The 72,089-nt window shown below is 37.6% G+C and overlaps 1 pseudogene; it reads left to right on the top strand.

Moving 5' to 3' along the window:
- Positions 1-31,016: 31,016 nt before the first annotated feature.
- Positions 31,017-51,497, top strand: LOC133073047 (lys-63-specific deubiquitinase BRCC36-like; annotated as a pseudogene).
- Positions 51,498-72,089: the final 20,592 nt, after the last annotated feature.

Genomic DNA, 72,089 nt, shown 5'->3' on the forward strand with positions numbered 1-72,089 from the left:
GCTAATGGGATGTGTAACTGATGGGTCCAGGGTAAATTTGTCCAAGTATTTTTTTGCCCTAGATATACAGATTGGGGACATGGAGATAAAACACGGAGACTTCATGAAACTGTGTTCACCATTTGAACTGGGTGATATTACGTGGGCTATTTTCTATAAATTTTTCAATGGGTAAGTAATGGTTATCCACTATTTACTACTTGTAGGTGAGAGGAATGCTTCAGTCAAAAATCATGCTTTAATGTTTACACTTATGGGGATGTGCAGATTATTAAAATAATTACATAAGTAATAGTTATGAAGTTAGTGTTAAGGAGAAAAATAAAGCAGGGCAAAATGATAGATAGTAAGTGAAAGTGAAAGTCACTCAGTCCTGTCCAACTCTTTCTAACCCCATAGACTGTAGCCTGCCAGGCTTCTCTGTCCATGGGGATTCTCCAGGCCAGAATACTAGCGGGGTTAGTTATTCCCTTCTCCAGGGGATCTTCCTAACCCAGGGATCCAACCCAGGCCTCCCACAATACAGGCAGGTTCTTTACTAGTTGAACCACCAGGGAAAACTGATATATAGCAGACAGAGGCATTATTTTAAATAAGGTAGTAAGAGACTAACTCTCTGAGTTGATTATATTTGAAAACAGACCTGTATAATGTGAGGAAAAAATTATGTGGATCACTTGGAGAATAATGATCCAGGCAAAGAAAACATCAAGCATAAAAGCTCAAAAGCAAGAGATCAGTTTGGCTAGAGTACAATGAGTGAGGTAGGTGATGATAGGAGATGTGACTGGTAATACAGTTACAAGCCAAATTCTTTGGAATTGGAGGGCCAAGGTAAGGCCCGAATTTTTTCAAATGGTGCTGTTAAACCTTTTAAAGAGTTTAAGAGAGTGATATATATATATACATATATATATATATATATATATATATAGTCAAAATAACATTATGGGTGACAAAAAGTGGAGACCGAGAAACAAATTAAAGTGTTATACTGGTCAAGGAGTAAGGTAGTAGTGGTGGGTGTGCTGATGCTTATATGTATACATTAAAGATATGTATATATATATATATGTAATTTTTATGTATGTATTTATTGGCTGTGCTGGGTCTTCATTGCTGTGCAGGCTTATCTCTAGTTGGCAGCGAGTGAGGGCTCCTCTCTAGCTGCATTGTATGGGCTTCTCATTGCAATGGCTTCTCTTGTTGTGTGGCATGGGCTCTAGGGCATGTGGCCTTCACTAGTTGCAGCTCCAGGGTTCTAAAGTACATGCTCAGTAGTTGTGGTCTGCAGGCTTAGTTGCCTCGCAGCATGTGGGATCTTCCCAGACCAAGGATCAGACCTGTGTCTCCTGCATTGGGAAGCAGATTCTTTACCACTGAGGCACGAGGGAAGCCCCAGATTCAAGATATATTTGGAAAGTAGAGCTGAGAGGATTTGCTGTTGGTTTGGATGTGTGCACTTAGTCGCTCAGTCATGTCCAACTCTCTGTGACCTCATGGACTGGAGCCCCCAGGCCCCTCTGTCCATGGAGATTCTCCAGGCAAGAATACTGGAGTGGGTTGCTATGCCCTCCTCCAGGGGATCTTTCAAACCCAGGGATCGAACCCAGGTCTCCCGCATTGCAGACAGATTCTTTACCATCTGAGCCACCAGGAAAGCCCATGAATATTGGAGTGGCTAGCCTATCCCTTCTCCAGGGGTTCTTCCTGAACGAAAAATTGAACCAGGGTTTCCTGCATTACAGGCAGATTCTTTGCAAGCTGAGCTACCTGGGAAGCCTGTATGTGAAGTATTAGATAAGAGTGGGTTTACCGGGTACATCCACTGGGTGAATCCACTAGATGAATGTGGTGTTATTTATGGAAAGGCTGACACTTGGGGAGAAGCATGCTCAGTTCAGTTCAGTCACTCAGTCCTGTCCTACTCTTTGCGACCCCATGAACCACAGCACGCTAGGCCTCCCTGTCCATCACCAACTCCCAGAGTTTACCCAAAGGCATGTCCATTGAGTCAGTGATGCCATCTAACCATCTCATCCTCTGTCGTCCCCTTCTCCTCCTGCCCTCAATCTTTCCCAACATCAGGGTCTTTTCAAATGAGTTAGATCTTCACATCAGGTGGCCAAAATATTGGTGTTTCAGCTTCAACATTAGTCCTTCCAATGAACACCCAGGACTGATCTCCTTTAGGATGGGCTGGTTGGATCTCCTTGCAGACAAGGGACTCTCAAGAGTCTTCTCCAACACCACAGTTCAAAAACATCAATTCTTCTCCACTCAGCTTTCTTTATAGTCCAACTCTCACATCCATACATGACCACTGGAAAAACCATAGCCTTGACTAGACAGACCTTTGTTGACAAAGTAATGTCTCTGCTTTTTAATATGCTATCTAGGTTGGTCATAACTTTCCTTCCAAGGAGTAAGCGTCTTTTAATTTCATGGCTGCAATCACCATCTTCAGTGATTTTGGAGCCCCCCCAAAATAAGTCTGTCACTGTTTCCACTGCTTCCCCATCTATTTGCCATGAAGTGATGGGAACAGATGCTATGATCTTAGTGTTCTGAATGTTGAGCTTTAAGTCAACTTTTTCACTCTCCTCTTTCACTTGCATCAAGACATTCTTTAGTTCCTCTTCACTTTCTGCCATAAGGGTAGTGTCATCTGCTTATCTGAGGTTATTGATATTTCTCCTGTCAATCTTGATTCCAGCCTGTGCTTCCTTCAGCCCAGTGTTTCTCATGATGTACTCTGCATAAGTTAAATAAGCAGGGTGACAATATACAGCCTTGACGTACTCCTTTTCCTATTTGGAACCAGTCTGTTGTTCCATGTCCAGTTCTAACTGTTGCTTCCTGACCTGCATATAGGTTTCTCAAGAGGCAGGTCAGGTGGTCTTGTATTCCTATCTCTTTCAGAATTTTCCACAGTTTACTGTGATCCACACAGTCAAAGGCTTTGGCATAGTCAATACAGCAGAAAGAGATGCTTTTCTGGAACTCTCTTGTGAAGCATGCTAGTTTGGGGTTAAAGTGGCAGCAGAATGAAGTGTCTGATTTTGGGTGTTAAATACAGGATGCCTATTATATGTGGAAGTCAGTACATTGAATAGATGTCAGTATATGTATCTAGAGTTCCTATGATTGACTAGGGCAGTTTTATTGGATTAGGGAGGACAAAAGGACATATGAGTTCAGTTGAAGAGAACATAAGAAATAAGTAAAGACAAATGTCACAACGGGTTTTGAAAACAGAATGGAGAAATAAGGATATAAACTATAAGGGGATTTTAGATTAAGGCTTTTTTTCTTTTTCCAAATGGAGATAGATTATTCAGAGTGTAATTTGAATGTAAGGATGACTATGGAATGATTTGGTGAAGTGGAAAAATGACACAGAAGAAGGAGATAATTACAGGACTGATGTTCTTGCTCAGGTAAGAGGACCAATAAAGTGGTTGACCATAGTACACCAATAAAGTGGTTGACTATAGACAGGGAACAATTCATTCATTGTTACAAGAATGAAATCAGTATATAGGGACAGACACAGGTCTTCTGGTTGATATGATGGTAAGAGGAATATATAAATGCTTTTCTGATTACTTCTTTTTAGTGGGTATAAGGACTTTTTTATCTGAGAGTAATATGTGTGAATGGGTTGTTAGAGATATCAGGAGAGAAGAGGTGTAAAATTGTCTTTTTAAAGTATGCAAGAGTAAATTAATTAGGAAAATAATTTTTTGCATAAAAGGAGAGTGAAAGAAGAATGTACCTGAAATCTAGAAAGAAGAGCAAGTAGTATAGAGAGACAGCAAGACTGAACTTGGTTCTAGCCTCACAAAATGCTCAATTACTCCTCTTGTTCTTGGGTAGGTAGATTTTTTCCCCCCATAAATCTTATTTATTCTGTCTGATTCTTATATTTGTGGATGATAGAGACCCACACCCCTTTTATTTTCTGCTGAACCCAATTTGAAAACATTTCAGTTCATTTTCAACCATGATTGATTTCTGATGAAGACACTGCCTAAAGATAGGAAGATTATTGTGATATGCTGACTAATGTGTACTTGGTTCAAGTAGTTTTTTCAAGACCTTTTCCCATTCAGTAAGCAACAATCATTGCCTCATAAAAGCAGATGGCAGAAGAGTTCACTTTTAGCTTTAGACTTACTAAATAAAGCCCCCAAAGACACTGAGAGTGAAGCATATGCCATTAGAAAGTAATTTTGAAGAATACAAGATCAATCAGAATCAGTTTGTTTTCATTGGCCCAGGAAGATGGAGACAGTTGGATATAATGGTACTTCCACACCTTTTACAAGTCATGGATTCATAAAAATTTATGCTATTTGTAGAAGCAACTAACTGTGAGCATCCTATACCAGGCTATAGCCAAGTAGGGCAAAGAATGAGGACAAAAATCTCATCACACCTGGAGCCCATTTATAGCACAGGTGTGCTATCATAATCCATTGAGCTGTTCTGACAAAGGAAAGAGAAATGCACAGATACTGGTACTTATTTCCAAAAAAATTATGTTTCAGTTCTTCCACACTTAGGTTTCTGGCCTGAATATTGTGGTGGTGTTGTTTTAAAGAGGAAGAGAACATTTTAAGAATTTATGGAGTGGTGAGAGAATTTGGCTTCTTGTTCTTATTTCCTTCCTCTCTGTGCTGTGCTGTGCTTAGTCGCTCAGTCATGGCCGACTGAGCTCTTTGTGACCCCATGGACTGTAGCCCACCAGACTCCTCTGTCCATGGGGATTCTCCAGGCAAGAATAGTGAAGTGGGTTGCCATGCCCTGCTCTCCCTCCTGTCTAACTGCCTGTATTTCATGAGCAGATGAGAGTCTTTCCTTCATTTTGGGATGTTGTTTATTTCTGTACACAGTACTATACCACGAAGAGGGGAGAGTTGAGAATTGTAGATCAATGTATGAAAGTTAGCCCACAGGCTTGGTGTAATATCTGCTTTCTAAATTTGTTGACTGAATTGAATTGACTGACATTTTACTGAGTAGCTCACCATTAAAAAGTCCTGGATGGGAGTGTCCTAATTTTTTATTTGACCCTGTTAACATTGATTTGAACGTCTTGTTGAACATGACTTTATTGCTGAGTGATTTTAAAATGTGGCTTAAAAAGAAATCATAGAACTGTTAAGGATCCAAAAGCAAATTATTAGTTACCTTTAAAGTGGAGATTTCTATTTCTTTCCTGAGATATCTTCTTTGGGCTATGAAGTAATTTGGGTAAAAATTATGAACATTTAAAAGAGTTAAGTGACTTGTCTGGAAAAAAAAAAGATTTAAGTGCACTTTAATGCCACTCAGTTCAGTTTAGTTCAGTCGCTCAGTCGTGTCTGACTCTTTGCGACCCCACGGACTGCAGCATGTCAGGCCTCCCTATCCATCACCAACTTCCAGAGTTTACTCAAACTCATGTCCATTGAGTAGGTGATGCCATCAGCCATCTCATCCTCTGTTGTCCCCTTCTCCTCCTGCCCTCAATCTTTCCCAGCATCAGGGTCTTTTCCAATGACTCAGTTCTTCACATCAGGTGGCCAAAGTATCAGAGCTTCAGCTTCAGCATCAGTGTTCCAATGAACACCCAGAACTGATCTCCTTTAGGATGGACTGGTTGGATCTCCTTGCAGTCCAGGGGACTCTCAAGAGTCTTCTCCAATACCACAGTTCAAAAGCATCAATTCTGTGGCGCTCAGCCTTCTTTAAAGTCCAACTCTCACATCCATACATGACCACTGGAAAAACCATAGCTTTGACTAGATGGACCTTTGTTGGCAAAGTAATGTCTGTGCTTTTTAATCTGCTATCTAGGTTGGTCATAACTTTTCTTCCAAGGAGCAAGCATCTTTTAATTTCATGGCTGCAGTCACCATCTGCAGTGATTTTGGAGCCCCCCAAAATAAAGTCAGCCACTGTTTCTCCATATATTTCCCATGAAGTGAAGGGACCAGATGCCATGATCTTAGTTTTCTGAATGTTGAGCTTTAAGCCAACTTTTTCACTCTCCTCTTTCACTTTCGTTAATGCCATTAGCTCTGGAAATAAACTTCATTTGAGATTCATGGTTAGTGAAAGAGGGGATGGGATCCTCTAACTAACTTGTGATGAGTGGCCAGAAATGAATTCTACCACTTGACAATATGTGAGTCAAATAGGAGAGAAACATAATTGAGTCAATAGAATACTGGTCCTGATTTGATGACTATAACTCTCCTAGGAATTATTAATATAATCTGTAGTACACAGAATCATCAGAAATAGTAAGATAAAAAAGATTAGCAAGTAAACAGGCAAAATAAAAGTCCATCCTCCTAATGTTACATTGATTTTTTCATGGTATAAAATTAGAAAACTTGACTAATTCTGTTTGTGAAAAAAATGAAAACAAAACAAAACTGGTAGAACTTGCGGGAAACATAATTATAATTCTCCCAAAGTGTGGGGCATATAATAGCCAAGCCTCATATACATGTACTGGCATATATGGTCAGATGATTACAGGGAGAAGTAACATGAGTGTTTGTGTTTGTAGGCAAAAGCAGAATCTGAAATAGGTTTAGAAAGGAATATTCAAGATTTTTACATCGTGCTTTTAAAAATGCATTCAATTTCTTGAGAAACTGAAGTTTTTTTGTGTGTTTCCTCATTAATGATCAAAATAAGGTTACCTTTATAAATATTTTTATATATAGTCCATGCAGATAAACTGCATTGACTTAGCTGTCTGTTTTGATAAACTGAATAATCTGTTGTAACTTGTCTGGTGTTCATTAATTTAGTGTGAAGATGCAGACAGCCTTCTGTTCTTTTGTTTACAGGGTCTCTTAATTCTGTGGCTCCCTTGGCAGTAATTCATTTTTTTGGCTAAAAGGTAACAGCGTTACATGTGCAAAACATTTATTTAATTTGTTTAGCTTTAGAAAACTGAGCCCATTCTCTAGGCCTTTGGGGGCACAAACTAGGTAAGAACATATGGCATAATTTATTATTTTCTCAACTCTAGTTTTGTGGTAAAACATTATTTAAATGTCAATGAGGAAATCTCAGATTGCTCTCCTTGGAAAAGTGATGTTTTAGATAATAATCAGTTAAATTTAATAAAGGAACGTTTTATTTTCTTTAAGTAATCCACTACGGCCATAGTTTTACATCTTTCAAGAATAGTAGGAAACATTCAGAACTCTTTTGTACTTCTGGAAGTCCAATTTACCTATTAGGCATTATTGTGGGGCATACTATATTTAACATATCTTAATAATGTCCTGTAAGCAAATTTACAATATAGTCAGATTATCTACATTGATGACATTTTTCAACACTGATAATCTTAATTCCTAAATGAAATGAAATTTTAAAACTGTAGCAAGTTGGGAGATAAACTTTTAAAAAGTATCACATTATTATAAACATATAAATACATTTATATTTCTGTGAGTAATATTGGCAGAATGGGTTACAATTGTTATAGATAGGGTAAAAATGTCTCTACCAAACAAGGTAAGAATGGATGGATTTTGACAGGCCAAAATTTCTGAAAGTCAAAGTTTTTTAACCAGTAGCCAAATACAGAAAACAGATTTAAGATTTACTTAAATGGGCAAGTGACCAAAGATGTTCCACTTCTTTGGAGGGTCCTACTTTTATCTTATCAGTAAGTAGCTGAGATAGTTCTGAAAAGTTGGGCAACTTTTCTTCCTACTACTTTCCTCCCGCATTCCCACTGGTGTTCATACAGCTGTATCTATATCTATACCTATATCTATACATGTGTATACATATATAGATACACATGCATACGTACTCTCACAGGTTATTCTGTGATTGTAGGATGATTGAGTACTTGATTTTTCTCCCAATTTTTATCTTGGCTTTTATTAATATTTTCATCAGGGAGGCTTTGCTGAACCCTTCTGTGTTGGGGATTTGAGCATATTTTGGCTTGAAAATTTTAATACCATCAAGAGTCTCAAATGTATTAGAATTACATTATCCTTCCTCTGCTTTTCTGGGCAGGTTCAAATGTCTTATTGAAAATCTTGAAAGGGATCTTCTATTTAGAGAAAACTTCATATGTCACATTCTGTTAACATGGAGCCTGTCAAGAAATGTAACATAATTTGGGTAATTAGAGCATCAGCCACTTGAAAATTGGCCTACAGGCATTTTTCTCATTTAACAACCAGCATTAACATTCAAGAAAAAAAATTGCTTGAAATTAGAATAAAGTATCAAAAAAAGAGAAATTCCTTTCAAAGAAACTGTGATAGGTGTTTATTTACAATTTCTAGTGGTTCATCTGCATTTTAACATTTTTAATTTATTTATTTGGATAATAGACATTGAAAGATCATGATGCCACCTGACATTTAACAATGAAATTGATAAAGGCTTAAAACATTTTATACCTAAAGAGTTATTTGCCCAGTATTTCACAGCAAAAGGATAGATCTATATGCTGATCACTTCCTAAGTACTATCTCTATCTCAGCTCACCTTCTTGAACTTCAAATCTTTCTGATCATTTCAACTTGGTCATTGCATGCAGGTCTGAAACTTGTAGTAGAGCTAATCATTTTCTTGAATCTGTTGTTACTGTTATATTATCGGTCATACAAAATAAATGCTTTACTTCTTCCACTTCTTTACCACCACACTGAATACATAACAAACCTTTATGCTTCCACCTTTTAAAATATTTTATAGATACAGTTAGTATTCATATTGTCTGCACTCTAAATCCCTTTTTTCTAATTCGTAGATTTGACAATACATTTCTAATTTTTTTCCTCATCAATAATTTCCAGTCCTCAAATTTATGAAAGTGATTCAATGAAATTTCCATCTGAACTTAAGAAATCTCCCTAAAACCTTTCAGTGGCTTCCTATTTTCCTCATGAAATCTAAACACTTTAGCATAGTAAATAAATAAGATCATTGGTGACCTAGTTTTGGCTTACTTCTGTAGTCTCATTTGTTAGTTCATAAGAAGGGTGGTTTAAAGAATTATTATAATGCTGTTTCACCATTCTTATGTGGGAGACAGCCTTACACTGAGTATTTTAGGTACCCATTATGCTACTAGCTATTAAGAATGAATGGTGGTGCACATGTCTCTTTCAGATCTGGTTTCCTTGGTGTGCATGCCCAGGAGTGGGATTGCAGGGTCATATGGCAGTTCTATTTCCAGTTTTTTAAGGAATCTCCACACTGTTCTCTATGGTGGCTGTACTAGTTTGCATTCCCACCAACAGTGTAAGAGGGTCCCTTTTCTCCACACCCTCTCCAGCATTTATTGCTTGTAGACTTTTGGATAGCAGCCATCCTGACTGGCATGTAATGGTACCTCATTGTGGTTTTGATTTGCATTTCTCTGATAATGAGTGATGTTGAGCATCTTTTCCTGTGTTTGTTAGCCATCTGTATGTCTTCTTTGGAGAAATGTCTGTTTAGTTCTTTGGCCCATTTTTTGATTGGGTCATTTATTTTTCTGGAATTGAGCTTCAGGAGTTGCTTGTATATTTTTGAGATTAATCCTTTGTCTGTTGCTTCATTTGCTATTATTTTGTCCCATTCTGAAGGCTGTCTTTTCACCTTGCTTATATTTTCCTTTGTTGTTCAAAAGCTTTTAATTTTAATTAGGCCCCATTTGTTTATTTTTGCTTTTATTTCCAATATTCTGGGAGGTGGGTCATAGAGGATCCTGCTGTGATTTATGTCGGAGAGTGTTTTGCCTATGTTCTCCTCTAGGAGTTTTATAGTTTCTGGTCTTACATTTAGATCTTTAATCCATTTTGAGTTTATTTTTGTGTATGGTGTTAGAAAGTGTTCTAGTTTCATTCTTTTATAAGTGGTTGACCAGTTTTCCCAGCACCACTTGTTAAAGAGGTTGTCTTTTTTTCCATTGTATATTCTTGCCTCCTTTGTCAAAGATAAGGTGTCCAATGTTCATCGCAGCACTGTTTATAATAGCCAGGACATGAAAGCAACCTAGATGCCCATCAGCAGAAGAATGGATAAGGAAGCTGTGGTACATATACACAATGGAATGTTACTCAGCCAATAAAAAGAATTCATTTGAATCAGTTCTAATGAGATGGATGAAACTAGAGCCCATTATACAGAGTGAAGTAAGCCAGAAAGATAAACACCAGTACAGTATACTAACACATATATATGGAATTTAAAAAGATGGTAACAGTAACTCTGTATGCGAAACAGAAAAAGAGACACAGATGTACAGAACAAACTTTTGGACTCTGTGGGAGAAGGCGAGGGTGGGATGTTCTGAGAGAATAGCATTGAAACAAGTGTACTATCAAGGGTGAAACAGATCACCAGCCCAGGTTGGATGCATGAGACAAGTGCTCAGGGCTGGTGCACTGGGAAGACCCCGAGGGATGGGATGGGGAGGATGGTGGGAGTGGGGATCAGGATGGGGAACACATGTAACTCCATGGCTGATTCAGGTCAATGTATGGCAAAAACCACTACAATATTGTAAAGTAATTAGCCTCCAACTAATAAAAATAAATGAATAATAATAAAAAAGAATGAATGGTGGTATGTCTAAGCCGCTCAGGTTCCATAGTGAGGTACCATTTCTAGCCAGTCAGAATGGCTGCTATCCAAAAGTCTACAAGCAATGAATGCTGGAGAGGGTGTGGAGAAATGGGAACCCTCTTACACTGTTGGTGGGAATGCAAACTAGTACAGTCACTGTGGAGAACAGTGTGGAGATTCCTTAAAAAATTGGAAATAGGACTGCCATATGACCCAGTAATCCCACTCCTGGTCATGCACACCGAGGAAACCAGAATTGAAAGAGCAATGTTCATCACAGCACTGTTTATAATAGCCAGGACATGGAAACAACCTAGATGTCCATCATCAGACAAATGGATAAGAAAGCTGTGGTACATATACACAATGGAATATTATTCAGCTATTAAAAAGAATGCATTTGAATCAGTTCTAATGAAGTGGATGGAACTGGAGCCTGTTATACAGAGTGAAGTAAGCCAGAAAGAAAAACACCAATACAGTATACTGACGCATATATATGCAATTTAGAAAGATGGTAACGATAACCCTGTATGCAAGACAGCAAAAGAGACACAGATGTGTAGAAATCTTTTGGACTCTGTGAGAAAGGGCGAGGGTGGGATGATTTGGGAGAATGGCACTGAAACATGTTTATTATCATATGTGAAACAATCGCCAGTCCAGGTTCGATGCATGATACAGGGTGCTTAGGGCTGGTACGCTGGGATGACTCAGAGGGATGGGATGGGGAGGGAGGTGGGAGGGGGGTTCAGGATGGGGAACACATGTACACCCGTGGCAGATTCATGTCAATGTATGGTAAAACCAATACAATATTGTAAAGTAATTAGCCTCCAATTAAAATAAATAAGTTTATATTAAAAAGAAAAAATGAATGGTGAAATGGTAAATGAAATTACCTGATGCTTCAACAGCAGGGAACACAGGTTTTATCCTAGTTGGGGGACTAAGATCCCACATGTGTTGTGGCATAGTCTAAATAAATAAATAAAATTTTTAAAAAGCCTGTTTTTTTTATTTTTTAAAGAATGGATAGTTTGATACATAAATTTCTCTGTCAAAATTTGAGGGTAAGATACTTTGCCTTGAGCATTAAACAATACTTTGGCAGTAAGAGACTTTTGTATGCACTTTGATTATATAAAGTAGAGCATGCTAATTTTTGGAACGATATTATTTCTAACTTACAGAAAAGTTGCCAAAATGGGAATTTCTTGGTACCCATTATGCAGTTTCTAATTGTTCACATTTTTCTCCATTTGCCTTATTATTTATTACCCTCTCTCTCTGTCCGTCTCTCTCACAGACACACTAGTTTCTCTAAAACTTTGCTAAATTATTCAAATTTAGTCCTTCTATACCTCTAAATATTCCAATATGTTTTTCTAGAAGGAGCACATTTTACTTCAAAGTTAGCATTGAAACAAAACTGTTACCTAAATCAAAATCTATATTCAAATTTTTCTCAATAATAATGAAATCATACAGTGTGTACACTAATTTGTCCATCTTGTTTTGCACAGTTAAATGTTCTTGAGATTCATAAGTGGTTTTGCCCTTTTTGTTGCTAAGTAGTGTTTCACTAATAAACCACAGATTGTTTATTCATTCTTAAGGGAGTGAATGTTTGGGTTGACTTTTTTTTTCTTTTTTCCCTAGCAATTATGAGAAAGCTTGCTAAGAACGCTTATTCAAGTTATTCTGTGGGATGATTTTCTTTGTTTCTCTTGGGAAATACATAGAAATAGAATTGCTGAATCATAGTGCAGATTTGGGGCTTCCCTGGTGGCTCAGCTGGCAAAGAATCTGCCTTCAATCCAGGAGATTCCAGTTTGATTCCCGGGTCAGGAAGATCCCCTGGAGAAGGAACAGGCTATCCACTCCAGTATTCTTAGACTTCCCTGGTGGCTCAGATGGTAAAGAATCCGCTTGCAATGTTGGAGACCTGGGTTCGATACTTATGTTGGGAAGATTCCCTGGAGGAGGGCATGGCAACCCATTTCAGTATTCTTTCCTGGAGAATCCCTGTGGACAGAGGAGCCTGGTGAGCTATAGTCCATGGCGTTGCAAAGAGTTGGACATGATTGAGTGACTAAACATAGCACAGAGCAGATTTACATTTAACTTGAAAGCAACTGGTAGACATTTTCCAAAGTATTTGTACCAATTCACACTCCCTTTAAGAGTTTATGAAAGTTTCAGTATCTCTACATCCCTTCTCATATTTGCTGTTATAATTGTATTAATTCTAGTTTTATTAGATATCTTTAAATAACACATTGTGGTGGGTTGTTTGTTTGTTTTTTTCCTCACACTGTAAGGCATGTGAAATCTCAGTAACCTGACCAGGGATAGAACCCATACCCTTACATTGGAAGTGTGGAGTCTTCACCACCACTGCACTGAACCACCAGGGAAATACCTAACTGATTGTGGCTTTGCTTTGTATTTCCCTAAAAACTAACGATTGAACAGCTTTTCATGTGCTTATCAGTCATCATATTCTTTTTAAATGTCCCAAGTCTTTTTCCCATTATTATTGAAGTTTTTTTTTTTTTTTTAATTTCTGAGTTGTAGGAGTTATTTATATACCACGGTACAAGCCTTTGTCAGTTTTTTGTCAATACTTTGGTTTGCAAGTATTTTCTTATAGTGAAAATTCTCCTAGTGAAAAATCTCCCAATGTGGTTGATCTCTCCATTTTGTACATGGGGTCTCTTTGATGAACATAAATTTTTAATTTTAACGAAATAGAATTTAACATTTAAAATTTCGGGGAGGGGGCTTTGCTTTCTGTGCACAGTCTTAAGAAATCAATATTTAACACTCCGTAAGCCATGAAGATATTCTTCTGTGTTTTTTTTCAGGAAGCTTTATTTTTTTTAATTAATTATTTTAATTGGAGGATAATTACTTTGCAATATTGTGATGGTTTTTGCCATACATTGACATGAGTCAGTCACAGGTGCACATGTGTCCCCTCATCCTGAACCCCACATCCACCTCCCTCCCCACCCCATCATTCTGGGTTGTCCCAGAGCACTGGCTTTGAGTGCTCTGCTTCATGCATTGAACTTGCACTGGTCATCTGTTTTACATATGGTAATATACATGTTTCAATGCTATTCTCCCAAATCATCCCTCCATCAGCTTCTCCCACAGAGTCCAAAAGTCTGTTCTTTATATCTGTGCCTCTTTTGCTGCCTTGCATACAGGATTGTCTTTACCATCTTTATAAATTCCATATATATGCGTTAATATACTATATTGGTGTTTCTCTTTCTGACTTACTTAACTCTGTATAATAGGTGACAGTTTTGTCCACCTCATTAGAACTGACTCAAATGTGTTCCTTTTTATAGCTGAGTAATATTCCGTTGTGTATATGTACCACAGCTTCCTTATCCATTCATCTGCCGATGGAGATCCAGGTTTTTCCATGTCCTAGTAAACAGTGCTGCAAGGAACATTGTGGTACATGCATCTTTTTCAATTCTGGTTTCCTCAGTGTGCATGTCCAGCAGTGAGACTGAACATATACATGGGTCATATGGCAGTTCTATTTCCAGCTTTTTAAGGAATCTCCACATTGTTCTCTGTAGTGGCTGTACCAGTTTGCATTCCCACCAACAGTGTAAGAGGGTTCCAACACTCTCTGCGTAATTTATTGTTTGTAGACTTTTTGATGTCATGAGATGATACCTCATTGTGGTTTTGATTTGTATTTCTCTAATAATGAGTGATGTTGAGCATCTTTTCATGTGTTTATTGGCCATCTGTATGTCTTTGGAGAAATGTTTGTTTAATTCTTTTGCCCACTTTTTGATTGGGTTGCCTTTTTTTTTTTTCTGGTATTGAGACGCATGAGCTGCTTGTATATTTTGGAGATTAATACTTTGTAAGTTGTTTCACTTGCTATTATTTTCTCCCATTCTGAAGGCTGCCTTTTCACCTTGCTTCATTGTGCAAAAACTTTTAAGTTTAATTAGGTCCCATTTATTTATTTTTGTTTTTATTTCCTTTAGTCTGGAAGGTGAGTCATAGAGGATCTTTCTGTGATTTATGTCAGAGAGTGTTCTGCCTATGTTTTTCTCTAAGAATTTTATAGTTTCTGGTTTTACATTTAGATCTTTAATCCACTTTGAGGTTATTTTTGTGTATGGTGTTAGAAAGTGTTCTAGTTTCATTCTGCTACACATGGTTGACCAGTTTTTCAGGCACCATTCATTAAAGAGATTGTCTTTTCTCCATTGTATATTCTTACCTCATTTGTCAAATATAAGGTGTCCATAGTTGTATTTGTCTCTGAACTTTCTACTTTGTTCCATTGATCTATATGTCTGTCTTTGTGCCAGTACCATACTGTCTTGATGGCTATAGCTTTGTAGTATAGTCTGAAGTCAGGCAGGTTGATTCCTCCAGTTCCATTCTTCTTTCTCAAGATTGCTCTGACTATTCAAAGCTTTTGTGTTTCCATACAAATGTGAAATTATTTGTTCTTCTTCTGTGAAAAATACTATTGGTAGCTTGATAGGGATTGCATTGCATCTATAGATTCCTTTGGGTAGTATACTTATTTTAACCATATTGATTCTTGCCATCCATGAACATGGTATATTTTTCTATCTATCTGTGTGATCTTTGATTTTTTTCTATCAGTGTTTTATAGTTTTCTATATATAGGTCTTTTGTTTCTTTAGGTAAATTTTTTCCTAAGTATTTTTTTTTTTTTTTTTTGCTGCAATAGTGAATGGGATTGTTCCTTAATTTCTCTTTCTCTATTTTCATTGTTAGTGTATAGGAATGCAAGGGATTTCTATGCATTAATTTTATATCCTACAACTTATATTCACTGATTAGCTCTAATAATTTTCTGGTGGTATCTTTAGGGTTTTCTATGTAGAGGATCATGTTGTCTGTGAACAGTGAGAGTTTTACTTCTTCTTTTCTAATCTAGATTACTTTTATTTCTTTTTCTTCTCTCATTGCTGTGGCTAGGACTTCCAAAACTCTGTTGAATAGCAGTGATGAGAGTGGTCACCCTTGTCTTGTTCCTGATTTTAGAGGAAATGCTTTCAGTTTTTCACCATTGAGGATAATGTTTGCTGTGGCTTTGTTGTATATGGCTTTTATTATGTTGAGGTATGTTCTTTCTATGCCTGCTTCCTGGAAAGTTTTTATCATAAATGGGTGTTGAATTTTGTCAGAGGCTTTCTCTGCATTTATTGAGATAATAATATGGTTTTTATCTTTCAATCTGTTAGTATGGTGTATCACATTGATTGATTTATGAATATTGAAGAATCCTTGCATCCCTGGAATAAAGCCTACTTGGTCATGATGTACAATCTTTTTAATACATTGTTGGATTCTGTTTTCTAGAATTTTGTTGAGGATTTTTGCATCTATCTTTATCAGTGATACTGGCATGTAGTTTTCCTTTTTTGTGGCATCCTTGTTCAGGAAGCTTTAGAGCTTTAACTTACATTAAATTTTATGATTCACCCCCCAGTTGATTTTTCTATATGATGTGAAATAGTCATTGAGGCCCCCCTTTTTTTCTATATGAATATTCAATTATGCCAGAATCATTTTCTGAAAAGACATTCCTTTACCCAATTTAATTACTTTGGCACCTTTGTTGAAAATCAACTGAATGTTATTTCTGCTTCTGCCCAGCATATATAAAACTGAAAAGAGTCTTATCCATTCTAGCAACTATTCATGGCTAGATAAACTTTAAAATCATAACTTCTTGAGACTATTAAAGAACTGAAGCAGCAGAACAAATATGTAACATGGAATACAAAGCAGAAATGGCTCTTCTTGGGAGTAACAACTTAGACAGTGGCTTATTTGTGGCAGAGCATGGGAGAAATTGGTGCAACTACACAAGCACATAAGATGAATCAGTTAAAAATTTAACATATTGTTGGAGGCCACGTGTTGGCTGGGATGTGAGATTATCATATTCCCCAGCAGCTATTCTCTACTAAACCTTATGGAGTTTTATCCTGGGAAAAAGTATACTAGCAAAGCTTAGTATAGTTTTAATAGTGATGGAGAGCTACAGAATTTCTGTAGCTCTTCTTCACCTGTAGTATTCTGTCTTACAGAGTCTAGCCAGCTTAGCAGCTTGGAACCCTGATCCTTGCCTTCACAGTTCAGCAGGATCCCTGTGCTCTGTTTGGGTTCCAACTCTCTGCACCACAATCTGGAAAGTGTCCCCAGGAACAAAGCCAGGGTGATTGCTCAGCTTACCTATGTATTTCCCTACTTGTGTTTTATTCCCTGCCTGCTGTCCTCTGAAAACAGTTGCCATATATATTTTATAATTTTTTTCAGCTGTTTTTGGCCACAGCTAATCTGGCACCAGTAATATTTTCATCTTCAGAGTATGTTATTTTCAAGACCTGTGCTTGTTAGTAAAAAAGAAAAAGGCCACAGATGTACAACTACAATATAAACACATAGAAAAGTTAACAAAAAGTTTAATAATTTCAATTTTTATTAATAAGTCACATAAAAGATGAATTTGGAATTTGTGAAGTTTATCTTCAAAATGTTCTTCTGTATGTTTCACTTTGTCCCTTTATTTCTTGTCTGTGGTCTCATTTTTAAGCATTTTAAATTACATAGTAATATCTGTCAAATTCCAGCAATAGAGATGGCTATTCTGGGGCATCCCCTAGGGTGTGTTGGGCCCCAGTCTACACAAACAACTAGAGTAAAAAAAAATGTTGCAAAATTCACAGGCCCTTGTGAGGTATAGTAATTTATTGATGATGAATTAGAATTATGGTTAGAGATGTCTTTAGGGATTTGTTGATTACTCATTATACAAGAACTTTCTTCATAGGTTCTAGGCACTGTCCCCTCCAGTTCAACTCCAGAACATTTTTTAAGTTTTTATTTTCCAAAGTAAATTCATGCACAGTTTCATATCTTCTGGCATAGCATGATAATAAAGCTAACAATGCTGTTAACTGTCCCTCTCTGGCAAAGCTTAAGACTGATCCAGGAGATTATAACATTACTACATTGATCAGAAAAAGACCAGTCAGACGGATAGGTCTTGTGAGCAAGTCTAAAGCTTCGTGGACTTTAATGCCTATCAAGTGGCACAAAGCCTGCTTGGGGCGGGGTTGGGGGGTGGGCAGTGCTGATCTCTCCAGGTGTCAGCAGCAGGGGCATAAATGGTCAAAGTCACCTGCCATCAAGCTGGCACCATTGTGTGCCAAAGACTAGAAGTGGCACTACAGTTGAATTGAGAACAAGAGCTAATGCATAGGTCCACACATTCAACTCATGTCAGCAAGGGTTAGTGCTGGTCCATAGTAGCCTAGAACTCGGAATTCACTCTGTGTCCAACATGAGTGAAAGTCACCCTAGTCAATGTGTCTTCATCATAATGGTAGCTTAATTTTGTGAAGTCCTACAGAATAAACAATAAGGAGTTCATGATCTGAGCCACTAGACAATTCAGGTATGACCTAAGTCAAATCCCTTATGACTATACAGTGGAAGTGAGAAATAGATTTAAGGGACTAGATCTGATAGACAGAGTGCCTGATGAACTATGGACAGAGGTTCGTGACATTGTATGGGAGACAGGGATCAAGACCATCCCCATGGAAAAGAAATGCAAAAAGGCAAAATCACTGTCTGAGGAGGAATTACAAATATCTGTGAAAAGAAGAGAAATGAAAAGCAAAGGAGAAAAGGAAAGATATTCCCATTTGAATGCGGAGTTCCAAAGAATAGCCAGGAGAGATAAGAAAGCCTTCCTCAGTGATCAATGCAAAGAAATAGAGGAAAACAAGAGAATGGGAAAGACTAGAGATCTCTTCAAGAAAATTAGAGATACCAAAGGAACATTTCATGCAAAGATGGGCACAACATAGGACAGAAATGGTATGGACCTCACAGAAGCAGAAGATATTAAGAAGAGGTGGCAAGAATACACAGAAGAACTGTACAAAATAGATCTTCATGACCCAGATAATCACAATGGTGTGATCACTCACCTAGAGCCAGACATTCTGGAATGTGAAGTCAAGTGGGCCTTAGAAAGCATCTACGAACAAAGCTAGTGGAGGGGATGGAATTCCCTTTGAGCTATTTCAAATCCTGAAAGATGATGCTGTGAAAGCGCTGCACTCAATATGCCAACAAATTTGGAAAACTCAGCAGTGGCCACAGGACTGGAAAAAGTCAGTTTTTATTCCATTCCCAAAGAAAGGCAATGCAAAAGAATGCTCAAACTACCACACAATTGGACTCATCTCACGTGCTAGTAAAGTAATGCTCAAAATTCTCCAAGCCAGGCCTCAGCAATATGTGAACCATGAACTTTTAAACTAGTTTTAAACTTTGAACTTTTAAAGTAGTTGATTGGGATAATTTTGTTAAATGGAGATAATTCAAGCTGAGTTAATGAAGTATTAATAATAATTTTAAATGTTCAATGTTACTGTGTTTACATACTGATAATAATTTAAGAATTAACAAAGCTGCACATATATACATACACATTGACACATTTACTTGAAGCTTTGTAAATTAGTGACATCACCTGAAGGGAAGGTAAGAAAAAAACCCAAGTGATGTTATTTGCAAAGAAATGTTTTCCCAGCGTGTTAGCCACAAAAGTTGTATGGTATGAAGTAGTATATTCATTTATTTGCCCTAAATAAATCCCCTTAATCTTGAGAGAAGAGGAAAAAAATGCTAATATTCTTGAATACGTTCAGGAAGTATGTGATTATACTCTCTATGAGTTCTATACTTTCAGAAGTTTTAAGGAGCTGCAATCATTTAGAACTGTACATAACTCTCTACACTGTACCCACATGTCTGTATATACTTGTATAACTATTTTTAATGTTAATGAAATAATTTTATAAAACTCTTAATTTTTTAAAGTATTTCCTTAATTGCTGCAGCGTAAGAGAAAATTTTCCCATAATTTTTATTCATGGCTAAAATATAATTTTCTAATCTAAAATTTTCAGTTTTAGAAAGATGGAGGAATCTGAAATCTTTTTATTCTGAAGTAGAGGGTTTCTTGGGTTTGTAGTTTGTAGTTAGTATTTGTAGTTAGTTTCTTGGGTTTGTAGTTAGGGTTTATAGTTAGTTTGTAGTTAGTATATAATCTGAAATCACATTAATGAGGCATTTATATAATGCCTAAACAAACTGGCAAAAATGAAAATTTCAGCTCATCCAATGAAATAGTGTCAATAGATCAAACCAACATAAGAGAAGCAAAAATATAGCTAGTCACCAATAGATATTGCAAAGAAGTTAAAAATCCTAACCCTACTTCTAAGCGAATAAATTGAATGAAATTGGTGGTGTATTTGGCCATAGATTAAGATGAACTGAAATTTTCAAGGTGACTAACTCCTCAGTCTAAATGCATTTGATGCTTGTCAGAAGTTGTTAAGAAAATCTGATTCATTCTGGTGGTCTCTTGAAACCTGAAAAAATATTGCAAATACTATCCAATATCCCTGAACCATGCAATATAAATTTCTATGGAGAATGCAAGCAAATAATTTATAGTGATTATGAATTAGAAAATGCAAAAAAACAAAAAACATTTCAAGAAAGGGAACTACCCCATTAAATGATTCCTGAGCTCAAGAAAGGAGCAGAATTCCTGGGTCTATACATATTAATTATGTATCCAGATAGCCGACTCATCAGGATATTTTCTTTTAAATATATCTTTATTAGAAGAATTTAAGTTTCATAATAATTAGGTGATAACCCAAAAGATGGGAAAATATATCTGAATGAATTCATTTACCCTACTGAAATGATATATCAGTTTTAGTATGTAATTATTTATTTTACCTAGCTCAAACCTTTTGGAATAAATCTCCAACTCTTAGCTAAAGCACATGAAAATAAATAAAAACCAGAAAGTCTAAGTAAAGGAGAAATAAAATTACTATTAAAAGTCATTGAAAATGCAGGTGAACAAAAACTAAACAATAAAACTAATATTTATTGAGTATTTATTACATGTCACAAATATTCATAAATGTCTAAAATACTAGACTATTACTTGGGCTATTGGTATTAATAATAATAGTAAATTGAACATTTAAGTCCCCTGAAGGAGCAGTTGGCAACTCACTCCAGTATTCTTGCCTGGAGAATCCCATGACTGAGCAACTGAGCATGAATATTTAAATAGACTTGCTTGAGATCTAAACATGATGGAAGAATAAGACTTTAAAACAAACATCTAGGCTTAAGGTAGAGAAAAATAAATAGGAATGATTTTCCTTGTTTTGCTTTTAAATAAAATTTAAGTAAAATTAAGAACTCTATTTCAGGTTGTTCCACTAATTGAGAAGCGGAATAAATTAAAACACTCGACAAAATGGAAACTATTCATTTCATATCCAACACCCTTTCAGTCCCTTCACACATTTTTATTCAGTTCTTTTCAATACCATTTCTCATACATTAAGCTTTCATAAAAATTTTAGGAAACATTAAGAACTGGGGCGAGGGGGGAGATATTATAACCAGGATTTCTCAACCTTAGTACCAATGAAATTTAAGGCCAGATAAGTCATTGTTATGGGGCTGTCCTGTCCATTGTGGGATAATTAACAGGATCTGTAGATGCATCTACTCATTAGATGCCGGTAGCATATCCATTCCCCTATTATGACAACCAAAAATGCCCAAAGATATTACCAAATGTCTCTGAGGGGGCAAAATGACTCCCATTGTGACCTGGAGCAATAAGGTAAAATTATACACATTTTAAAATTTCCTTGTTGACAAGAGGAAACTGTAGAGTTTCCCTGCTTCTCTGTAAAAAAACAAACTTTTTAATTGGTGGGACGAGACAAAGAGTGATATAGTTGTATACATTCTGCTGGTTATGTCTATATAAGCACAAAAGTAAGAAACAAGACTGAATATATCAACAAATGTATATTGTTTAATTCAACAAGTATGATCCTGTATACTGTATGTTGTTTGTTTCTTATTAAATTTGAATTGGTTGCCAGCATTTAAAATTGAAACATTTCATTGAATTACCTTCATTATGAGTTGTAAAAAATCAAGTTCTACCAAAACTATGTCTCAGTTCCCAAAAGAATAATTCACTGGATGCTGCCTTCTCTAGATAGGATACCTGTTTTTTTTTAAACTTACATTACATTACGTATCTAGTCTCAATAATCATTTTAATTTGAAAACCCAGTACATAAGTAAATTTAATGTTTAGTCCAAAGCTCAGTTAACTTTAAGGAATGAATTCAAAGCTCTAAATGTTAGGAAGAAAGAGAATCATTAGTGGAGAAAGGCATTTGGTGAGAGGAAAAGAGAAAGAATGACTTATTATTTTCTTCAATGCAATGGACTTGGGTATTAGGTATTATTATAACTTATTATATTATTACTCTTTAGCATGTTAATTAGGAAGTCCTTTGAGTTTTTCAATAGCTCTTGTTTTTAAACTCATAGTAGGAGTAGCCAAGACAGTATACAGGGATTATTTCTGGGCTGTAATCATAATATTGAAAAGATCTGATGAATTAAGATGTCGTCAAGAGACACATCTCAGAGGGTCTTCATCTTTATCAAATAAATGAAAACTATTAGTCAGCTTTTGTATATTACTCAAGGAAAATGTGTTTTTTCCCTGAAAAACATGGCATTCCAAACTGTAAAGTACACTGAGAAATTATTTATATTTAGAAACCTTTACAGTTACAATCAAACAAGGAGGTTGGGAATACTGGCCCCAATCTATGCCAAAATAATAAATTTAATTTGACCATGGAATTTTATGTCAATGGAATTGAAGAATCAAGATTTTAAAGAAGTAAAATTTCCCTAATAGACACTAGTGAACATTCCAACAGGTTTTTCTGGAGGAAAGTAACAGGCTATTTCTAATGTTTTTATGGAAAATCAAAAGCTGTGAATAAACAGGGTAATCTTGAACAAGAACAAAGCTGGGAGATGTGTTCTTCCAGATACAAACCTTATCTGGAAGTAAAGGTAAAGTTTATTTTATCAAATGCAAACTTTATTACTTAACCATAGTAGCTAAGATCAAAATGTTAACAAAAGAATGCAAGAATAGAACCATGAAACAATGGTTTTCAGAAAACAATCACACATATGATTTATGTGTGATTTATAACAGAGGTGACACAGCAGTGTGGAGGGAAAAGGATGGTCATTTAAACACAGGATGCTAGGTTAAAAAGCTAGCTATAAATGAAAATAAACTATAAGTCCTATCTTCTACTATACACAAAAATACCAGCTCAAAAGCTAAAACAATAAAGCTTTTGGAAACTTGTAGAATCAATCTCTCTCTCTCTCACCTTTAAGAAGTACCTAAATATTGAAGTCTCCACCCATTTTGTTAGGAGAACCTAGATTTTGTCTCTTGGGATTATAACATTAGTTGATTCTGTTATGAGAGTTGGATAGGTCTGAGAGAAATGAGTCTCTAAAATCAATATATTGATCACATGTAGAGAAGTTGCCTGCTACCTTTATACTTTTACTCCCATTTCATGTCCAGGGTATTACACAGAGGGTGATTTTATAGAAGTTTTGTGACCCTAGGTGGGACAGATGTCTGAAATTGGTCAGGTTTGTTTAAGTCATCTAAGATTTTATGATTGGTTGCTTAATCTAAGAAATATGCTGAAAGAAAACATTCTCATTTATTTTGGGTCACTGCGTTTCATGATCAGGATACAAACGTATAGTTTGTTTGTTCGTTTGTTTTTTAGGTTCATGTTTTGCTAGAGCTGTGCAATAATATTTTCTGCTTCAGTTCAGTTCAGTCGCTCAGTTGTGTCCGACTCTTTGTGACCCCATGAACCGCAGCATACCAGGCCTCCCACTCCATCACCAACTCCCAGAGGTCACCCAAACTCATGTCTTTTGAGTCGGTGATGCCATCCAACCATCTCATCCTCTGTTGTCCCCTTCTCCTCCTGCCTTCAATCTTTCCCAACATCAGGGTCTTTTCAAATGAGTCAGCTCTTCACATCAGGTGGCCAACACCCAGGACTGATCTCCTTTAGGATGGACTTGTTGGATCTCCTTGCAGTCCAAGGGACTCTCAAGAGTCTTCCCCAACACTACAGTTCAAAAGCATCAATTCTTCAGTGCTCAGCTTTCTTTATAGCCCAGCTCTCACATCCATGCATGACTACTGGAAAAACCATAGCCTTGACTAGATGGACCTTTGTTGGCAAAGTAATGTCTCTGCTTTTTAATATGCTATCTAGGTTGGTCATAACTTTCCTTCCAAGGAGTAAGCGTCTTTTAATTTCATGGCTGCAATCACCATCTGGAGTGATTTTGGAGCCCCCCAAAATAAAGTCAGTCACTGTTTCCACTGCTTCCCCATCTATTTGCCATGAAGTGATGGGAACAGATGCCATGATCTTAGTTTTCTGAATGTTAAGCTTTAAGCCAACTTTTTCACTCTCCTCTTTCACTTTCATCAAGAGGCTCTTTAGTTCTTCTTCACTTTCTGCCATAAGGGTAGTGTCATCTGCATATCTGAGGTTATTCCTATTTCTCTCAGCAATCTTGATTCCAGCTTGTGCTTCATCCAGCTCAGCATTTCTCATGATGTACTCTGCATATAAGATAAATAAGCAGGGTGACAGTATACAGCCTTGAAGTACTCCTTTTCCTATTTGGAATCAGTCTGTTGTTCCATGTCCAGTTCTAACTGTTGCTTCATGACCTGCATATAGGTTTCTCAAGAGGCAGGTCAGGTGGTCTGGTATGCTCATCTCTTTCAGAATTTTTCACAGTTTATTGTGATCCACACTAAATATGAAAATAACTGAGCCTTCTTCAAAGAGGGTTCCTGAGACAGACAAGTAACTATATATTACAGGATGGGAAGTCATGAGTACAGCCATTGCAGTGAAAGTGAAAGTCGCTCAGTTGTGTCCGACTCTTTGTGACCCCATGGACTATACAGTCCATGGAATTCTCCAGGCCAGAATACTGGAGTGGGTAGTCTTTCCCTTCTCCAGGGGATCTTCCCAACCCAGGAGTCAAAACCAGGTCTCCCACCTTGCAGGTGGATTCTTTTCCAGCTGAGCCACAAGGGAAGCCCAAGAACACTGGAGTCAGTAGCCTGTCCCTTCTGGGGAACTTTCTGACCCAGGAATTGAACTGGGGTCTCCTGAATTGCATTTACTAACTGTGCTCTCAGGGAAGCCTGCCATTGCAGTGGTATGGCTAAAATGGGAGTTTAGGGACAGCAAAGGATTCCTTCCAGCTGAACCATCAGAGGTGATTTTGTAAGAAACTGACATTTTACTAAGGGGAAGGTAGTTGGGATTTGGAATCACGGAAATGTAGTATGAGGCGTTCCTGGCAATGGAAAGACCATGAACAGAGATGGAGGCATGAAGTAGATATATGTTCCAATTGTGAGTTATAATTTAAATAATTCAGTAAAGTAATTAGAATTATTATATAGGAAGCCTATAGATTATAGTAACAAAATTAATTACAGAAACAAATGGGAAGGTTACTTTTTAATAAAGGGAAAGAATAAACTATCTACAACCAGACAGATGCTAATTTGGTATTTCTGTGATGAAACTGACAAAGAGAAATAGAGATTCACCTCATTCACAATTGTTAAAACATGACAAACTACTTAGAAATCATTCTTTCACATTATGCCTTTTAAATATATCCCCAATGCAACAAAATGCGGCACTTAAATATCACAATAAAAATTATACACGTTCTTTTTATAGCATGTGTATTTAAATGAGTGTGACTGTATACTCTAGTTTCTCTAGTAAGAAATCATTCAGGGAAGCTTGAAGCAAAAGTAGGTTACATAGGATGAATAGTCATTTCATATTGCCTGACACTTCTCTCTTGCAGTAACTTGATTTTATTTTATATGAAGTAGGTCACTTTGTACAGATAGAAACTTTCTGTTGGGCACTGTTCTCCCTTGACATCCATGTCATATTGGCTTTTTGTTGTAATATTTTTTCTCTAATCCTAATAGCAGCTTGCCTATCATCTCAATTTGTAAAATCAAGGAGTTTTGCCTCTCTCATGTATTACAGATTGGCCCCAGCAATGATTACCTATTACCTCTAATTGTCTACTTTTTATACTCAAAGACATCAAAAGAAATTTTCCTTCCTATATTTCATTCAGAGCATATTAAAACCACACATTTATTTGTAGCATTATTTCAACCTCATTTTATGTGAAGCTTTATGAAGTAGGTCAAACAGGAAAGAAAAACAGCTTGATAAAGAGTATGAACATGATATTAGTTTAGCAAAGGATAAATTGTATGAAATTGACTTGAGTCTCATCTGTCTCATTGCTGACAATGTTTTAAAAGATTTTCCCATCATTTTTAGATAAATATAATGAAGATAAAAGGATTCTGATATTGAATCTTATACACATGTCAGATAGATGCAGTTTATTAGGCTATGTGGAAAAATAGAGTTTGTGAAAAGTTTATCTTGAAGGCAGAGTCTAGCTTAGAATGAGATGCTGTTGGAGTTTAAGATTTTGTATGTTGTCTTTTAGTCCTCTTCTGTTGGAGAAGGGCTTCCTTGGTGGCTCAGATGGTAAAGAATCTGCCTGCAATTCAGGAGACCTGGGTTCAATCCCTGGGTCAGGAAGATCCCCTGGAGAAGGGAATGGCAACCCACTCCAGTATTCTTGCCTGAAGAATTCCATGGACAGAGGAATCTGCTGGACTACAATCCATGGGGTGGCAAAGAATCAGACATGACTGAGTGACTAACACTATTGGAGAAGCTATCCGCATGTCAGAAGTAGAGATCTAGTTAAGAAGTTGGATGAGGGCGGCAAGTAGGTAGAATTTATGTAGGTAGGAGTAAATCACATCAGAGCTCCTGAATTGCTGCATTCCTACATAGATTTTTGCTTTCCTTGAGTTCAGTAATTGTCTTTTTTTTTTCTTTGAATAATTTGCAATGTGAGTATCACATAGTTATCTTTGAATTCTTTCCCAGAACTACAATTTCTCCTAAATGTTTAAATTTTTAGGTTATGTCCTTGAAGCTCTCCTTTCTCATCATCCTGGGGTTTTGAGTTCTCTCTCATGTGGTGTACTGGATCTGTTTTTTTTTTTTTTTTGGTTTACTTAAGGAACGTAAATCTGAAAATATGAGAAATCCATGGTTAAAAATGTATATTTTCTACCTTCACACTAGATTGAGAGGATGTATCAGCATAGAATTCTTAGCTGAAAATTATTTTCTTTAAATGATTGAAAGCATCCTCCATTGTCTTGCTTCTGGTGTGACATTTCTCTCTTGAGGTTTCATAACAATATGCTTTGCCATGAATCGTTTTTCATCTCCTTTACTGGGCACTTGGTGAGTTTTCTAATAAAAAAAAGTTCATATCCTTCTAGAATCTTTCTGAAATTGTTTTCTTAATAATGTACTCCTCTATTTTTTCTGTTCCCTCTTTCTGAAACTGTACTTGTTCAGATGTCGCATGTCCTGAACTGACCCACTTGTCATTCTGTGTACCATCTTTCTTTCCCTCTAGTTTTTCAAAGGTTTCCTAACTGTATCTCAACTCTACTTTTTGATTATCATTTTTCTTTAATCATGACTTTTAAAATTATTTGGGGATACTATACTGTAAAAAAAATCTTTTTGTTTTGTTTAAGACTTTTGCTTTTGACCATTCCAACACCAAAAATAGGACCGATTATTAAATTGTGGTGTAGCCATACAGCTAAGCACTGTACAATAATAAAATGAGGGAAAAACAGCCACCCAGCCATCATGTGAAGATTTTGAGATTTTAACCTGGACCTAACCCATATATTTCTTATATAAAAGCTATATTCACATAAGAATGCATGTAGTATAATTTAATGTATATAAAGTTCAAGAAAGGACAAAGGTTAAGTAATGCATTAGTTAAAAAATTATTCTAAAGTGTTTTAACCAAAAATGAATAGGAATCACAGGTACAAACGTAGAGGTGGCATGCTTCTGAGGCAATGTGTTGGGAACAGGTACACACTGGGCTTTAAATTTATGTTAACATGGAGGTTGAGTACATGGGTATTCATCATATTATTCTTAATGAACAGAAATGGTTTAGTTATTATTATTATTTTATATGTATTTTCTTCAAACTGAAATATAACAGAGAAACTGATGGGCTCCGGATGTTGGATGTTTTATGTATAAGAGGTAAGATGTAAGGGAATGAATCTGGGTTGTGGTAGAGGATCATAAATAAGGTAAAGAAATGAGAAGGAAACTTTCAGAAGGAAAGAGCCATAAAGCAGTAAAGGCTTTATATGCATAGCCTGCACAGTTACATTGAAAGCAAGACCATTGACCCCATTATTTGATACAGAATGAAAAAGAATAGAGATCCATTTGGAAAGTTTCCTTTTATGATTGGCAGCTGAAACCTGACAAAAACCAACCAATTTTTGTTAACACTAGCTTGTTGAAAGAAAAACTTTATCTGGAACTGCTGAGAAGAAGAGGTGACAGGAATCTATTTCCACACTCTTAACATGTTATGAGAAAGCAAGTAGGATTTCTTCCATGCTAAGGAAGAAAGACTGAAGGCATAAGGAGAAGGGGACGACAGAGGATGAGATGGCTGGATGGCATCACTGACTCGATGGACATTAATTTGAGTAAACTGCAGGAGTTGGTGATGGACAGGGAAGCCTGGCGTGCTACAGTCCATCGGGTCACAGAGAGCTGGATAGGACTGAGCAACTGAACTGAAGGCAGTGCAACTAAAATACTGAACCTGTCAGTTTAAGCTAAGCAGGAACAGACTGGGTCAGTATTTGGTGATGTCTCTGAGGAACACATTCTGTAGAATAGCTATTTTAAGAAATAATTCAACAACAGGACTACCTTTGAGCCAATTCTGAACCAGCCTTCTGGCCAGATGTTCAGGGAGTGCTCCACCAGTGGAAATGCTGGCTTAGTGATGGTTCTTACTTTTGCTCAGTTATTTTTGAAACCATCATTTATCATGGGAGACTTGGCTTTCCTGTGCAGGGTGATCATCACCTGCAGTCCTGGAAGGAGTAACGTTCAAACTGAAACCTGTTGGGAGAATGCTGTTTACTATTCAGTTAGTAAGGCAGCATTTACACTTCATCCTCTTCCTCTGATCTTCCAATGTGCAAGATGTTCTGAAAAAAGAAGGAAAGAAAGAATAGGCCACTTGCCTCATGTCAGAAGGGTAGGGATATCATATAAAAAACATAAATGTGAAGCAAATGATGACAGGGAAAAAAAATTCCACTAAACTGAAATTTGATATCTCAAGGGAAAAAAAATAAAGTGAAAAAAAGCTTCATTATGAAAAGGGTGAATGGAACCATTTTCAAAGAGCCACACATTTAATAACACACTGTTAATGATCTTATACAAGTTGTATGAACTACTGTGAAAATATAAATAACTATTAGATTGAAGTGAAGGTGGCAAAATATATTAATAATATGTAAGTGTTTAAAACTTTCATCCTCCTCACTCAGGAAGATTCTTCTGTATTTGCCAGTTTAGATAATAGCTAAGAGGAGATAACATGATTATATGTGGATCAGTACCGATGAGCAAATAAGGCAGGTGACCAAGTGATCCTTTCAAGGCGATGGGGGCGGGGGGGAAGGCGAGGGGGTGGAGAAATGTTGACAAAAATTCCAAGCTGCAAAAGACTCCACTGATGGATACTAAGGAGAGATTCTCTGCAAGTTGATGCAGTGGACAGGAGTGGGGTGAGAATACATGCATGGATAGGGAAGAGTGAGAATACATGCATGGCCAGAAAGTTAGGGAGAGAGCAAGATAAAGAAGTGGGAGCAGCTTGTCTTATGAGTGAATACTTTGAGAAATAGATGACTAGTACCTCTGTTGTAGATTGCAGTTAAGATAACTTAAAAAAATTTCATTGGAGTATAGTTGCTTTGGGCTTCCCTGGTTGGTTAGATGGTAAAGAATCCACCTGCAATGCAGGCACCCCGGTTTGATCCCTGGGTCAGGAAGATCCCCTGGAGAAGGAAATGGCTATCCACCCTAGTATTCTTACCTGGTGAATTCCATGGGATTGCAAAGAGACAGATTTCGACTGAGCTACTAACACACATAGTTGCTTTAGAGTGTTGTGTTAGTTTCCACTGTACAGCAAAGTAATTCAGCCATATGTATACATATATCCCCTCTTTTTTGAATTTCCTTCCCATTAGGTCACCACAGAACATTGTGTAGAGTTTCCTGTGCTGTACAGTAGGTTCCCATTAATTATCTATGAATTTTTAATGCATTTTGGTTGTCAGGCTGATGGTTTAAGCTTGTTTGTCTTTCTGTGTGTCTTTCTAAACTGACACTGTGCCCAGTTTAGCTTAGAGGAAGGACAGGTATATTCAGCAGTGATATTCAAAATAATGCACATTGGGCATAGGCCAATAATATGTTAACTGACCTGTAAGAATTGAGGCCGGCCATTATGCTGAACTGGTGTGTACCCTACAAGTCACCACCAGTCTTAGATTTTAAGTCACCATTAAGAACTATTAAGGTATCAGTATTTTGTTATTTGTTGCTTTAAACAGGGTCAAATAGAATAGTGAATATTTTAATTTTATAAATCACATCATAATATTATCATTTTTCATAATCATTAGGTATTTGAGGCTACAGAATTAAATGAAATGATAGTAAGCCTCAAGTGCTATAATGCTGCATTGTGCTCCTCATATAATTGAGAAAAAAGCTTGAAGAATCTGAGAACACAGATAATCAGGCTTGGATTTTTATAACCCTGATTATTTTTCCAAACATCAATGATGTAAAATATTGAAAAGGGAGTAATATAACTAGTAGACCGTTCAACAGCAAATGTAATTTACTAACTTTTCTTTGCCATTTTAAATAAATTCTGGTAGTCTCTCAATAAGGAAAAAGTGTTTTTTACTGGGCTTGATATACATGAGAAAAGAATTTTCTGATTATCAATTAATAAATCAATCTAATAATTTTTAAAGCATGAATTATTATGAATGAAAACTTCATGTGTGGTATTGCAATCGTTTTTCTTAATACTTAAAAATGCAGCATTAATAAAAGCATTTTTGAGAGGTAATGAGTAGCATTTTTCCTGGATGAGATCTGTGAAATTAATATATTAGAATTGGAGTGACTAATAACTTAGTAAAAAACATTAAAAAATATACGATCATTCAGAACAAAAGTTTGTGTCTTTCTTAGACACTTAGTTTTGTGGATTTAAGTAAAGAACGTTTGGACTCAACCTGCATGCCTGAGCAGCTGGTTGGCCGGCCTAAGCAGGCGGGAGGCGGATGTGAGTGGGGCTGGGCCAAAATGGCGGTGCCGGTAGTGCAGGCGGTGAGAGCAGTTCATCTGGATGCTTTCGCGGTATGTCTCAATCACACTGTCAGCACAGAGAAGGAGGAGGTGATGGGGTTGTGCGTAGGGGCGTTGAATGGTGATTTAAATAGTGACTCCAAATTTACATATACTGGAACCGAAATCTGCACTGTTGCTGAAACCGTTGACATCAACATAAGTGATCGTGTTCATTTTGTCATCATCTAGCGATGTTCTGATAAGAAGGATAGAGTGGAAACCTCCAAATAGGTGTCTGTGGCCTCAACAGAGGCAGAGAGGTTGGCTGAACTAACAGGTCATCCCTGTTAGTTGCATCCCTGAGAGTTGCAGGCTGGTATAATTCCCATCCCCATATAACTGTTTGGCCTTCACTTGTTGATTTTCACACCAAGCCATGTACCAGATGATGGATCAAGGCGTTGTCAGGCTTATATTTTCCTGTTTCACAGAAGATAAATGTACAAAGACTGGACGGGTAATCTATACTTGCTTTCAATCCATACAGGCCTAAAAGAGCTCAGAATATGAGAGAATTGGAATCCAAATTTGTATTGTACCTCATGTGACTACTGGAAAAAGGTCCATATGGACCTTTGTCAGCAAAGTAATGTCTCTGGTTTTTAATATGCTAAGTTGGTCATAGCTTTTCTTCTAAGGAGCAAGCATCTTTTAATTTCATGGCTACAGTTACCATCTACAGTGATTTTCTCAGCCAAGAAAATAAAAGTTCTCACTGTTTCCATTGTTTTCCCATCTATTTGCCATGAAGTGATGGGACTGGATACCATGATTTTCATGTTTTAAATGTTGAGTTTTAAGCCAGTTTTTTTACTGTCCTCTTTCATCAAGAGGATCTTTAATTCCTCTTCACTTTCTTCCAAAAGGGTGGTGTCATCTGCATATCTGAGGTTGTTGATATTTCTCCCAACAAATTTGACTCCAGCTTGTGCTTCCTCCAGCCCAGCATTTCGCATGATGTACTCTGCATATAAGTTAAATAAATAGGGTGGCAATATACAGCCTTGATGTACTCCTTTCCCAATTTGGAACCACTCCATTTTCCCATGTTCAGTTCTAACTGTTGCTTCTTGACCTGCATACAGATATCTCAGGAGGCGGGTAAGGTGGTCTGCTATTCCCATCCCTTTAAGAATTTTCCACAGTTTGTTGTGATCCACAGAGTCAAAGGCTTTATCATAATCAATGAAGCAGAAGTAGATGTTTATCTGGAACTCTCTTCTTTTTTGATGATCATTGGATGTTGGAAATTTGATATCTGGTTCATCTGCCTTTTCTAAATCTAGCTTGAACATCTGAAATTTCTCAGTTCACATACTGCTGAAGCCTCACTTGGAGAATTTTGAGCATTACTTTGCTTGAGATGAGTACAACTGTGTGTTAGTTTGAACATTCTTTGGTATGGCCTTTCCTTTGGATTGGAATGAAAATTGACCTTTTCCAGTCCTGTGGCTACTGCTGAGTTTTTAAAATAGCTTGTATACTGAGAGAAGTTCTTTCACATCATCATCTTTTAGAATTTGAAATATCTCAGCTGGAATTCCGTCAGTTCCACTAGCTTTGTTTAAAGTAATGTTTCTTATGGCCCACTTGACCTCCCACTCCAGGATGTCTAGCTTTAGGTGACATCCTGGATGTCACCTAAAGCTAGATATCCTACCATTGAGGTTATCTGGATCATTAAGACCTTTTTTTGTATCGTCCTTGTATAGTTCTTCTGTGTATTCTTGCCACCTCTTCTTTATCTTCTGCTTCTGTTAGATCCATACCATTTCTGTGTGCCCATCTTTGCATGAAATGTTCCCTTGGTGTCTCTAATATTCTTGAAGAGATCTCTAGTCTTTCCCATTCTATTGTTTTCCTCTATTTCTTTGCATTGCTCACTTAGAAAGGTTTCTTATTTCTCCTTGCTCTTCTTTGGAACTCTGCATTCAGATTGATTTATCTTTCCTTTTCTCCTTTGCTGTTTGCTTCTCTTCTTGTCTCAGCTATTTTTAAGGCCTCCTCAGACAAACATTTTGCCTTTCTGCATTTCCTTTTCTTGGGGGTGGTTTTGATTAGTGCCTCCTGTACAATTCTGTCTGTCAGATCTCATCCCTTGAATCTAGTTGTCACTTCTACTGTGTAATCAAACAGGATTTTATTTAGGTCATACCAGAATGGTCTAGTGGTTTTCCCTACTTTCTTCATTTTAAGTCTGAATCTTGCAATAAGGAGTTAATGATCTCAACTGCAGTCAGCTCCCAGTCTTGTTTGTGCTAACTGTATAGAGCTTCTCCATCTTTGGTTGCAAAGAATATAATCAATCTGATTTTGGTGTTGACCATCTGGTGATGTCCATGTGTGTAGAGTCTTCTTTTGTTTGTGGTAGAGGGAGTTTGCTATGACCAGTGCATTCTCTTGGCAAAACTCTGTTGGTCTTTGCCCTGCTTTATTTTGTGCTCCAAGGCCAAACTTGCCTGTTACTCCAGGTATCTCTTGACTCCCTACTTTTGCATTACAGTCCCCTATGATGAAAAGGACATATTTTTTTTTGGTGTTATATATAGAAGGTCTTATAGGTCTTCATAGAACCATTCAACTTCAGCTTCTTCAGCATTAGTGTTTGGGGCATAGACTTGGATTACTGGGATATTGAGTTTGCCTTGGAAATAAACAGAGATCATTCGGTCCTTTTTGAGATTACACACAAGTACTGCATTTTGGACTTTTGTTGACTATGAGGGCTACTTCATTTTTTCTAAGAGATTCTTGCCCAATGTAGTAGATGTAATGGGCATCTGAATTAAATTCTCCCATTCTGGTCCATTTTAGTTCCCTGATTCCTAAACTGTTGATGTTTGCTCTTGCCATCTCCTGTTTGACCACTTTCAATTTACCTTAATTCAAGGATGTAACATTCCAGGTTCCTATGCAATATTACTCTTTACAGCATCTGACTTTGCTTCCATCACCAGTCACATCCACACTGGGTTTTGTTTTTGCTTTGACTCAGCCTCTTCATTCTTTCTCCACTCTTCTCCAGTAGCATACTGGGCATCTACTGACCTGGGGAGTTCATCTTTCATTGTCATATCTTTTTGTCTTTTCATACTGTTCATGGAGTTCTCAAAGCAAGAATACTGACGTGGTTTGCCATCCACTTCGGCAGTGGGCTATGTTTTCTCAGAACTCTCCGCCATGATCCGTCTGTCTTGGGTGGCCCTACATGGCATGATTCATTGTTTCACTGAGTTAGACAAGGCTCTGAGCCAAGTGATCAGTTTGGTTAGTTTTCTGTAATTGTGGTTTCCATTCTTTCTGAATGGAATGTAAAATGGTAAGCCACTCTAAAAAAAAGAGTTTAGAGAATTCTACCAAAGTTAAATATACACATAATTTATTACCCAGCAGTTATTTTCCTGTACATTTATCTCAAAGAAATGAAAACCTATTTTGGCACAAACATTTCTATACAGATGTTCTTAGCACTTTCACTTGTAATAGCCCCAAATGAAACAACCCAGGTCCTGTAGCTGAGTGTGTAGTTAAAGCAAATATGCACACCATACTATCCTGCAGTGTAAGGGAACAGCCTGTTGATACGCACAACTTGGATGGACTTCAAGCATATTAGGATGAGTGAAAAAGCCAGTCTTGAAAGGTCACCCATTGAAGAACAAGATGGTAGAGGAGTAGGTGGATGTGGAGTACATCTCTCTCTACAGATACATCAGAAATACACTTTCAGACACAGAAGTGCATGCACAACACCAGCTGAGAGCAGACAGCAGGACTTGACCAGTGGAAAAGAATATATAGAACCATGCAAAACTTGGTACGATGAAGGAACTAGGGGAAAAAACGAGTATTAATAGGACTGGACCCTCAGCGGGTGGGGGAAGTGAAACAGGGTTCCGATCCTCATAGCAAGGCAATTGTCTGAGTCAGAGGAGAAACATTTACGGCTGAGGGTGAAACAGCTGATCTGTGGCAGCCTAAATGGAATGAGAATCAGACAGTTCTTCCCCCAACCTTACATATGCCAGGCAGAAATGCGGGTCTCTTGGAAGGTGCAGTGACTGGGAGCTGGAGTTTAGGGATTGTGGAGCAATCCCAGTGTGAGGGCTGCTATTGATTGTGGAGAGATGGATAGAGGGGACGTGAGGGAGAAGATCGTGGTGGGAAATGCCTGTGGAGGAAAGTCAGGCAGCCATGGAAGCAAGGTGATACTGCTGGGTCATGCATAGAGGGTAGAGCCATCACCATAGCCTCTCTCTCTCCACATGCCAGCATCGGCAGCTGAACAGTAGAGAGGCTGGCCCATCAAAAGCCTGACTCACTGAACTACAGTGTAGGAGCCCACCTAGGGTGCCCCTTTAAGTGCCTGATGCACAGATCTACAGAGTAGGACCCCAGTCAGGGGGGCCCTCTATGTGCCTGACGCACCAAACAGCAGAGAAGGACCCCAGGCAAGGGATCCCTCTAAGTGCCTGAATGGGTGGAGCTACGGAGAAAGACTGGCCAAAGAGGCCTTCTGATCACCAGCTACAAGAGGCTTGAAAAAAGACTGATAGGGCCATAACTCTTGCCATAGAGGCAGTTTGTGTCCCTGAACACTTGGCGCTGCCAGGGTCCCTACAAGCCGAGCAGCTGCTCCACCTTCACGCTAAACTCTCACTGGGGCAGAGCTGCCACAGGCAAAAAAAAAAAAAAAAGAAAGAAAAGAAAAAAAAAAGGTCTTGTGTTTATGGGCACAGTGTCACTTTGGTCCTCTCCGACTGTTTGCGACCCTGTAGACTGTGGCCTGCCAGGCTTCTCTGTCAGAGGGTGGGTTCTCCAGGCAAGAATATTGGAGCACATTGGATAATATTAGTTGTCATGCCCTTCTGACAGTGAAGTTGCTCACTTGTGTCCGACTCTTCACAACCCCATGTACTATAGACTACCAAGTTCCTCCATCCATGGGATTTTCCAGGCAAGCATACTGGAGTGGGTTGCCATTCCCTTCTCCAGGGGATCTTTCCAACCCAGGGATTGAACCCAGTCTCCCACATTGCAGGGTGGCTCAACCTCTGAGCCACCAGAAACCCATAAATCTTTATCTACCTCTATTTATCTTTGCATATCAATTCTTTCTTTCTTTTCTTTCTCTCCTTTCCTCTCAACATATATGTTAGTTTTATTTTCATTGCTTTATTCCCCAGTTGGAGCCTTGCTTTAGTTTTGTTTTCCAGTTTGCGCTTTAATTAGTTTTGTTCTGGTAGGTATAATTATTATCTGGTAGATATAATTATTGGTTTCCTTTGTTCGCTGTGTCAATCTTTTGTACTGAATTTTTGTTGGACTGTTTTGATTTTGCTTATGGGTGTATATGTATATGTATATATTCAGTCATACTTTCTATTGTTGTTATAAACCTCTGCCTCTACACTGGGCTTTTGCAGTTCTGTGGAGTTTTCCCTTTTTTGCCCCGTTTTTTCTTTCTGTGTCTCTCTTTTTTTTTCTCTTTTATTAATAATTTTAATTTTTACTTTTTTAAAACCTATTATTTTTTTTTACATTTAATCCTTCATTTGCCTTTCCTACCCTTCTTTTCCCCTTGCAGTTAATCTTTAATGTATATAAATCTTCTTCATCTACCTCTCTTTAGCTTTGCATATCTATTCTTTCTTTCCTTTCCTCTCAACATATTTGTTACTTTTGTTTTCAATGCTTTATTCCCCACTAGGCACCTTACTTTAGTTTTGTTTTCCAGTTTGTGCTTAAGTTAGTTTTCTTCTTAACTGGTACGTATAATTTTTTATTTCCTTTGTTTGCCCGATCAATCTACTGTACTATATTTTGGTTGAACAGTATTCACTTTGCTCAGGGTATATATATATATATGTGTGTGTACACGTCATTAATTATTATTTGCCTAAAATGTAACTGAACTTTATCTGGGGTTCATCTTTGATTTCTCATTTTTGGATATTTGTTTTACTCTCCCTTAATACCATAACAAACTGTTTGTGAAATCCTCATTACTGACCAGATATCAAACCCTGAGCCTTTGGAGTGGAAGCAGACTGCAAGACCCTAGACTACTGGAGAACTAACCCTCAGTTCAGTTCAGTTCAGTTCATTCGCTCAGTTGTGTCCGACTCTTTGCTACCCCATGATTCACAGCACACCAGGCCTCCCTGTCCATCACCAACTCCCAGAGTTTATTCAAATTCATGTCCATTGAGTCGGTGATGCCATCCAACCATCTCATCCTCTGTTGTCCCCTTCTCCTCATGCCCCCAATCCCTCCCAGCTTCAGGGTCTTTTCCAACGAGTCAACTCTTCTCATCAGGTGGCCAAAGTATTGGAGTTTCAGCTTCAGCATCAGTCCTTCCAATGAACAACCAGGACTGATCTCCTTTAGGATGGGCTGGTTGGATCTCCTTGCAGTCCAAGAGACTCTCAAGAGTCTTCTCCAACACCACAGTACAAAAGCATCAATTCTGTGGTGCTCAGCTTTCTTCACAGTCCAACTCTCACATCCATACATGACCACTGGAAAAACCATAGCCTTGACTAGATGGACATTTGTTGGCAAAGTAATGTCTCTGCTTTTTAATATGCTGTCTAGGTTGGTCATAATTTTCCTTCCAAGGAGTAAGCATCTTTTCATTTCATGGCTGCAATCACCATCTGAAGTGATTTTGGGACCCAAAAAAATAAAGTCAGCTACTGTTTTCACTGTTTCCCCATCTATTACCCATAATGTGATGGGACTAGATGCCATGATCTTAGTTTTCTGAATGTTGAGATTTAAGCCAACTTTTTCACTCTCCTCCTTCACTTTCATCAAGAGGCTCTTTAGTTCCTCTTCACTTTCTGCAGTAAGGGTGGTGTCATCTGCATATCTGAGATTATTGGTACTTCTCCCGGCAATCATGATTCCAGCTTATGCTTCTTCCAGCCCAGCGTTTCTCATGATGTACTCTGCATATAAGTTAAATAAGCAGGGTGACAATATACAGCCTTGAAGTACTCCTTTTCCTATTTGGAACCAGTCTATTGTTCCATGTCCAGTTCTAACTGTTGCTTCCTGACCTGTATGCAGGTTTCTCAAGGGACAGGTCAGGTGGTCTGGCATTCCCATCTCTTTCAGAATTTTCCACAGTTTATTGTGATCCACACAGTCAAAGGCTTTGGCATAGTCAATAAAGCAGAAATAGATGTTTTTCTGGAACTCTCTTGCTTTTTTAATGATCCAGCAGATGTTGGCAATTTGATCTCTGGTTCCTCTGCCTTTTCTAAAACCAGCTTGAACGTCTGGAAGTTCACTGTTCATGTATAGCTGAAGCCTGGCTTGGAGAATTTTGGGCATTACTTTTCTGACGTGTGAGGTGAGTCCAATTGTGCGTAGTTTGAGCATTCCAAGATGTCTGGCTCTAGGTGAGTGATCACACCATCGTGATCACCTGGGTCGTGAAGATCTTTTTTGTACCGTTCTTCTGTGTATTCTTGCCACCTCTTCTTAACATCTTCTGCTTCTGTTAGGTCCATACCATTTCTGTTCTTTATCGAACTCATCTTTGCATAAAATGTTCCCTTGGTATCTCTAATTTTCTTGAAGTGATCTCTAGTCTTTCCCATTCTGTTGTTTTCCTCTATTTCTTTGCATTGATCTCTGAGGAAGGTTTTCTTATCTCTCCTTGCTATTCTTTGGAACTCTGCATTCAAACGGGAATATCTTTCCTTTTCTCCTTTGCTTTTTGCTTCTCTTCTGTTCCCAGCTATTTGTAAGGCCTCCTCAGACAGCCATTTTGCTTTTCTGCATTTCTTTTCGTGGGCATGGTCTTAATCCCTGTCTCCTATACAATGTCAGGAACCTCCATCCATAGTTCATCAGGCTCTCTGGCTATCAGATCTAGTCCCTTAAATCTATTTCTCACTTCCACTGTATAATCATAAGGGATTTGATTTAGGTCATACCTGAATTGTCTAGTGGTTTTCCCTAGTTACTTCCATTTAAGTCTGGAATTTGGCAATAAGGAGTTCATGATCTGAGCCACAGTCAGCTCCCGATCTTGATTTTGCTGACTCTATAGAGCTTCTCCATCTTTGGCTGCAAAGAATATAATCAATCTGATTTTGGTGTTGACCATCTGGTGATGTCCATGTGTTGTTGGAAGAGGGTGTTTGCTATGACCAGTGCATTCTCTTGGCAAAACTCTATTAGCCTTTGCCCTGCTTCATTCCGTACTCCAAGGCCAAATTTGCATGTTACTCCACGTGTTTCTTGACTTCCTACTTTTTGCATTCCAGTCCCCTGTAATGAAAAGGACTTCCTTTTTGGGTGTTAATTCTAAACGGTCTTGTAGGTCTTCATAAAACAATTCAACTTCAGCTTCTTCAGCATTACTGGTAGGGGATAGGCTTGGATTAGCATGATATTGAATGGTTTGCCTTGGAAATGAACAGAGATCATTCTGTCATTTTTGAGATTGCATCCAAGTACAGCATTTCGGACTCTTTTGTTGACCATGATGGCTACTCCATTTCTTCTAAGGGATTCCTGCCCACAGTAGTAGATATAATGGTCATCTGAGTTAAATTCACACATTTCAGTCCATTTTCATTTGCTGATTCCTAGAATGTCAACATTCACTCTTGCCATCTCCTGTTTGACCACTTCCAATTTGCCTTGATTCATGGACCTAACATTCCAGGTTCCTATGCAATATTGCTCTTTGCAGCATCAGACCTTGCTTCTATCACCAGTCCCATCCACAAATGGGTATTGTTTTTGCTTTGGCTCCATCCCTTCATTCTTTCTGGAGTTATTTCTCCACTCATCTCCAGTAGCATATTGGGCACCTACCGACCTGGGGAGTTCCTCTTTCAGCATCCTATCATTTTGCCTTTTCATACTGTTCATGGGGTTCTCAAGGCAAGAATACTGAAGTGGTTTGCTATTCCCTTCTCCAGTGTACCACATTCTGTTAGACCTTCCACCATGACCCGTCTGTCTTGGGTGGCCCCACACGGCATGCCTTAATTTCATTGAGTTAGACAAGGCTGTGGTCCGTGTGATCAGACTGGCTAGTTTTCTGTTATTATGGTTTCAGTGTGCCTGCCCTTTGATGCCCTCTCACAACACCTACAGTCTTACTTGGGTTTCTCTTACTTTGGACGTGGGGTATCTCTTCACAGCTGCTGCTGCAAAATGCAGCCACTGCTCCTTACCTTGGATGTGGGGTATCTGCTCATGGCCGCCCCTCGTAACTAACCCTCAGTTAGTTCAGTTCAGTTCATTCGCTCAGTCTAGGGAGTAACAAATAGTAAGAACTCACAGAAATGAAACCACTTGAATAGAAGCCCGCACATCACCCAACCACCAATAGCACCCTGTGCAGAATGCCATATCAAAACAACAAACAAAACAAAAATACCAACCCTTCATCAGCAGATAGGAGTATCACCTCACTCATCCTTTCCCATCAGAGGAAAAACAAACAAAACTCAGCACAAATCTCACCCTATACGAAGATCACAAAAACCACTGGACCAACCTTAGGAGGGCAGAAACCAAAAGGAAGAAAGAATTAAACCTTTTTCAAGGAAAGAATTCAATTTTCCTTGAAGCCTGGGAAAAGGAGACCTCAAACACAATAACTTTAAAAAATAAAGAAAAAGCAGAGAAATACTGCACAAATGAAGGAACAAACTAGAAACACAGAAGTCCAAATAAATGAAAAGGAAATAGGAAAATTACCTGAAAAACAATTCAGGATAGTGATAGTAAAGATGATTAAAAAAAAAAAAAAAAAAAAAAAAAAACTTAAAAACAAAATGGAGAAAATGCAAGAATCAACTAACAGAGACCTAGAAGAATTAAAGAATAAGCATACAGAGACAAACAACACAATTGCTGAAATTAAAAATACTTTAGAAGGACTCAATAGCAGAATATCTGAAGCAGAAGAATGAATCAGTGAGCTGGAAGATAAAATGATGGAAATAATTTCTGAAGAGCAGAATAAAGTAAAAAGAATTAAAAGAGCTGAGGACAGTCTCAGAGACCTCTGGGACCATGTCAAATGCACCAATATTTGAATTATAGGGGTCCCAGAAGAAGAAGAGAAAAAGAAATGGTATGATAAATTTTTTGAAGGATTGTAGTTGAAAATTTCCCCAACGTGGAGAAGGAAATAGCCAATCAAGTCCAAGAGGCACAGAGAGTTCCATACAAGATAAACCCAAGGAGAAACATGCCAAAACACATACTAATCAAACTAACAAAGACCAACACAAAGAAAGAATATTAAAAGCAGCAAGGGAGGAGCAACAAGTAACATACAAGGGAAACCTCATATGCTTAACAGTTGATCTTTCAGCAGAGGCTCTGCAGACCAGAAGAGAATGACAGGATATATTTAAAGTACTGAAAGGGAATAATCTACAAGCAAGATGACTGTACCCAGCAAGGATCTCATTCAAAATTGATGGAGAAATAAAAAACTTTTCAGATAAGCAAAAGTTAAGCAAATTCAGTACCACCAAACCAGCTTTAAAACAAATGTTAAACAGACTTATATAGTCAAGAAATACAACCGAAGATAAAAGATCTACAAAATCAACCCCAAACAATTAGAAAATGACAATAGGAACAAATATATCAATAATTGTTTTAAATGTAAATGGATTAAATGCTCCAAACAAAATACACAGACTGAATGGATACAAAAACAAGACCCATATATATATATATATATATATATATATATATATACTGTCTACAAGAAACCCACTTCAGACCTCAAGACACATACAGACTGCAAATGGGAGGATGGAAAAATATATTCCATGCAAATGAGAAGCAAAAGAGCTGGAGTAGCAACCCTTATAGCAGACAAAATAGACCTTAAAATAAAGAAGATTACAAGAGGTAAGGAAGGACAGTACATAACGATCAAGGGATCAGTCCAAGAGGAAGACAAAACATTTGTAAATATCTACGCACCCAACATGGGGAGCACCTCAATACATAAGACAAACACTAGCAGACATAAAAGAAGAAATTGACAGTAACACAATAATAGTAGGAGACTTTATCACTCCACTCACACCAATGGACAGATAATCAAAACAGAAAATTAAGAAGGAAACACAAGTCTTAAATGATATATTAGATGAGATGGATCTCATTGATATCTTCGGGACATTCCTTCCAAATGCAAAAGAATATACTTTCTCAAGTGCACATGGAACATTCTCCAGGATAGACCACATCTTGGGCTACAAATCAAACCTCAGTAAATTTAAGAAAATTGAAACTATATCAAGCATCTTCTTCATAACAATGCTATGAAACTAGATATCAATTACAAGAAAAAAACTGTAAGAAAAGCAAACACATAGAGATCAAAACACGTTTCTAAATAACCAACAGGTTACTGAAGGAATCAAAAGGGAAATCAAAAAATTTCTAAAAACAAATAACAAAGTAAACATGACAACTCAAAACCTATGGGATGCTGCAAAAGCAGTTCTAAGAGTGAAGTTTATAGCAATACAATCCTGCCTCAAGAAACAAGAAAAACATGAAATAGACAACCTAACCTTACACCTAATGCAACTGGAAAAAGAAGAAGAAAAAAAACCCCAAAATTTGTAGAAGGAAAGTAATCATAAAGATCCAAGCAGAAGTAAATGAAAAAGAAATGAAAGACATAATAGTAAAGATTAATAAAACTGAAAGCTGGTTCTTTGAGAAGATAAAATTGACAAGCCCTTAGCCAGACTGATCAAGAAAAGAGAGAAAAATCAAATCAACAAAATTAGAAATGAAAAAGCAGAGCTTACAACAGACAATGCAGAAATACAAAGGATTATATGAGACTATTATGAACAACTGTATGGCAATAAAATAGATAACCTGGAAGAAATGGACAGATTCTTAGAAAAGTTCAATCTTCCAAGACTGAACCAGGAAGAAATAGAAGTTATGAACAACCCAATTACAAGCACTGAAATTGAAGCTGTGATAAAATCTGCCCCCCCCACCCCCCCCCCCACAGAAAAAACCCAGAACCAGATGGCTCCAGATGGCTTCACAGTAGAATTCTATCAAAAATTTAGAGAAGAGCTAATGCCTATCCTTCCAAAATTCTTTCAAAACATTGCAGAGGAAGGAACACTTCCAAACTCATTCTACGAGGCCACCATCACCCTGATACCAAAACCAGAAAGACAACACAAAAAAAGAAAACTAGAGTCCAATATCACTGATGAACCTAGATGCAAAAATCCTCAACAAAATTTTAGCAAGCAGATTTCAGCAACACATCAAAAAGGTCACACACCATGATATAGTTGGGTTTATTACAGGGATGCAAGGATTCTTCGATATATGGAAATCAATCAATGTGATACACCATATTAACAAACTGAAACATAAAAATGACATGGTCATCTAATAGAAGAAGAAAAGTCTCTGACAAAATTCTTCAAAAAATGGGCATAGAAGGAAACTGAAGAGGCCAAATATGATAAGCCTACAGCAAACATTATTCTCAATGGAGAAAAACTGAAAGCATTCCCCCTAAGATCAGGAACAAGACAGGGGTGTCCACTTTCACCACTATTATTCAACAAGTTCTAGAAGTCCTAGCTACAGCACTCAGAGAAGGAAAAGAAATAAAAGGAATCCATATCAGAAAAGAAGCAAAGCTCTCACTGTTTGCAGATGACATGATACTGTACATAGAAAACCCCAAAGATAGTATGTGAAAATTACTAGAGCTAATCAGTGAATTTAGCAAAGTTGCAGGATACAAAATCAATACACAAAAGTTGTTCGCATTTCTATATACTAAAAATGAAAAATCAGAAAAAGCAATCAAGGAATCAATCCCATTCACCATTGCAACAAAAAGAATTAAATATCTAGGAATAAACTTACCTAATGAGACAAAACAACTGTACACAGAAAATTATAAGACACTAATGAAAGAAATCAAAGATGACATAAACAGATGGTGAGATATTCCATGTTCCTGGGTAGGAAGAATCAGTATTGTGAAAATGACTATACTACCAAATGCAATCTACAGATTTAATGCAATCCCTATAAAATTATCAATGGCATTTTTCACAGAACTAGAACAAAAAATTAATTTCACAATTCATATGGAAACACAAAAGACCTTGAATAGCCAAAGCAGTCTTGAGAAAGAAGAATGGAGCTGGAGGAGTCAACCTTCCTGACTTCAGATTATCCTACAAAGCTACGGTCATCAAGACAGTATGGTACTGGCACAAAAACAGAAATACAGACCAGTGGAACAGATAGAAAGCCCAGAAATAAACCGATGCACCTGTGGATACCTTATTTTTGACAAAGGAGGCAAGAATATACAATGGGGCAAAGACAGCCTCTTTAATAAATGGTTCTGGGAAAACTGGACAGCTACATGTAAAAGAATGAAATTAGAACACTTCCTAATACCATACACAAAGATAAATCAAAATGGATCAACAACCTAAATGTAAGACCATAAACTATGAAACTCTTAGAGGAACACATAGGCAGAACACTCAATGATATAAATCAAAGCCAGATACTCTATGACCCACCTTCTAGAGTAACTGAAATAAAAACAAAAGTAAACAAGTGGGACCTGATTAAAGTTAAAAGCTTTTGCACAGCAAAGGAAACTATAAGCAAAGTGAAAAAACAACCCTCAGATTGGGAGAAAATAATAGCAAATGAAACAAATGACAAAGGATTAATTTCTAAAATATACAAGCAGCTCATACAACTTAATACGAGAAAAACAAACAACCCAATCAAAAAGTGGGAAAAATCCCTAAAGAGACATTTCTCCAAAGATGGCTAACAAATACATGAAAAGATGCTCAACATGGCTCATTATTAGAGAAATGCAAATCAAAACTGCAATGAGATATCACCTCACACTGGTCAGAATGGCCCTCATCAAAAAATCTACAAACAATAAATGCTGGAAAGGGTGTGGAGAAAAGGGAGCAATCTTGCACTGTTGGTAGGAATGTAGATTGATACAGCCACTATGGAGATTCCTTAAAAAAACCAAGAATAAAACCACCATATGACCCAGCAACCCCACTCCTAGTCATATACCCTGAGGAAATCAAAATTGAAAGAGACACATGTATCCCATTGTTTATTGCTGCACTATTTACAATAGCTAGAACATGGAAGTAACCTAGATGTCCATCAACAGATGAAAGGATAAAGAAGCTGTGGTATATATGTATAATGGAATATTACTCAGCCATAAAAAGGAACACATTTGAGTCACTTCTAATGAGTTGGATGAACCTAGAATGTATTATACAGAGTGAAGTGAGTCAGAAAGAGAAAGATAAATACCATATTCCAACACATATATATATGGAATCTAGAAAAATGGTACTGAAGAATTTACTTACAGGGCAGCAGTGGAGAAACAGACATAGAGAATACACTTATGGACATGGGGAGAGGGGAGGAGAGGGTGAGATGTATGGAAAGAGTAACATGGAAACTTACATTACCATATGTAAAATAGGTAGCCAGCGGGAATTTGCTGTCTGGCTCAGGAAACTCAAACGGGGGCTGTGTATCCACCTAGAGGGGTAGGTGGGGAGGGAGACGGGAGGGAGCTTCAAAAGGGAGGGGATATGTGTATACCTGTGGCTGATTCATGTTGAGGCTTGACAGAAAACAGCAAAATTCTGTAAAGCAATTATCCTTCAATAAAAAATAAATTAGTTTTTAAAAAAGGTCACCTACTGTATGTTATTTCTCAGTTCTTGAAATGACAAAATTATAGAGGTGAAGAAGATTAATGGTTGCCAAGGGTAGGGACTGGAGTGTTGGTCCTTCAGTTGTTTCATGCTTTTTGCGACCCTGTGAACTGTAGCTCACCACTCTCCTCTGGTCATGACTTCTCCAGGGAAGAATGCTGGAGTGGGTTACCATTTCCTGCTCCAGGGGATCTTCCCTACCCAGATATCGAACCTCGATCACCTGCATTGCAGGCAATTCTGTACAGTCTTAGTCATGAGGGTATGAGTTTATGAAGGGTAGCACAAGGAGTTCCTTTGGCCTGATGGAACACTTCTGTATCTTGATTGTTTTGTTGATTACGTGACTGTATATCTGCACTAAAACTATATGGAGCTACACACACAAATAAATGCAAGTAAAATCTGATGAAACCAAATAAGGTCTATAATCTATTTAGCATTTTTGTACCATTGTTAATATGTTGGTTTTGAAGTTGGACTAGAGTTATGTGCAAGATCTTACCACTGGGAAAAACTGAAACTCCTTGTACTATTTTTGCAACTTCATGTTAATCTGTAATTATTGCAAAATAAAAAGTTGTAAGTATTAAATAAAAATAAAAAGAACATTTGAGACTGTATATTTTACCTTAAATCTTGCTAAAGTTTAGTTAGTATAAAACAATAATGTTAAAATTTAAAACTTTTTATAGGATGGTGGAAAACATTGCTAAGGAATGTTTCATTACAAGTTACAAATGGGAATGGGGCAGTTTTTAAAAAGGAGAAATGGAATTTTGAGGTAAGTTACTTAGTATCTTGGGATCTCTACTTCACTGTCTGGGTTCTAAAATTCTGTGGATATACATAATAGTCCTAAGTGCTAATTGATTACTGTAAACAGTTGGTAAACCAGGATAGGAAAACAATTTTTGTCATTTGCTGACATTTACTTAAATTTAATTATTTCACCAAATTTCACAATTTGTCTAATTTCAAGGATTATGTAACTGGAGGTTTGAACAAGTCACCACAGGATGTGTGTACAGAGTAGTGAAGTGTTAGATACTGTAGAGAGAACAGTGTTTCCACCAGGTCTCTTTATTAGGTTAAGATAAATTCATTTGTTAAATTCATTTGCTAAACTCTGAAATTTACAAATGAAGTAGTTCTAAAAGCAGATTTCCTATAGCAAAAGAATAAAAGTCAATACAATTTGTTCATTTGATGTTTGAATTTACCTTCTCTTATTTCTATGTATATAAACAATAATGAAAGCCAGTACAAAATTCTGATTAAATTCTAGATTTTTCTAAGCCATAGTGAATTTATTACTCTGTTAAATACTCATAGTAACTCACTGACTGTAAGCTTTAGGCAATAAGTTAAAGCTCAGTGGTATTGTGCCCTTACATTTAATTGCTAATTGTTCATTTTTAAGATCAAGACCAGAAATTAGGGGTACCATAATGAAAATAAAAGATCATGAAGTCACATTTCCATGGAAGATGGGCAATTTTTAAGAATTACATTAATCTGGGCTGTAATCAAGATATTAATAAAATAGATGTCAGAAATTTCTAATGGGTGTGACTTGCTCCATAAAGTCAGATTTCCAGGAATAATAATAATAGATCTAAATTTTTAAACTCATTTCTCTTCCATCTCAAATTAAATCCTAATTTTAAACCAAACCCTATTTTTATGATTTTATGAAATGAACAAAGTAACAAGGAGATCCCTTGATCATTAGTGCAAACTTAGCTTTGTGGGGGTGTGACTTGGAGACTTTTAATGGGACAGGAGTTTGGTAAAATAGGGACAGGGTCTGGTCATCCTAGGCGGGTCATGCAGAGAGCTCTGCCTACCCTTCCTAGGATATTCTTCCAACCTGTTAAAAATTTTCTTCACTCCCTTGTTCCTCATTACATTCCATGGGAAAATTTGGTTTCACTTATCTTTGGTTATAAGCTGCATGGTTTTTGATCCCTAAATGAGATGACATGGGTCTTGTCACTCTGACTCTTTCCTGCCTCTTTCAGTAAGAAATAATCATTAGAGACAAGGGCTCTGTTCTTTCCACTACCTTTCACACCATTTCCATCTTCTGAATACAACCTATATTAGAGAAATCCATTCTCACCTAATTCTTACATGTGACTAGAAGCAATAGAAGATTATTGCAGGAGTTAATCACTGGCCTTTCTTTTATAATATAGCTTGCAGATAAAGTTTTCTTACCAGAAAATGAACTAAGCTCACTTCTTACTGAGAAAAAAGATTTTCAGTTCTTTCTTATAACTGATACAAATATGAAAAAAAAAATTCCTACTCTACAATAAGCTGTAATCTTGTATAGATGATTAGTAATATTGTCACTAAACATACAAACAATATAGGAGGCATGTGCATACATCCAGTAGTTTCTAAAAATGTGAATAGTGGTTTCCATTGAAAATAGAAGGGAGATTGGGATTGACACATACACACTATTGATACTTTGTATAAAATAGATAACTAATGAGAAGATACTGTATAGCACAGAGAACTCTACTTCATCCTCAGTGGTGTCCTGAATGGGAAGGAAATACAAAAGAGAGAGGATATATGTATGTGTACTGCTGATTCGTTTTGCTGTACAGTAGAAACTAATACATTGTAAAGCAACTATACTCCAATAAAATAAAATTAAAAAAAAAAAGGAAAATAGAACTTAGTGCACTAGAATAATGCCAGCTATATCATAAGCCCTACATCAAGCATCTAGGGAACTTGGTTAGGACAAAACATTGTTGAATATGGTGGTGGCAGTAGGGGTACTTAGGAGAAGAGTCCAGGTCAAAAGTGAAAGAGAACAGCATGCGTGAGGATTGTACAGAGGGTAAGTGTGAAAAGAGAATCTACTGAGACTTCTGGAGCTGGAGCAAAGTATACTGTGAGCCTTCAAATATGTGAAGATGCTGTTTCTGGAAATCCTTGGATCAGTCTTTAAGTAGTTGCCATTGGAAAGAAGTGTTTTTCATATAAATGTTTTTGCCAGGGTTAGCCCTCATTATTAACATTTTCATTTAAATACACTCATTCAATATTCAAATATATTCACTTAGAATATGTAGAGAAGATAATTTCACCTTGACCAAGTATGTATGCAATCATTAACATCATCATTGAAACATTACTCACACCAAGCACTTTTACTTAGTTATACAGAACTTAACCTATTATACGCATGGCTAAATTAACTTTAGAGGTTACTACTTTGGATATGTCTTAGGTGAATTTTTATTGACTAAATGGACAGTATTTCTTGAAGAGCATAATATTTTAGACAACAACAATAAAAAAAGAGTATTTCTTTTTGAAAGTCCCTAAGACTACATTGGGCTTCCCTTGTGGCTCAGATGGTAAAGAATCTGCATTCAATATGGGAGACCTAGGTTCAATCTCTGGGTTGGGATGATCCTCTGGAGAAGGGAATGGTTACCCACTCCAGTATTCTTGCCTGGAGAATTCCATGGACAGAGGAGCCGGTGGGCTACAGTCCATAGGGTTGCAAAGAGTCGGACACTACTGAGTGACTAACACACACACACACACACACACACACACACACACACGGCAACATTAAGAGTGAAGTGTAAGAAATAGCATGAATAAAAGTGGGTATTTGGAGAAGCTGGAAGCCAGAAGTGGCCTATATGACCCTCTTAGCAGTGGTGAAACATGTAAAATTCCATAATGTTGCCTGTGAGATCCAGCAGCTTTGAGCAGGAGAGCCAGAATACGTTTGGGTAGGACTAAGGAAAAATTAAAGGTAAAAGAACAGATGAAATGACCAGGGCAGGGAATGAGGGGAAGTAGCTACACTCTATATCTATACTGGCTAAGTAAGAATTCTGTGTGAATACTTGTCAGTTAACCCCTTTTTTCTTCCTTATTCATTGCTTACTTTGTAGTTACAGCCATAGTAACCTATCTTGGTGATGAATAGCAATTGACACCTACTCAATACTTTGTAATGACTTATATGAGAATAGAATCTAAAAAAGAATGGATATAGGTCTGTGTGTGACTGATTCACTTTGCTGTGCAGCAGAAGCTAACAGAGCATTGTAAATCAACTATAGTCCAATAAAATTAATTTTATAATATTTTCTGTAATATGCACCAAAGTTATTTCAGTATTATTGACTATACCCCTGTGTTATACATTGCATCCCTGTGACTTATTTATTTTATAATTGGTATTAAATAGTTTTATCTCTTAATCCCTTTTACTCGTTTTATCCATCTTTCATCCCACTCCCCTTTGGAAACCACTACTTTTTTTTCTTGTGTCTGTGAGTCTGTTTTCTTTTTGTTATACTTATTCTTTTGTTGTTGTTAGAGTCCACACACAGGTGAAAACATACTTTATTTATCTTTCTTTGTCTGACTTATTTCACTTAGCTCAATACCCTCTAAGTTCATTTATGTTACAAACGGCAAGATTTCATTCTTTTTATGTCTGAGTGATATTCTGTTGTATGTGTATGTCACACCCTCTTCATCTATTCATCAGTGGACACTTAGATTGCTTTCATATCTTGGCTATTATAAGTAATGCTGAAATGAGCATGGGGTGTAGTATCTTGTTGAATTACTGGTTTTGTTGCCTTTGGATAAATATCCAGGAGTGAAATTGCTGGATTGTATAGTAGTTCTATTTTTAATTTTTTGAGAAGCCTCCATACTATTTTCCATAGTGGCTGATCCAGTTTACATTCCAGTAACAGTGCCTGAGAGTTACCTTTCCTCTACATTCTCACTGATACTTTTTGTTTGTTGTCTCTTTGAGGATAGTCATTCTCACAGGTGTAAGGTGAGATCTCATTGTTACTTATATTTGCATTTTCCCAATGATTAGTGATTTTGAGCATCTTTCCATATTCCTGTTGAATATCTGTATTTCTTCTTTGGAAAACAGCCTATTCAATTCCTCTCCCTATTTTTTAATTGGATTTTTTGTTGTTGAATTGCATGAGTTGTCTGTATATTTTGGATATTAATGGTTTACCAGATGTTATCATCTGCAGATATTTTCTCCCAGTAGGTTGCTTTTTCATTTCTTATGATGGTGTCCTTCATTGTGTGAAAGCTTTTCAGTTTGAATTTGAATATTAGTTATTGAATTTGAGCCAACTCCAGGACATAGTGGAGGACAGAGGAGCTTGGCATGCTGCAGTCCATGGGGTTGCAAAGAGTTAGACGTGACTTAGTGACTCAATAACAACAATTGGTCATGTATGCATGGACTTATTTCTGGGCTGTCTATTCTGTACCACTAATCTATATGTTTTTTGTGCCAGTACCATACTGGTGATATCCAATGTGTTGTAATTTGCCAATAGAAGCACTCTAACAAAATTTGGAAGTTGGAAGAGAAGGAGCATAAATAGGGAAAGACGTACCAACATCCTGGTTTGTCCCTGTTATTTATTTTCCCTTTATTTTCAGAAGCGTGCCGGCTGCGATGGACTGCACAGAAACGTGGCTGTGAGGAGCTACACTTTGCCCAAGGTCAGGGGCAGAGACCGAGAGTGCCAAGCTGTGAAGGTGCAGGAGCAGCTGAGAGGAGCTACCCCACGCCCGAGGAACGGCGGCTGGGCCCCGCAGGAGGGCTGAGAGGAGCCACTCCACGTTCAAGGTCAGGAGGGGCAGCCGTGAGGAGATACTCCTCGTCCAAGGTAAGGAGCAGTGGCTGCATTTTGCTACAGCAGCCGTGAAGAGATACCCCACCTGCAAGGTAAGAGAAACCCAAGTAAGACTGTAGGTGTTGTGAGAGGGCATTAGAGGGCAGACACACTGAAACCATAATCACAGAAAACTAGACAATCTGATCACAGGACCACAGCCTTGTCTAACTCAATGAAACAAAGCCATGCCGTCTGGGGCCACCCAAGACTGATGGGTCATGGTGGAGAGGTCTGACAGAATGTGGTCCACTGGAGAAGGGAATAGCAAACCACTTCAGTATTCTTGCCTTGAGAACCCCATGAACAGTATGAAAAGACAAAATGATAGGATACTGAAAGAGGAACTCCCCAGGTCGGTAGGTGCCCAATATGCTACTGGAGATGAGTGGAGAAATAACTCCAGAAAGAATGAAGGGATGGAGCCAAAGCAAAAACAATACCCATTTGTGGATGGGACTGGTGATAGAAGCAAGGTCTGATGCTGCAAAGAGCAATATTGCATAGGAACCTGGAATGTTAGGTCCATGAATCAAGGCAAATTGGAAGTGGTCAAACAGGAGATGGCAAGAGTGAATGTTGACATTCTAGGAATCAGTGAACAAAAGTGGACTGAAATGTGTGAATTTAATTCAGATGACCATTATATCTACTACTGTGGGCAGGAATCCCTTAGAAGAAATGGAGTAGCCATCATGGTCAATAAAAGAGTCCGAAATGCTGTACTTGGATGCAATCTCAAAAATGACAGAATGATCTCTGTTCATTTCCAAGGCAAACCATTCAATATCACAGTAATCCAAGCTTATGCCCCAAACAGTAATGCTGAAGAAGCTGAAGTTGAACGGTTTTAGGAGGACCTACAAGACCTTTTAGAACTAACACCCAAAAAGGATGCCCTTCTCATTATAGGGGACTGGAATGCAAAAGTTGGAAGTCAAGAAACACGTGGAGTAACAGGCAAATTTGCCCTTGGAGTACAGATTGAAGCAGGGCAAAGGCTAATAGAGTTTTGCCAAGAGAACACACTGGTCATAGCAAACACCCTCTTCCAACAACACAAGAGAAGACTCTACACATAGACATCACCAGATGGTCAACACCGAAATCAGATTGATTATATTCTTTGCAGCCAAAGATGGAGAAGCTCTATAGAGTCAGCAAAATCAAGATCGGGAGCTGACTGTGGCTCAGATCATGAACTCCTTATTGCCAAATTCCAGACTTAAATTGAAGAAACTAAGGAAAACCACTAGACCATTCAGGTATGACCTAAATCAAATCCCTTATGACTATACAGTGGCAGTGAGAAATAGATTTAAGGGACTAGATCTGATAGCCAGAGAGCCTGATGAACTATGGATGGAAGTTCGTGACATTGTACAGGAGACAGGGATTAAGACCATCCCCATAGAAACGAAATGCAAAAAGGCAAAATCACTGTCTGAGGAGGCCTTAGAAATAGCTGTGAACAGAAGAGAAGCAAAAAGCAAAGGAGAAAAGGAAAGATATTCCCATTGGAATGCAGAGTTCCAAAGAATAGCAAGGAGAGATAAGAAAGCCTTCCTCAGCGATCAATGCAAAGAAATAGAGGAAAACAACCGAATGGAAAAGACTAGAGATCTCTTCAAGAAAATTAGAGATACCAAGGGAACATTTCATGAAAAGATGAGTTCGATAAAGGACAGAAATGGTATGGACCTAACAGAAGCAAAAGATGTTAAGAAGAGGCGGCAAGAATACACAGAAGGACTGTACAAAAAAGATCTTCATGACCCAGATGATCACGATGGTGAGATCACTCACCTAGAGCCAGGCATCCTGGAATGTGAAGTCAGGTGGGACTTGAAGAGCATCACTATGAACAAAGCTAGTGGAGGTGACAGAATTCCAGTTGAACTATTTCAAATCCTGAAAGATGATGCTGTTAAAGTGCTGAACTCAATATGCCAGCAAATTTGGAAAACTCAGCAGTGGCCACAGGACTGGAAAAGGTCAGTTTTCATTCCAATTCCAAAGAAAGGCAATCCCAAAGAATGCTCAAACTACCGCACAATTACACTCATCTCACACGCTAGTAAAATAATGCTTAAAATTCTCCAAGCCAGGCTTCAGCAGTACATGAACCATGAACTTCCAGATGTTCAAGGTGGTTTTAGAAAAGGCAGAGGAACCAGAGATCAAATTGCCATTTGGATCATCAAAAAAGCAAGAGAGTTCCAGAAAAACATCTATTTCTGCTTCATTGACTACACCAAAGCCTTCAATTGTGTGGATCACAATAAACTGTGGAAAATTCTGAAAGAGATGGGCATACCAGACCACCAGACCTGCCTCTTGAGAAACCTATATGCAGGTCAGGAAGCAACAGTTCGAACTGGACATGGAACAACAGACTGGTTCCAAATAGGAAAAGGAATACGTCAAGGCTGTATATTGTCACCCTGCTTATTTAACTTGTATGCAGAGTACATCATGAGAAACCCTGGGCTGGAAGAAGCCCAAGCTGGAATCAAGATTGCGAGGAGAAATATCAATGACCTCAGATATGCAGATGACACCACCCTTATGGCAGAAAGTGAAGAGGAACTAAAAAGCCTCTTGATGAAAGTGAAAGAGGAGAGTGAAAAAGTTGGCTTAAATCTCAACATTCAGAAAACTAAGATCATGGCATCTGGTCCATCACTTCATGGCAAATAGATGGGGAAACAGTGGAAGTAGTGTCAGACTTTATTTTTTGGGGCTCCAAAATCACTGCAGATGGTGATTGCAGCCATGAAATTAAAAGGCACTTACTCCTTGGAAGGAAAGTTATGACCAACCTAGACAGCATATTAAAAAGCAGAGACATTACGTTACCAACAATGGTCTGTCTAGTCAAGGCTATGGTTTTTCCAGTGGTCATGTATGGATGTGAGAGTGGACTGTGAAGAAAGCTGAGTGCAGAAGAATTGATGCTTTTGAACTGTGGTGTTGCAGAAGAGTCTTGAGAGTCCCTTGGACCACAAGGAGATCCAACCAGTCCATCCTAAAGGAGATCAGTCCTGGTTGTTCATTGGAAGAACTGATGCTGAAGCTGAAACTCCAATGCTTTGGCTACCTCATGTGAATAACTGACTCATTGGAGAAGACCCTGATCCTGGGAGGGATTGGGGGCAGGAGGAGAAGGGGACGACAGAGGATGAGATGGCTGGATGGCGTCACCAACTTGATCGACATGAGTTTGAGTAAACTCCGGGCATTGGTGATGGAAAGGGAGGTCTGGCATGCTGCGATTCATGGTGTCGCAAAGAGTCAGACACAAGTGAGCAACTGAACTGAACTTACTTTCACAGTCCAAATTTTAACTCCTTAGTCAGTAACAGTGAATCCATGATGGGAAATTCTCTGAAATATATAGAGTAAATGACTGTTGTTGTTGTTCAGTTGCTAAGTCATGTCCAACCCCTTGTGATCCTGTGGACTGTAGCCCACCAGGCTCCTATGTCTATGGTATTTCCCAGGCTAGAACCCTGGCATGGTTTGCCATTTCCTTCTCCAGGGGATCTTCCTGATGTAGGGAACAAATTTCATCTTCTGCATGAGCAGGTGGGTTTTTTACCACATGAAAATATCATAAAGGAAAAAAAAGTTTTGCTCACTGTATTGATTGCATTTAAAAACCTAAAAGGAAAGGTGAATATGTTTGAATACATAGGACATTCTTATGTTCAATGGGAAATATATAGTTTTACATGAGTGTTCGAAACAAGTTCAATTTTTATTAAATGAATATTGTGCTTCAACAACTAAAAGTAATGTTAATAAAGTGGGGAATGTTAACTGTTTATGAGGATACGGATTTTAATTAGGGAGAAAGTCCCAAGTAAGAATTTTCTGCAGACCATTTTTTTGTTGTTATTCCATGACATTCAGTCATGTCTTGGATCACCTGTAGATAAGGAATTGTGGAGAAAGTCAGTGACTGTGACTAAAAAGTAAGGACCCTATTTTCAGGAAGCAACATCAAAGACAACTTTGAAAGTGGTTGTCTTTTTATTTTGTTCCTTGGTCTAAAATTTTGGAGTGACCATTGGATATTTACATCCAAAAATTATTCTTAAGTGCTCTTAGGAGACAACTCTGCCGTATACTGTCCTCTGTAGTTTATTTAATCTTTCCCCTCTCAACATCACAGGATGCAATTAAAAACAACAACAACAACAACAACAACAAAACCCCAGACATATATGAGAGGTGAAAGTGTGAAAGTGTTAGTTGCTCAATGGTGTGTCCAGCTCTTTGACACGCCATGGACTGTAGCCCATCGGCTCCTCTGTCCATGGGATTTCCCAGGCAAGCACACTGGAGTGGGTAGCATTCCCTTCTCCAGGGGATCTTCCTGACCCAGGGGTCATCTCCTGCATTGTAGGCAGATTCTGAGCCACCCCGGGAGCCCACATCTCATTATCTGCTGCTGTTCAAAGCCGCAAGATTTAGGAGGATTTTGAAAAGAATGGATTAGTACATAGGATTAGCCTATATAGTTTACTACCTACCACCCAAAAATACATTGAAGTGTTCAGGAATGAGTTGTTTTATTTAACTTCTTGTTAAGGATCGTTTCCCCAAAACAAAGATTGTTTTAACTTGTAAGATGATGATAAATTTTATCTTCTGGGCAACTTTATTTTTTTTTAATTTAAATTTACTTATTTATTTTAATTGGAGGTTAACTACTTTACAATATATAGTGGTTTTTGCCAGACATTGACATGAATCAGCCATGGGTGTACTTGTGACCCCCATCCTGACCCCCCCTCCCACCCCCCCTCCCCATCCCATCCCTCAGGGTTGTCCCAGGGCACCGGCTTTGAGTGCCCTGTTTCATGCATCAAACTTGGACTGGTGATCTGTTTCACATATATTAATATACATGTTTCAATGCTATTATCTGAGATCATCCCACCCTCGCCTTCTCCTACAGAGTCCAAAAGTCTGTTCTTTACTTCTGTGTCTCTTTTGCTATCTCACATATAGGGTCATTGTTACCATCTTTCTAAATTCTGTATATATGTGTTAATATACTGTATTGGTGTTTTTCTTTCCGACTTACTTCACTCTATATGATGGGCAACTTTGTTTATAAAGTAGATAAATAACAAGTTTAAGAATTTGTAAATATAGATTCTCTTCAGATGTGATGAAGTTAACACTGAACTATGATTAAATGGTTATCACAGTACAGATATGCTACTTTTTAGATATTTAGGCATAATATTTATTTTAAACATTTAACTATTAGTAATTTTTAGCCATAAAATACTTTATTTCAGAATAATTGGCATCCTAAGCATGCATAAGTCTCATTTTTCTTTTTTTCTGCTGTTTCTTTTTTCCTGTCCCCTATGGACAGAAACATAAAACATGAGTTGATCTATGTTTAAAAGCTTAAAGTAATACCTAAATAGGTGCTAATAAGTAGATCTTGCTTTATAAACAAGAAAGTATTTGTTTTAACTCAACCTGAATATTTTCAGACTGTTGAATTGTTCACTAGGCTAGATCTTCATGCTCTAGTTGATCTGACATTTCAGGTGAGCCCCTCAAGGGAAGCATGCTCTCCAGAAGAGGCAGATTTATGTAAGTGCACTGCAATATGAGATGTATAAGTGCAGCTTAGAAGCCCACGTGTGAGTGACATTCATTTGAGTTAAACAGTTTTATGCCATAAAAATGTTTACTGTCTTTTGAATGCAAAACCAGACACTCTTGAGTCAAGTGAAATGTCATCCTTCTGCACACCGTAAGCACAGTTTGAAGCCACATGGTATAACGAGTCTAAGTAAAACTGAATCGAGTTTCAGGGTGAAAGAAAGAAAGTGAAGTCGCTTAGTCTTGTACGACTCCTTGAGACCCCATGGACTGTATAGTCTATGGAATTCTCTACACAGTCCATGGAATTCTCCAGGCCAGAATACTGGAGTGTGTAGCCTTTCCCTTCTCTAGCGGATCTTCCCAAAACAGGAATCAAACCCAGGCCTCCTGCACTGCAGGCAGATTCTTTACCAGCTGAGCCACAAGGAAAGCCCAAGAATACTGGAGTGGGTAGCCTATCCCTTCTCCAGTGAATCTTCCCGACCCAGGAATCGAACCAGGGTCTCCTGCATTGCAGGCGGATTCTTTACCAACTAGAGGAGTCTAATTAACAAAACTGTTTATTTTTTAGTAAGCAATGAATATATTATTTAAAGGTAGCATTTAAATTTATTCCATTGTTTGCTTAATAAAATTCTAAATATTTTTACAATATAGTCTACCTCTTTCAAGGTAGTCAACTAAATTAATGCAACTGCTTCTGCTGCTAAGTCACTTCAATCATTTCTGCCTCTTTGTAACCCTGTGGACTGTAGCCCACCAGGCTCCTCAGTCCATGGGATTCTCCAGGCAAGAAAACTGGAGTGAGTTGCCATGACCTCTCCCAAGGGATCTTTCCAAACCAGGAATCAAACCCATGTCTCCTGTATTGGTAGGCTTCTCTTATGTTTCTTACATTGGCAGTTGGGTTCTTTACCACTAACGCCACCTGGGAAGAAACATATTGCAGACATTGATTTAAATAAATTTTAAAACTTAAGAATGATTTATATGTATCAATATATGCTCAAACTTGGCAGTTTAATATATTAAAATAATTAGCTAATTTGGTTATCAATCAGTCAAAGAGACTAATTAATGCCAGACACAAACTTACTCATAAGTGTACTTTTAAACATGTATTGTATAAAATTGAAATTCATCAACGAATTCTGTGACACTAAAATTTCTCAGCGTTCCCATATGAATTTCTAAACCCTAAACTGATGGGTAAGAGTGTTATACCATGTTTGGGATAATTAGCAATATAAAACAGAGAATAGATGTTATAGTCTTGATTAAAAGAGCTTAGCCATAAAGGTTATGGAAACAAGAAGTGTGTGACTGCTTGATAGTGTGCACATGTCTGAGGATTCTCAGCAGGGTTTATGCCTTGGTAAAACACCATTTAAAAGTATTTCAGCAGAATAACAGAAGAGTGAGTGGAATCATAATCTATATTTTAGGAATAAAGTAGCTACCCCATTTCATTGCATTGCGTTACTGTGGTGCTTATCATAGAAAAAAATTTGAATTTTGACTGGTTTCACGTCCATTCTTCCCTGAAACAAAGATTCTGTATTATTTAATGGATTCTTATTACACTGGACAAACAAGCACAGGATAATCTAGAATGGTATAAACTCTGGTCACATATCAAGTCCTCAGAAGATGGTAGCCATGAGTAATATCACTAAACAATGCAGTTTCCTTTAGCATAAGTTATCATGGAACAGCTTAGGAACAGAATGAAAGGATAAAAATTAAGAACTAGAAAAATGTATGTGTGCTGCTCTGAGATACAGAGTACAGGAAAGAGCTGAATTTATTTTCCAATATCTCAGCTTCTCCTGACAAAACCATCTAACCTGGGAAGGAGAAATAGAGGGAGGAAAGGATGATTCATTGTATTATTCTCTTCACCCATGAGCAGTCAAAGTGAATATAGCGAATTTAGCCTCGTAAGTTTGAATAGTGTACTGGTAGACTTTCTTTTCCTCTGTGTGATAAATATTCTCTGCGTGTACTAGAATTTGAATAATTTCATTAGAAAAAAACATTGAAGATAGACCATATAAATTACATATTGTTATTATTCCTATATTTATGCTAATAGTGTTGTCATTTATTGTGTTTTTTCCTTTTTTGGCCCCTGACTGTATTCATAGATGATTTCTTTCTTTTTGACAGGAGGCCAAGGACAATTCGATGCCACCATTTCTTTTGGATCAGTTACCATTAGTGACCTATAAATATCGTGAAATAAGTTACTATTACCCTGAGGCAGGAAAGATTTTATGACTCAGACTCCTTCTTTCTGCCCTTCGTCCTATCTCACCTGAGTGGAACAGAGTGCCTCAGTACATTTTGTGACAACTTATATAGCTTGATGGGTTAGTTTTCTCACTGAGTACTACAGTTGCAATAACTCATACTTCATATTGTCCTACAAACGTCCTGGCCCTGGGCTCCACTACACATATACTTTTTCACATGAACTTCCAAAGGCCAAATCTATCTTCAGGTATTCAAAAGCAATCCTGACCAAAAATGATTAAACAAATACACATTTGGGATAAGAGGGTACTTAGGAGTCTACCTTTTCAGAGAAAAACATTGTCTTAACTGTGATTGCAGTCAAGTTGCAAGTTGTTACCCAGTCAGTGCCAGCTGTCACAATAAAAAGATTTTATTTTGGACCTGGATCATTTCCATTCAAATAAATAAATCAGCAAACACATTTTGGTGATTCCATTTTTTTTTTTAACTGATCATGCCATAATAGTACCAAGGTTGCTTAGCAACCATAGAATAGTGAGATAGCAGGATTGAAAAGCCCAGTAGAATAAGCAGCTATATTTACAGTCTTAACAGTGAGAAGAATCGTACTGGTTTGGACAGCCTATAGACCTAAGAAATTTACAGCATTCATTGTTAAAATTGTGGACAAATTTTACAACAGTATCCTTAGTCATCATGTCCAGTTGTATTATAGCTCTGAGGAATACCATCTGCTGACTTCCTCCATAGTCATTCATTATATTACCTCTCAGGCTTTTTAAAGATTTCAATGAGCAGTTTAATGTTAAATAGATAGCGCATAAGAAAGATTCAAGTAGATTTCCCATATCCTTTCCAGACAGTTACCATTCTATGACCAGAATTTGGTTTGTAATTTTTTTTTGGTTTTTGTTTGTTTCATGAATTCTTTCTCAGTGGATTTAAGTGGAAAACAATGCATATGTTTTAACAGATACAGTTGAAGTTTGTGTTTATGTAAAATCAAGAAATAAAATATCCAAGCTTAGTTGAAGTAACAACTGTTAAACTAAGTATTAAAATAATTTAATAGATAATATGTTTAATTATTTTTTATCAGAAAATGATCCCTTATTTACATTTAGGAATACACATTTGGGGCTTTATAAGAACAGAATCTAAATGCTCTATGTGGGTTTGCATTGTGGTTAGCTAATAAATTCACTAATTTGTTCATTCATTAAATAATTATTGTATGCTGTTATATACTGAACTGGATACTAGTGGAAGAAAAATAAATTAGACCTTTGCCATCCAGAAACTCACAACATATTTAGAGTTCTAATTTTAATATATTAAAGGGATACTAATGTAGAGATACACCCAAGAGTTTGAAAATACAGAGAAAGTAATAGCCTTTGGAGACATCTGGATACACCTCATGGAGAAGCTGTCATTTGTTCTGGATGTTAGACAGAAACCAGATTACACAGGAAGAGAAAGAGGAAAGAATCTGTCACTGAGTGTGTTTGGATAGACAGTGTGGAGGTATACACAGAATCAGGCATTTTTATGGATAGCCAGTGTGACCTGTAGAGAGTAAATCCATTCCAGCTGGTCTTGTAAAGAAATTTATTCTGAAAAAAATTAAATAAAATGATCAATATCAATAATAGGTCTAAAGGGTTTGACTTTTCCCAAAGCTTTTATACAACTGGTAGGCTTTCCTGACAAACCTTATTTGTCCCTCACTAACTTCACCAAATACTCGAAACACACAAAATGATTCATACAATATGCAGTTTCTGAAATTTCATTAGCAAAACTGCAGCTCTCCAATAAGGAATATTCGTAAAATCTGTCAATATCCGCATCCCACATTTATCTTTATGCTTATTGTGAGTAGTTCAAGAAGTATGTAGTAAACAGCATGGTAGAATATGGGAAGATTTGGAAATCTTATTAATGTCATCCATATTCTATGAAGTGATGCCAGAAAACAATGTGTTTAATTTTTTTGGATGTCAGTTATGTCTCAGCAGGAAATGATAGCAGAATCAAATTGGAGAAAGCTGAAGTGAATATTACAAAGGGCTATTACAAAATTGAACATTTTGTAGGGAAATACATGTCTGAAGAGACCTTACAAATAGCTGTGAACAGAAGAGAAGTGAAAAGCAAAGGAGAAAAGGAAAGGTATTCCCATTTGAATGCAGAGTTCCAAAGAATAGCAAGGAGAGATAAGAAAGCCTTCCTCAGCAATCAATGCAAAGAAATAGAGGAAAACAACAGAATGGGAAAGACTAGAGATCTCTTCAAGAAAATTAGAGATACCAAGGGAACATTTCATGAAAAGATGGGTTCGATAAAGGACAGAAATGGTATGGACCTAACAGAAGCAAAAGATGTTAAGAAGAGGTGGCAAGAATACACAGGACTGTACAAAAAAGATCTTCATGACCCATATAATGACAATGGTGTGATCACTCACCTAGAGCCAGACATCCTGGAATGTGAAGCAAGTGGGCCTTAGAAAGCATCACTATGAACAAAGCTAGTGGAGGTGATGGAATTCCAGTTGAACTATTTCAAATCCTGAAAGATGATGCTGTGAAAGTGCTGCATTCAATATGCCAGCAAATTTGGAAACTCAGCAGTGGCCACAGGACTGGAAAAGGTCAGTTTTTATTCCAATCCCAAAGAAAGGCAATTCCAAAGAATGCTCAAACTACCACACAATTACACTCATCTCACACGCTAGTAAAATAATGCTCAAAATTCTCCAAGCCAGGCTTCAGCAATACATGAACCATGAACTTCCAGCTGTTGAAGCTGGTGTTAGAAAAGGCATAAGAACTAGAGATCAAATTGCCAACATCTGCTGGATCATTGTAAAAGCAAGAGAGTTCCAGAAAAACATCTATTTCTGCTTCATTGACTATGCCAAATCCTTTGTGCGGATCACAATAAACAGTGGAAGATTCTGAAAGAGATGGGAATACCAGACCACCTGACCTGCCTCTTGAGAAACCTATATGCAGGTCATGAAGCAACAGTTAGAACTGGACATGGAACAACAGACTGATTCCAAATAGGAAAAGGAGTACTTCAAGGCTGTATCTTGTCACCCTGCTTATTTAACTTACATGCAGAGTACATCATGAGAAACTTTGGGCTGGACGAAGCCGAAGCTGAAATCAAGATTGGTGGGAGAAATATCAGTGACCTCAGATATGCAGATGACCCCACCCTTGTGGCAGAAAGTGAAGAGGAACTAAAAAGCCTCTTGATGAAAGTGAAAGAGGAGAGTGAAAGAGTTGGCTTAAAGCTCAACATTCAGAAAACTAAGATCATGGCATCTGGTCCCATCACTTCATGGCAAATAGATGGGGAAACAGTGGAAACAGTGTCAGACTTTATTTTTTGGGGCTCCAAAATCACTACAGATGGTGATTGCAGCCATGAAATTAAAAGACGCTTACTCCTTGGAAGGAAAGTTATGACCAACCTAGACAGCATATTAAAAAGCAGAGACATCACTTTGCCAACAATGGTCTGTCTAGTCAAGGCTATGGTTTTTCCAGTGGTCAGGTATGGATGTTAGGGTTGGACTTGAAGAAAGCTGAGCGCCGAAGAATTGATGTTTTTGTACTGTGGTGTTGGAGAAGACTCTTAAGAGTCCCTTGGACTGTGAGCAGATCCAGCCAGTCCATCCTAAAGGAGATCAGTCCTGGGTGTTCATTGGAAGGACTGATGTTGAAACTGAAACTCATACTTTGGCCACCTCATGCAAATAATTGACTCATTGGAAAAGGTCCTGATCCTGGGAGGGATTGGGGACAGGAGGAGAAGGAGGTGACAGAGGATGAGATGTCTGGATGGTATCACCGAATCGATGACATGAGTTTGAGTAAACTCCAGGAGTTGGTGATGGACAGGGAGGCCTGGCAAGCTGCAATTTATGGGGTCGCAATGAGTCAGACAGGACTGAGTGATAGAACTGACTGACATGAATAGTTTGGTTCTCTGGAATTGGAATAAAATGTCTGCCAACCCCTCTCTGAAGTGGAGAGGTGAGAGGAACTAATAAGAAGAGAAGTCCAGGTTGGATGCATGAGACAAGTGTTCAGGGCTGGTGCACTGGGATGACCCAGAGGGATGGGATGGGGAGGGAGGTGGGAGGGGTGTTCAGGATTGGGAACACATGTAAATCCATGGCTGATTCATGTCACTGTATGGCAAAAACTACTACAATATTGTAAAGCAATTAGCCTCCAACTAATAAAAATGAATGAAAAAAAAAAGAGAGAAGTCCCTGTCAGAAGAAGGAACACTGTTACCACTGGCCTGCAGTGACCACAGTGAGGGGAGGGGGCTCAGGAAGTAAACTCCAGCTATATTTCCTCCTTGCTTCCCTTCTTCTGCCAACAAAAGACTAGAGTGCAAAGGAGTCAGGAATGTGGACCAGGGACAGCAGCCATCCAGGGCACAGAACGATGAAGGGAGAGTTGATTATATTCCCAGGAACAGATGGAAGATGTTCAGTAGAGTTTGTTTGTTTAATTAGTTTAGCTTCTATTAACTCAAATTATCATTGCAACACTAAAACGGTAATCGAAGACCATTGGAGGGGATGAGAGACGTAACTAATGACTTGACATGCTCCTCTACTGACTCCTGGAGAGCTGGACCTGAAATACTGCACCATTAAAAAAAAACAACCAAACAAACAAAAAAAACCCCACAAAAACCAAAGGTGTGTGAAATAGGAAATAAGTTAAGACAGAAGTGGTGATTAACTGCCCTAATGGTTTTGGATTTGGAGTTTTATGCGACGAGATCCTAGCCTGCCATCAGTTCAGTTCAGTTCAGTCACTCAGACTCATTGAGACCCCATGAACTGAAGCACACCAGGTCTCCCTGTCCATCACCAACTCCCGGGGCTTGTTCAAACTCATGTCCATTGAGTCAGTGATGACATCCAACCATCTCATCCTCTGTTGTCCCCTTCTCCTCCTGCCTTCATTCTTTCCCAGCATCAGGGTTTTTCCCAATGAGTCAGTTCTTCGCATCAGGTGGCCAAAGTATTGGAGTTTCAGCTTCAGCATCAGTCCTTCCAATGAATATTCAGGACTGATTCCTTTAGGATTGACTGGTTTGATCTCCTTGCAGTCCAAGGACTCGCAAGAGTCTCCTCCAACACCACAGTTCAAAATAGACCTCAAAATTTTACATTTCTGTAGTTATAGGCTTTAATCAAAATAGAAATCATTTATAAACTCTAGTCACTAAAGGAATTACCATTCTTACATAAATAGAGATAAAAAAATTGCTTGTATTTTTTTAATTTTGTTTTTCACTAAGTCATATATAGTGATTTTATCACTCTTCATTCATACTTACTAGAATTATCTAATATCTATTATCTAGCCTCTTTTCCAGTCTGTTTAATTTTTCCTGTATAAGTGTCCAAATCTCTTTCATACTGACATTGCCAGGATTATTGTATGCATTAATTTCTTAAAACTTGTTCTGTTATAAAATGGCAACCTACTCCAGTATTTTTGCTTGGAAATCTCATGGAGAGAGGAGCCTGGAAGACTACAGTTCATAGAGTGGCCATGAGTCAGACGGAACTGAGCACTAAATGTTTGTGATGATTGCAAATATAATATAGCACATCTTGCACTGTGTACATCATTATCACTTTGTATTGAACTCTGGTACTTGTTATTCCATTAGCATGACTTACAATCACTTCCAAGATCTTTTTGCAATCCTAAATTAAATTCTAAATTTCACTATTTTTAGTGAGAATTTCATTCAGTATAATCCACCCTCATGAAACCCTTGTGTCCATTCTTTAGAAGAATAGATGGTCATTTCAAAGAAACAAAATAGTGAATAAATATGTCATTTTGACAGTGTGGGGAAACAGATCTGATTCAGTGGTTTAAATGGTCAATTAGTTACAGTCATTGATGCATAGAACCTGATACCAAAATAATAGGAACTTGGAAGGCACACCGGGGTAGGGAACACACTTGAGGAGAATCCTGCCTGCAGATAATATAGTCAGGTGGGTACTATACAGTGTCAGTTGACAGATTCTATCCAGGCAAGAGATTCCTTTCAGCAAGTACCCAGGAAAGGGAGGTGGAGATCTCCTCCAGACGTTAGGTAAGCGGCCAAGCCTGAGAATATTTAAGCATGGATAAAAAAGAGCAAGGGACTGAAGTTGTAGGGTAAGACTTTGCGTGGGGGAAATGGATGAAGACTTAACAGGAAGAAAGGAAGGTCCTGAGCTCAGAATGCTATTCATGAGAAGATGCCTAAGGAAAGGGATTTAAGCTGTGGAAATATGGTTGGAAAAATAGAATATTTGGAATTTAAACTTTCATGTGACTATCTGCCAATTCTGTCAACACTCCAGTATTTATTTATAAGTCCCATCTCTAGTCACACTCCTTCTATAAAAATGTCTCTACTACATTTTGATATTTTTGATTGCTGTTCTCTCAAGAGTGCTTTTCTCATTAAATATATTTTTATTTTCTCTTACATTGTTATGTATTACTTATACATTTTCCCATGATGAGATGATTTTTCCAACCAAAATGTCAGCTGGTATTTCCAGTATCATACACATTCTGATGTTTAGAATAGCATTAGACTCATACAGTAAAGATTCCATGAAAATTTTTAAAATTATATAAATATGGTAATATTTGACATTTATCATTGAAAAACTGGTTATTAATAAAATGTTTTCTAAAATTGTTAGATTAGAGATCAATTATCTATTTCTTTAATGCTAATTGATTTCCTACTTCTTGATGTCATGTGCCTCTGTCCCAATCAAGCTGGTGTCTTCCTACCAGAAGTTGCTTTGGGATTCTTTACAATGACATACAGCGATGGGTACATATATAGCACTCTACAAATATTTGTTTGATTTTTATTTTTTAAAATGTGTTTGAGTGCCTTGAAAGAGCCACCATTTGGGGAGCCATTTCACCTATATATACAGTCCAGCTTGGAAAGTTAGATTTAGTTATTTGAGTTTCTTGCTTGAGTATTTCACATGATCCAATAAAGTTCTGAAGCAGGATCACTGGGCACTGAAGCTGTATTCTGAGTGACTTAGCTCTACCAAGCTGAACATATGAAAAATCAAATAGAAAAGATTCCTGTAAGATAGAAGGGTTGTCTAAAAGCTACTGACATGGCAACGTAAAGAAAGGCAACTGTAAGTAATTGAGCAGAATAAAATCATGAAGTACGTCACTATCTGTTTCTGGGTGACACTGTGATATATTTCTTGGAAGTGACAAAAACAGTAGATCATGCAGTCCTCCAAACAAATACATTATGAAGTCAAAGAGTCAGAAAAAGAGTCCTAAACAGTAGAAGAGCAGGCCACACATGGGGTATTTTCACTTCACTCCTGTATCATGAAAGCTCTTTACCATCAGCAGTAATTTTGTAAATTTGAAAGCAAAGATCAGAAATATGAAATGGGAAGCTCCTGGTGAGTTATTCTAAAAGAAGAAGTTTAGGAAGAAATCATGGATTCCCAGGTGGCTCAGTTCAGTTCAGTTCAGTCACTCAGTCATGTTTGACTCTTTGTGACCCCATGGACTGAAGCATGCCAGGCCACCCTGTCTATCACCAATTCCCAGAGTCTACTCAAACACATGTCCATTGTGTCCATGATGCCATCCGACCATCTCATCCTCTGTCGTCCCCTTCTCCTCCTGCCTTCAATCTTTCCCAGCATCAGGGTCTTTTCAAATGAGTCAGTTCTTGACATCAGGTGGCCAAAGTATTGGAGTTTCAGCTTCCGCATCAGTCCTTCCAGGTGGCTCAGTGGTAAAGAATTTGCCTGCCAGTGCAGGAGATGTGGGTTTGATCCCTGCCTCAGGAAGATCCCCTAGAGAAGAAAATGGCAACCCACTCCAGTATTCTTGCCTGGATAATCCCATGGACAGAGGAGCCTGGCGAGCTGCAGTCATGAAGTCACAAAGAGTCAGGACACAGCTGAGAGACTGAGCATGCATGCATAGGAAGAAATCAGCTGGCTCTATAAATGAGTCTGAGTATTCATATTTCTTAGTTTGACTCAAACCAAGGTGTCTATTCCCTCATATGTTTATTTTTTTATTAAACTCTTTTATTTGAAATAATCACTAATTAACATGCAGCAGTTAGAAATAATGAAAAGGTCCCCTTACTCTTTACCCAGTTTCCCCCAGTGGTATCCTCTTGCAGAGCTGTAGTACAGTATCACAGTCAGGATATTGACATCGATAAAGTCAAGACAGGGAACACTCTGTCACCACAGGAGTCCTTCAGTTGTCTTTTTATAGCCAGATCCATTTCCTGCTGCTCCTCTCATCACCTTAACCCTTGATAACCACTACTCTGTTTTCTATTTTCATAATTTTACCATTTCATTAATGTTATGTAATTACAAGCATGGAGTATACGTGTAATTTCCACTCAGCATAATCATCTAGAGATTCGTTTAGAGGTGGTTGCACGTCTAAATTGTTTTGTGATATCAGTGTGCCATAATTTGTTTAAACATTCACTTATTGAAATACATCTGGGTTGTTTCAGGTTTTGAACCACTATGAATACGCTATAAACATTCATGTACAGTTTGGTGTCTTCATTTTAAGCCTCATTTCTCTGGGATAAATCCTCAGGAGTGAAATTGCTGGGTCAGATGGTAGTTGAATGTTTAGTTTTATTAAGAAACTACCAAATGATTTTCCAGAGTGGCTGTACCATTTTACAGTTTCAGCAGAAAAGTATTTGTAATGCATTTCCTCCACATTCTTATCAGCATTTAGAGTTATCTTTATTTTTTTACTTCAGCCATTCTGACTGGTGTATTGTGATATATTAGGAAAAGATTTTGAACATTTTTTCATATATTTATTTGCACTTGTATATCTATCTTCTTTGGTGAAGTGTCTGTCTGTATCTTTGTGTCTATTCTCTAACAGATTATTGTTTTCTTTTTTATTTTCTTTCTTAATACTGAGTTTTGAGAGTTCTTTATCTTTCTAGACGCTAGTTGTAATTTGATGTTTTCTCTCACTGTAGCTTGTGTCTTTATCCTCTTAACATGGTCTTTCACAGAGTAAAATCTTATTTATTTTGGTGAAGTATAGTCTATCAATATCTCCTTTTATGGATTGTAGTTTTGACGTCAAGTTTAAGCACTGTTTGCCTCATAGTTCTTGAAGATAATATGTTTTTCTATAAGGTTTTTGCTTGTTTGTTTTGTCTATGAATGTCCAAAACCCCAATTGCTCTAGCAGCCTTATTTATAAGACTCCACTCAATTTTATATGAACTTTGTCCAAAATCACTTGGGCCTGTTTCTATGGGTTGATTCATGGGTTGTGAGTCTGATATCCATTGATCCATGTGTCTTATCAATGAATTTCTTTTCTTTCATTTTATTAGAAGTTTGTCAATTTTATTTGCATTTTTGAAAAATCAGCACTTTGTCCCTGTGATTTTTATCTACTCTTCTGTTTTCAATTTCATTCATTTCTATTCTATATTATTTCCTTCCTTTCATTTGCTTGGGGTTATTTTGCTCTTCTTTTTCTAGATTCTTGAAGCAGGAAGTGAGATAACCCAGTTCAGACTTTATTTTTTCCAATAAGTGCATTTAATGCTGTGAATTTTCTCTTGAATATGTAGTGTTAATCACTCAGTCATGTCTGACTCTGTGACCCCATGGACTGTAGCTTGCCAGCCTCCCCTATCCGTGGGAATCACCATATTGGACTGGGTTGCCATTCCCTTCTCCAGGGGATCTTCCAACCCAGGGATTGAACCTGGGTTTCCTGAGTTGCAGGCAGATTCTTTTCTGTCTGAGCCATCAGGGAAAAATTTCGTCTTAGAACTGCTTTAATTGTATCACACACATTATGATATGTTGTATTTTTATTTTAATTCAGTTTAGTGTATAGGTCTGTGTTTAGATTATTATTAATATTATTTTTTGGTATGTGGATGTCCACTTGTTCCTGCACCATTTGTTGAAAAAAAATATGCTCCACTGTATTGCCTTTGCTCATTTGTTGAAGATCACTTGTTTATATTTGTGTGGGTCTATTTCTGACACTCTGTTCTGTTCCTTTGATCTCTTCATCTGTTCTTTCACCAGTACCACACTGTCACCAATACTATATTGTACACTTATAGTAAATCTTGTTAGTCTGTTTTCATTGTTTTTTTTTTAAATTATTTAACATTGTGTTGGCTGCTTTAGATGTTTTCCCTTTTAATACTTTAGAATTAGTTAGTCAGTATCCACAAAGTTGCTAAACCTTCTTTTTTAGACTACTTTTTTCTGAACATCATTCTGCTATCTTATTACATTCTGGTGGGTGTAGAAGTCCAGGCTTGTCATTAGGATTTTAACACCTGCAGTTTGTCCTCCTCATTATTGCTATTTGTGGGTGAGAGTTTTGCTCCCCAGTTGGTCTTACCAGCATCATTATGGTATGAGGCTTTGTTATTGCTGGGTGGTGCTGAACATCCTGCCTTTCAACTTAGCCTCCTCTTAACATCATTCTGGCAAGAATCCTGAGGTGCCTTATTATAGCTTCAAATTTTGCAGTCTAATTTCTTCATTCAGCCTTTGCTGGCATGGGGGCAAAGTGGGGTCACAACTTTCCCTCTGACATTTGGTGGGGGTAGTGCAGTTATTATCTAAACATTTTCTGCTTTCGTAGATTGATCTTTTGAATAAGGCTTTTCTTAGAGATATTTTTTGCTTATGATTGTAGGTGCTTTCAGGTTTCTGGGTTCTTCAGTTCTAAATCTGGGTTACATGAGGCCAAAAGAAACCCAGAGGTCTCACCACCACGTTGTTCCTGAGTCCTGAGGTTGCTAGCTATTCTACTTTCGTCTTTCAATCTTTAACAGTCTTATTATATTTGTTTTATACATCATTTCCAGAGCTTTTAGTCATACTTAAAGGGAAGAATAAGGAAGTGTATATCGATTCAATGATCTCCTGTGTTTAAAACCCTACCTGTTCATTGGTTGGGAGACAAAGATGACCTAGATTAGGAAGACTTTGTATGTCAATAACTTTCATCTAAATTAATAATCAATATAATTCCATTGTAGAATTGGGAAGGGAGAACTGATGTGATCAAGTAGTATTTTATAAGTTTTTTTGCTTGATTACAGTATACAGTGAATTCTTAGTTGCTCAGTCAGGTCCAGCTCTTTGCAACTCCATGGCCTATAACCCACCAAGCTCCACTGTTCATGGGATTCTCCAGGCAAGAATACTGGAGTGGGTAGCCATTCCCTTCTCCAGGGGGTCTATATAATACTTACAAGGAGACCTACTGGGAGCTAGGAGGTCAGTGACAGAGCTGTCATAGTAACTAACTTATGAGACCTTAGATTTAGGTAGTAAATGTAGTAAAAATAGAAGAGTGAATTAAAGTTATATTTTGTCATTAAAGGCATCAACAAACATGTATTGTGCACCTGTTATAAATAAGGTAATGGCAGAGATAATGGACATATAAAGATGGAGAAGATACGGAGTCTTTTCTCCAAAGAGTTTTTTTACACTAGCAGAGAAAATACGTACATAAGAATAATGGATAACTTGGTGATAGATCAATAGACTGACTGAATTGTGAGGTGACAGGAGAAGTGATGCCATGGTAAAATGAGAATCTTGGGGAGAGAGTAGCTTTTAAAAGGGAAATCAAGTTTGGGGGGGGGGTGTTGGGTTTGATGTCATGTGAAATATCAAAATGGAAGTATTCTAAAAGCAGCTCCTTGATAGAAGACTGAAATTTAAGTTAGAAGTAATTATTAGAATTAAAGTATAGTTTTAATAGATTTTTTTTCTCAAAGGCCATTTTGTAGAAGCTCTCGATCTTAGAATTTTAAAATAGAATAGATATGCACCCTGATTTATTGAACTTTGAACAGAAATCATCAAGGGTTAGAAAAAACATGGACTTTGGAATCAACTGATTTTAGACCCCAGCTATCTTGCTTACTAAAATTTCATCTTACAGCCTAAATTTCACGTTTCAAATAAGATCCTAATACTAATTAATGTTACTATGTGGTTTATATAACAATGTATTAATATGCCTAACACATAGAAAAAAACTTATAAATACTGATTCTCTCTCCATTATTCACTTTAGGTTCATAATGGAAGTAAATACCTAACTCAAAATTTGTCATATACTTTTGTTTTTTTTAGAACTTACCTGGCGGCTCGGATGGTAGAGCTTCTGCCTACAATGTGGGAGATCCTGGTTCAATCCCTGGGTCGGGAAGATCCTCTGGAGAAGGAAATGGCAACCACTCCAGTACTCTTGCCTGGAATATCCCATGGACAGAGGAGCGTGGTAGCCTACAGTCCATGGGGTCTCAAAGAGTTGGACACAACTGAGCAACTTCACTTTACTTCACTTCAGTTTGTTTTCTTTGATGCAGTTCCTATTTGTGTGTGTGTGGCGGGGGGGGGGGGGGGCGGGGTCCATTAATCATAAAAAGTTAGAAGAAAAAAAAATTACTGTCCTTGTCCTATGAATGCTCATTATGTAACTATTCCAAACTATATAATTGTATCAGG

The sequence above is a fragment of the Dama dama genome, chromosome 18, assembly GCF_033118175.1.
Source record: "Dama dama isolate Ldn47 chromosome 18, ASM3311817v1, whole genome shotgun sequence".
In the NCBI taxonomy this organism is placed as follows: Eukaryota; Metazoa; Chordata; class Mammalia; order Artiodactyla; family Cervidae; genus Dama; species Dama dama.